The 60,630-nt window shown below is 48.0% G+C and overlaps 1 protein-coding gene across 6 annotated transcripts; it reads right to left on the reverse strand.

The window, feature by feature from the left end:
- Nucleotides 1–8,289: 8,289 nt before the first annotated feature.
- On the reverse strand, nt 8,290–60,240 carry BCL2L1 (BCL2 like 1). Of its 6 annotated transcripts, none has more exons than XM_067707767.1 (3): nt 60,110–60,240; nt 57,913–58,588; nt 8,290–9,941 (listed from the first exon to the last, which is right to left on the reverse strand). In XM_067707767.1, exons 2-3 carry the CDS (start codon nt 58,474–58,476, stop codon nt 9,804–9,806), a joined length of 702 nt encoding a protein of 233 aa, XP_067563868.1. In that variant the 5' UTR covers nt 58,477–58,588; nt 60,110–60,240; the 3' UTR covers nt 8,290–9,803. The 6 variants fall into 6 exon arrangements, with proteins under 6 accessions (XP_067563868.1, XP_067563871.1, XP_067563870.1 ...); XM_067707770.1 differs by having other exon boundaries at nt 57,913–58,606; nt 60,110–60,200; XM_067707769.1 differs by having other exon boundaries at nt 59,996–60,144.
- Between the last annotated feature and the right edge of the window lie 390 nt (nt 60,241–60,630).

The raw sequence follows: 60,630 nt of genomic DNA on the forward strand, positions 1-60,630 counted from the left end.
AACTTAGATTAATGAGTTGAGAATTTTTCTCTTTTGTGATGTATACACTTATTGCCTAAATTTCCCGCTTGGCACTGTTTTAACTCTGTCCCACAAATTTTAATATCTTGAATTTTCATTTCATTTAGTTCAATGTATTTTTTTTTAATTTCCCTTGAGACTTCCTCTTTGACCAATGAGTTATTTAGAATTATGTTGTTTAGTTTCCAAGTGTGGACATTTTCATGTTATCTTTCTGTTTCTGATTTCTAGTTTGATTCCACTGTGGTCAGAGAACACACTTTGTATGATTTCAATTCTTTTAAATTTATTGAGGTTTTTGTATGGCCCACACTATCGTCTATCTTGGTATATACTTAATGGGCACTTGGAAAGAATGTGTTAAGTGTTCTATAAATGTCAACGAATCCTGATGGTTGATCGTGTTGTTGAACTCTTTATATTTTTGGTCATTTTCTGTCTAGTTATTCTATCACTTGTTGCAAGAAGGGTATTAATTGTGATTTGTCTCTTTCTCTTTTTAGTTCCATCAGTTTTGCTGCTGTCCTTTGATTGTTGATTGCATGATATATTTTTTTATCCTTTTTCTTTCAGCCTGCCTATATCTATCTATCTATCTATATTTTTTTTAAAGATTAATTTTCTTTATTTTTGGCTGTGGTCTTCATCGCTGCGCGCGGGCTTTCTCTAGTTGTGGCGAGTGGCTACTCTTCATTGCGGTGCACGGGCTTCTCATTGTAGTGGCTTCTCTTGTTGCGGAGCATGGGTTCTGGGCGGGCTTCAGTAGTAGTGGCATGCGGACTCCAGAGCGCAGGCTCAGTAGTTGTGGCACATGGGTTTAGTTGCTCCGTGGCATGTGGGATCTTCCCAGACTAGGGTTCGAACCCGTGTCCCCTGCATTGGCAGGCGGATTCTTAACCACTGCGCCACCAGGGAAGTCCCTGCCTATATATTTTAAAAGGATTTCTTATAGACAACATATAGTTGGTTTTGTAAATTTACTCTGCCAATATTTGTCTTTTAATTGGTATATTTAGACCATTACACTTAATATAACTATTGATACGTTAAGACATATCTCCTAATTTTCTTTCTGTGTGTTCTCTTTGTTACTCATTTCCCTGTTTTCTTTTTTCTGCCTTCCTGTGGGTTATTTGAAGATTGTTTTCTAGAACTCCATTTTAATTTATCTATAGTGTTTTCAAGTACAGCTTTTTTAGTGGTTACTGTGGGTATTACATTACATATACATAATTTGTCACAGTCTACTGATGTTATCATTTTCCCCATTTGAGTGAAGTGTAGAAAGCTTACCTTTCTTTATGTCTCTTTACCCACTTTCATTATTGCCAGGTAGGGGTGGAATTCCAGGCTCCCAATGTGGTCTCCACTGACATTGTGGGGAGAAGGTGTAGCAGGAGAGGGCTCATTAACTGGCCAGCAGAGATGAAAGTCCTGGCTCCCTTGGCCTAATCTCACAACACCCCACATTGGTGGGAGTGGGGTCAGGGCACGTTGAATCAGGGTGGAAGCCTAGGCTCCCCACTCAGCCTTTGCTGATGTGGCTGGCCATAGTCTTCATAGTTTTTTTAGTGGTATTTGGCTGGAATAGAGCTGTTATTGTCTAAAACTTTTCTGTCCTGCTAGGATGATCCTTTCCTAATCCTTTGAATAGAGAGAGCCGGCTTTGGTTGGGGCTGTTTTTTCTGTTCTGTGCCCATTGGCTTTTTTGGGTAGCCCACTCCAGCTTCTTTGGCCCCAAGTCTGGGGTCTCTGAGGCAGAGAGGAAAAACTAGGGAACTCACCACCGTGTTGTTCCTCAGGTCCTGAGGTCCCCGTGCAGCCTGCCTTCTCTTTACCTTTCAGTTTTCTTATGCTTGTTGCATATACAATGTCCAGGGATTTTAGTTTTACTTAGCCATCTTCCCAGACATGGAAGTACAGAGGGGGGTCATCTGTCCTGAGGAGTTTCCCCCAGTTTGCATTTTACTGATTGCATTCCCATGTATCATTTATTGTGTCCTTCTGTCCCCTGCATTTTCCATCAATGGTGGTCACATTTAGAGGCTTTGGTCAGATGCAGATTTGACTTTTTGGCAAGAGTATTTCTTTTTTTTTTTTTAAATTAAACTTTTTATTTTGGGATAATTGTAGGTTCACATGCAGCTGTAAGAAATAATACAGAGGGATCCCATCTACCCTTCACCTAGCTTCTCCCAACGGTAATGTCTTATAAAATAAAAAATCACAACCAGGATATGGACATGGACGCAGTCAGGTACAGAACATTTCCATCGCCACAGATTCCTTTCTAGCCACGCCCACTTCTCTCCCTCCCAAGCCCCTGCTAACTCTGGCAACTACTCATTTGGTCTTCTTTTCTAATTTTGTCCTTTCAAGATTGTTCCATAAATGGAATCATACTGTATGTACCCTTTTGGGACCGACTTTCTTTCTTTTTCTTTTTTTAAAAAATTTTTATTGGAGTATAATTGATTTACAGTGTTGTTAATTTCAGGTGGACAGCAAAGTGAATCAGTTATAGATATACATAGGTCCACCCTTTTTTAGATTCTTTTCCCTTATAGACCATTACAGAGTACTGAGTAGAGTTCCCTGTGCTACACAGTAGGTTATTATTAGTTATTTGTTTTATATTTAGTAGTGTGTATATGTCAATCCCAATCTCCCAGTTTATCCCTCCCTGGCAAGCGTATTTCATGGGTGTTCTTTTGCCAGGAGGCACATGCTGCCTCACTGTCCTTGTGTGCCATTGGCAGCCTTCGTTGGTCATTGTGTAGATTCATTAACTTATTAGGGGTACAGATGGCTTTCAACTTATTGAAAGATGCCAATCTCAATTAGAGGTTTGAAAATGAAATTTTAAAGTATGGGATACTATTTTTTCATCAGCCAGATTGTCAGAGGTCAAAGAGTGTTAACATGGATGTTGGCAAGTGTGCAGGAGACAGGCAGTTTCACAGGATTCCGGTTTTGGGCATCCCCTTCCAAATGACAAATGGCCCAGCAATTCTACTTCTACGAATATCCTGTGGATACACACACGTGTGTGCAAAATGATGGATCAGTGAGGTTCTTTATTGCATATTGTTTGGATTAGCAAAGTGGCTAACCACCAACTGTTCCTCCCTCAAGCAGAATTTCCCAACTGATATGCTACTAAGTTTCATAAGTTGTGGTAGATGTGATGGTACCCCCACCATGTGCCTTCAGAACACCCTCGAAGGTCAGGTGCAGCTTTGGTGGACAGTTCTCACTCAAGAAACAGGTGCCTGGGCTTCCCTGGTGGCGCAGTGGTTGAGAGTCCGCCTGCCGATGCAGGGGACACGGGTTCGTGCCCCGGTCAGGGAAGATCCCACATGCCGCAGAGCGGCTGGGCCCGTGAGCCATGGCCGCTGAGCCTGCGCGTCCGGAGCCTGTGCTCCGCAACGGGAAAGGCCACAACAGTGAGAGGCCCGCGTACGGCAAAAAAAAAAAAAAAAAAAAAGAAACAGGTGCCTGTGCCTCCTTGACCATAGGTTTATGCTTGGCAGGAAGGAAGTGCCAAATACTGAGGAGAAATGACCTAGGAGCAGCCCTCAGCTGATGAGGGATGGGAGTTAGTGTATAAATACCTCGTGTTCTTTCCCCTAGAATGTTCCACAGGTCTTTCAAGGATCCCCTGGGAAGGAGCCCCATTGTCTGAGTTGGCAGGTTACTCATCATTGCATCCTCTGTTGACTTCCTGTCCTTCCCTGACTCACTGTCCCCACTACCCTGGGATCACCTTTTAAACTACTTATACCTGAATCCTTATTTTAGGCTTTGCATTTGGGGGGTATCCATAATAAGGTTAGAAATAGCCCCCAGACTAGCCACCTCAGGCGTCCTCAGAGTACTGGTGGTGAGGGGTGGGAGGTCTGACAGCATAGACTGATGAAGTTTGTATAATATTTATGGTGCCAGAAACCCTTCTTAAGCACTTTACAAGCATAAAATTAGCATTAAATCTGCATAACCACCCATCAGGTAGGTATAGTTATCATTCCCATTCTACAGGTGAAGAAACTCAGGCACAGAGAGGTTAAGTCACTTGTCCCAGGGCACCCAGCTAGCCCTGGAAGTCTGGTTTCAGAGTCCAGCTACTAACCACTACACAGCCTGTCTCTCCTGCGGCCCCCACTGTTCCACCAGGATGAGCTAAGCATGGCCAAGTTTGGGCTCTTCCTTCCTGGATACCTAACTGCAGTGATCACCTGCACAGCATGTGGCCACCCATCTAGGAGGGCCACCCACCCTCCACAAGGACCCTCCACAAAGTCCATGGAGCCACTGGAGAAGTTTGCTTTCCAGGTGCCCAGGGAGCTTGGCACGAAGCCTAGGAGAGACTGATGTTCGTAAAAAGGATGGCCAACTAGCTGCTGGGGGATGCCCCACCACATAAATAGTTTGCAAATAAGGGCCTTACCATTGTTTTTATTGTTATTGTTTTTACAGTGCAATTGGACAGAACACAGTTGTTTTGCTTGGTGGGGTGTAGGGGGCTGGGGTTTGGGGGCAGTATTTTTCACACCAGTGCAACTTAAGCCAAGCTGATGCGGGCACTGGTCATTTCCCACTCAGTAACAAATTTACAAACCATGTAAAATGTGTAAGACAAATGTAGCAGGCCAGGCCGCTACATTATGTTATATATTTTAAAATTTTATTCGTAGAAGACCGTTTTCTTTATGTCCCTATTCTCGGTACCTTAGTGTTTGACTTCCTCAAACTTTAAGACTGACTTCTTAAAATTCTGTAGTAAGACCATTTAAAGTCATAAGAATTCGCAAGGTTATCATGAAATTATTCAAGCTAATTATCCACGTGTGAACCTACTGAAATGGGATAATAATTTAGGAGGGAATTATACTCCATATAATTTAGGAGGGAATTAATACTCCATATGCCCTGAATTCTAACATTAGTGCACGGATATTTATTAAACATCAAAGAGGACAAACTTGTAGGGATCATATATGTTTGTTTCTATTATTGTCTATATATTAAGAAAAAGTTCTTGGTTTTTTTTTTTTTTTTTACCTCATGACAAAGGCTGTGATGGTGGAGATAGAAAAATGGAGAGCTGGATATTATGTAATGAATTTGATCATGATATAAGTTGCTGATTTTCGTGAAAAACTTGTTAATTTTTAAAAATTGCACAAGCAATGAACACAATCATTACCTTAAACTTTTATGGAATTCAGAAGGGTGAAAGCTAACTTTAAACCCTTGGCTTGCTAAAAGGTTTTTTAAAAATCATAAATAGGTGTGAATTTTACAAAATACTATTTTAACATCTACTGAAATACCGTAAGGATTTTCTTTGTGAATGTTACGGTACAATGAATTACATCGAAAGATTTCCTATATTGAGTCAATCTTGTTTACCTGGAATAAACCCTACTAGGTCATGAACTATTATTCTTTTTATATGTTGTTAGATTCCATTTGTTAATATTATACTTAGAACTTTGGCTTGCATGTTCATAAGTAAATTGGCCTAGAATGTGCTTTCCTTTCCTTGCCTTCCTGCCTCCCCTCTCTTCCTTTGCGCTATACAGCCTTGTTCCGTTTTAATAACAGTTATATAATTTTCTCAAAAAAAAAAGAAAAAGAGTTTGAAAGCTCTAGGTCATTTCCTGTGCTCTGGAACTCACAATTACTTTAAAATACCCAAAATGAAAAAGTTCATTTGGATTCGAAATCCACTTGATTACAACACTGTACTTGTCAATTAAAGAAAGGGAAAAACTATTAAAACATTAAAATATAATTTCAACTGTAAGTTCTGGAATGGCTTAACATTTTCTTTTGTCACCTACTTGAGGTTACAAAGTCTTGTCAATGCTGACTACCAAGAATTTGAAGAGATCATTGTTAATAAACTTTGATCAGGAACTGTGTAAACCATTTTGATCATAAAACCTCATATAAAAAAGTTGTGTTCATAGGAACAAGATCAAGTGTCTCAAGGAAAAAAATTTAAATAGTGTATTTAGATATATTAATCAAAGTTAATTCTTCATATCTGATGAAATATGTTGTATTTCATCTCTCATCATAAAAATATATAGAAATGGAATGAATTTTTCCCTAGGACCCATGCAGACAGTCCAAAACCACTTCCAGCTTTTCCTCAGTGTGCATTTCCAGTATTTTGTGTGTGTGCCATGGCATGTTTAAGGTTGGAATCTTAAACTGAGTTCAAGGTCTGGTTAAAAAAATGTGGAATATTACATGGCTAGAAAAAAGAATGAATCTGCCATGAGTTAACTGTTGAAGCTGCACAACAGTGGGAGATTCGTGTATGAACATGGAAACTTCTATAAGATACACTATAGGTGGGAAAAGCAAGGCACAGTGTATCTGTTACCATTTTTGAAAAAAAAAAAGGGTCAGAATATATTTATATTTATGTATTATGTGAAAAGACGTTTCTGGAAGGATCTCAAGAAACTGGGGAGGGGACTTGAGTGGCTAGGGTAAGGGATGGGGGCCAGCGTCATGGGCCTAGAGGTGGCGGGAGCCTGCAGGCTTTGGAGAATGGTGACCTTGAGCCCTGAGAGAGCCGTGGCAAGCTGTGAATCCGGTACCTAAGGGGTGGTAGTGTAGACGTCCTTCTGGTGAGCAGGACAGAGGATGGAGGACGCCACAGAAAGCTGGTCAGGCGGGAGACACAGGTCGTGGGCACGCGCAAGGGCATCTGGGGTTGGAGCGGCTTTCAGCTGGCAGCCCCCGGCCACCAGGGGGCAGTCAAGCTCGCTCCTGGAAGCGGGCAGGGAGGAGCACCCGAGGCAGGTCCCCCGCCTCCAGGCCCGCCCCCCGGCCGGAGCTCCTGCCTCTGGAGTCCTGCTCCCTTTCCCAGGCCCTTCCCCGACCTCCGGGTACAGCCACGTGGAGCTCCGTGTGGAGCACCTCCTTCTTCCTCTTGGGGGTCTGCTTGATGGCGAGGTCATTGATGCCTCCCCCCTCAACTTCCAGTCTTCGTTAGGTTATCTTACTCAATTTTAACCACAATCGCTTGAGATGGGTACTGCTATCTTACCCATTTCATAGATGGGAAAGCTAGGGCATAGAGAGGCTAGGTAACTTGCCCAAAGACCAGGAATGGCGACCCAGGATACACCCCTGGCCTGTCCACTCTCAGAACTGGAGTGTTAACCAAACCATGGCTTCTCCACTCTGCTCCCCCTCCAGAACCTTCTCCACATAGCAGCCAGAGGGTGCTTTGGGGGCTCTCAGTGGTGTAGCACTCCCTGACAACCTCTCTCTGGCTCTCACTGCCCTCAGGACCAAGTACAGTCCCCTCATTCCACCTGTCTGGCATCATATTGACCCAGGAGCCTCCAGACACAGCAACTGTTCTTCAACCCGGAGAAAACTCTTGCTCATCCTGTGCATTTGCTTCTTCTTCACCAGGACCACTCTTCTTGCCTCCCTGCTTCTTTTGGATAGCTCTTATAGATTCTTCAGGCCCTGGCTGTGATAGCACTTCCTCCAGGAAGCCCTCCCTGACTCCCAGACAGGCTCAGGTTCCGTATTAAATGCTGTTAGAGCACTCACTATGAGCCTCTTGTGTTGCACTGGCCTCAGATGTGTGCTTCATTTTGTGATTATAATAATATCATTATTTCAAAACCTCAAAATCACCCTTGGTTCCTCTTTCTTCCTAGAGCTCTCTCCAATACATCAGCTGATCTTGTGGGATTATCTTTAAAATGGTATCTCAAGTCTGACCCCTTCTTACCTCCTTCCCCACTACGTCCTTCATGTCTTGCCATACTTCCTCAGGGTCATCCTGTTTCCACTTTTGCCCTGCAACAGCCAGCCATCCTTGTATTCGTCTGGCTGTCTCCCCGACCAGAATGGAAGCTCCATAAAGGCAAGGGCTTTGTTCCCTGCAGGATCCCCAGTGCCTAGGACTGTGCCTGCACAGAGCAGGGCTCAGTAAACACTTGCCAAGTGGCCATTTGACTGTTTCTCCCACTAGAATGTCAGCTCCTGAGGGCTGGGACTGTGTCTGTCCTGTTAATACACAGCCCCAATGCCCAGCACACAGCAGGTGCTCAATAAAAACCCAGTGTACAGGTGGAGAAATTCAGGCCCAGAGGGAGGAAGAGACTTGTCCAACGTCCTCCCCAGAGAGCAGCAGAGCCAGCACCGGTACCCAGCTCTCCTGCAGCCCCCCTGCCAGCCAAGCATCCCCTCCTTTCCCTGTCCCAGAGCACACAAGAGCCCAGGCCCTTTGCTCACCAAGTCAACACAGTTTATTACTGAATTTCACTTTCACACAATTTCAAAGAGCTGGAACAAGTGTGGGGTGGGGGTTGGGGGAGGGACAGGTGCCCCTCAGGAGCCAGGACCCCCGGCTGGCTTCCCCGGACCACGGCAGGGGAGGGAGCATCAGGCCGTTCAATCTCTGGGCACCAGCTCTCCACGTGCACACGCACAGCAAGCCAGCAGCTCCTCACACATAAATACAGACACGCTTAACAAAAATAGTATATCATCTTCACAAGGAATAAAAATTAGTCTCAAATATGTACAGCAGAGAGCCCGGGGTGGCCAGGGCTAGGCCAGGATCCCCAGGGATGAGACAGGCCATGGGTGGAGCAGAGGAGAGAGGGAGGCCTGAAGAGCTCCTGGCCAGGCCACCCTGACCTTGGCAGCCCGGCTGCCCAGGCTGAACGGGGGTGGGGCACAAATCGATCAGGCCAGACAGGACTGGCCCCTCCAGCCAGCCCTACCTCCACCCCACGCACAAGGCTCTCTTTCCTGCCCTTCCTGCCTGAGGTAGGGAAGACCCCAGGGCTCCCACAGCTGTTCCCCGTGGCTCCCCCTCACCTCTGGGCAGAGGCCCCTGAACCCCATGGGCAGCAGCCCAAGGCAAAGGTGCCACAGGACGATCTCCTTGCAGGAAGCGAGGCAGCTGAGGCCATAAACAGCTCTGGGGCACCTATCTTGGGCCCAGTCGGTCCCTCAGTCGTGGTCATGGGAGCCGGGGAAGGGGAAGGGAACTGGGGTGGTGCTCAACTGCAAGGGCCACCCAAGCTTGGGCATGGGGTGCCTCCTGCAGCTACAGCTCCCCCATCCCAGGTGGGGCTGGCCTCTAGCCAGAGGCCTCTAGGACACTGGGATTGAGGGTAGGGACTTTGGCCAGGCCAGAGGTGGGGAGGGGGTCCTGGTCCTTGTTTCTGTATCCCAAGCAGCCTGAATCCCTAATTAGTCAGAAGTGGCCCCTAAGCGGCTCTTGGAGGGTGGGGATAAATGGAAGGGGAGCCCAGGTCCGGGAGGAGGGAGAGACAGGAAATGATCAATTCCGAGGCCACAAACATCAAAATGAAGGCAATCTAGTCTCTCTTTCTGGGGAAAAGGGTCAGAAAATTTTCCAGCTCCCTGGCAGGAAAGCATCCTCAGTGAGGCTAAGGGGGCAAGGGGTTCCACCAATCAGGCAGGGCACTGCAGCCCCCAGTCACAATCCCCCCAAACCTGTCAGCTTCCACGGGACAGAATCTGGGGAAATTTTGTGGGTTTTGAGGCCGGGAGAACTGAGGTGTCGGGGAAGGCGGCTTTCACAGAAGCATGGTAAATTCTAGAAAACTAAATGAGGGGACCAGGTCTAGGCCCAACCCTGTGATGTGTGGGTGGCCGTGCGCTGCATGTAGTGAGTGGTTCTCCAGGTGGCGACGGTGGCTGGACAGAGGGCTGTGGTGAGGGCAGGATGGCGGTGGGCGGGTGAGTGGGTGGTCAGTGTCTGGTCATTTCCGACTGAAGAGCGAGCCCAGCAGAAGCACGCCAGCCACAGTCATGCCCGTCAGGAACCAGCGGTTGAAGCGCTCCTGGCCCTTCCGGCTCTCGGCTGCTGCATTGTTCCCATAGAGTTCCACGAAAGTGTCCTGCAGGGAGACAGAAGAGAAGGGAACATGCTGTTCGAGTCCTCGACAGTAATGTGGCTGGGACAAAGGGGGACCATCTGCATGCGATGGCCTTGGTGAAATGAAAAACTGTGGCCGTCCATGCCCACTCTGGGCCAGATAAAGGGTTAAGGGCTGTCCTTCTTCCTGACCCTCAGTTTGGGATAGCCAACCCATTTTATTGCTGAGAAAACAGGTGCAGAGTGGGGAAAGAGTTTTGTCCAAGGTCAGACAGCTAGGAAGTAATACTTCAGAACCTGAGTTGGGAAAGAGATGGGCAGGGAACTGACAGGAGGTCAGGGGTCTGGAGCAGGGTGGAGAGAAGAAGGGAGATGAGCGTGCAGGGGTGAGCGAGAGCTAGACCACGTGTGGTCTGGAAGCCTCGGAGGAGCCTGGAGTTGAGCCCAAGGGTGGTGCAGAACCACCAGGCCTCAGCCTTTCCACTGCTGCAACAGAGGGAGGGAGGGAGAGAAAGGAGCCAGGGCTAAATTCCCAGAGTGATTCAGGAGCAGAGCAGATCTGGAGGGAGCCTCTGACCAGGGCAGGCTGATGGGTGGGCAGAGCAGGGCAGAGTAGAGAGGGTAACAACAATGCAGGACTGGGATGGGGTCTATGAGGCCCTGTCCCCCACCCCAGGGGGTGTGACCCTGGGCCCAGGAGGAGGTGAGCAATAGCTCTCTCCCTGAAGCTAGTCAGGAGGGAAGCACGTGATACAGGGAAGGAGGGGCAGTGGGTTAAATGACCAGGCCTGGGGTGGAGTCAGCCTGTGGCGCAGGGAGAGGGGAGCTTGGAGCACCCTTTAATGAGTGTGCTTCGCACCCTATCTGTCCTTTAATCCTCTCAGCAATGCTGTCTCTCCCCACTGACAGACCAGGAAGCCTGGCCTCTGAGCACTGAGGGACTTGATCAGGTCACCCAACTCTCTGGTGGAACCAGAATCCAAACCTGGTGCCTGGTGCCTAGAAATCAGTGTGCTTTGTGTGCCTAGAGAGGGAACAGATCACTGGCTGGTTCCAGAGACTGTGTTCTTGCCTCTCCACCAAGAACTCACATCATGGGCCCACACCTCTACCTGGGCCCGACTGGCTGAGCCACCAGGCGGCTCCCTCAGACAGCGTCTGCCATTTCTGGTTGGCCCCAGGTCCCACCCGGCCAGTTTGCTCACTGTGATATCTGCTGGGCCCTACTTCCAGTCTTGATGACGTCCCCTTAACTCCATGCCAAGAAGATTTTTTAAAACATAGGTCAGATCGTGGCACACCAACAGCTTTCCCTTGCACTTAGAAAGCCAGCGTCATGTCTGTTCATGTCCCTGGTACCTAGCAGAGGGCCATGCGCACTGAGCTGCCACCTTGACTCAAAGAATCCGTAACATTTATTAAACCATTAGGGAGGCAGCAGTGATGCATGAGCCAGAGCCCTTCCAGAAAGCTCACCATCTACTGGGGAAAAGGCATTGGGAGGGGAAGGCAGGCAGGTGGGGAAAACCCCACCATTCAGACCATGTCACTCCACCATCTCAAGCTCTCCAAGGCTCCCCATCACACACAGAATCAAGTCCTCACCACGGCCAGCGAGGTCTGGTAGGACTCGGACCCTCCCCACCGCACACTGCATTCTAGTCGCACTGGCCTCCTTGCTGTTCCTCGAACATCCGCTGAGCTCGGGACCTGCTGCCCTTGCTGCCTGGAGCACTTGACCCCAGGCTCCCTCATTTCACTCCTAACTCTGCTCAAATGTGATCTCCTCAGAGATGCCTTCCCTGGCCACCCTGTCTAAAATGGTACCCACCACCCTGATCTCTCTCTACCTACCCCCTTACCTTGCTTTATTTTCCTTCTCAGCACTTTTCAGAAGCAGAGCCTACCCTTGGTCTTTGTTTTGATTTGTCTCCTGCAGTAGTCATGGCTTGATGAGGCAGAGAGCCTGTCTTGTTTCTAAATACCCAGAACAGTGTCTGGCACATAGTTGGTGCTCAATAAATACATGAGTAGAACAAAGGTCTTACATGTCTTCTAAGTGCCAGCCATTGTCATCCCACTTCTCCTTCATCAGAATCCCCAGATGTAGCGACCTGAGCCCCATTTCACAGGTGAAACAACTGAGGTATAGAGTCGGAAAGACCTTGCCTGGGGTCACCCAGCTAACAGGTGGCAGAGCTAGGATCAAAACTCAGGACTGCCTGGCCCCAACCCAAGTGCTGCTACAGCAGGACACTTCCCTATGTGGGGGGCTGCAGTGGAGGTGGAGCCCTGGCTCTGGGGAGAGAAGGGCAGGGGCAGTGGCAGTGGCAGCAGCCAGCGTCCTTACTCTTTGGCCTTCATCCTGGTTAGCCTCCATGAGTGTTGGCAGACCAGAAAATTCTTACAGGAATTAAAATTTTTCTGGTCCCAAGTGAAGTAGGGCCAGGTGAAGTCACAAAAAAGATTGATCTGTGATGAGGGAGGGTCCCGGGCTGTGGGGAGCATGGGAGAGGGAGGCCATGGCCAGAAGGCTTTGGGTTATCCCAAGGGACCAAATGTCCCACAAGAAACCAGGGACATTGGGTTGCAGCCAAAGTGGGAGAGGCCTGGCTCCCTCGATGGGAACTTTCCTGAAGTAGAGGGCTGGCAGCCACAGGAAATTTTCAACTCTGAGGCTGAGCTGGAATAAACAGGCCCTGCTGCAAGGCACAAAGCACTCACTGTCCAGGAACAGTTATTCTAGGGTGGCGGGAACATTCTCCTGTCGGTGCCACAGAGACAAGGCTCTGAGCTGCCCAGCCCCACCCCCACCCCATGCATTCGCGGTTGGACAACCTTCATCTCCATTTCAGAAGCTCCTTCTCCTAGGGAGGGGGGAGAGAGGATTCTGGGGATTGCTTTTGCAGAGAGAGCAAGAGCAAAACGGGGCGTGCTGTTCCAGGGCGGGTGCCGGGGAGGCAGTGGTGTGGGTATATTTAGCCCACGGTTCACACTACACACTTGGAAACAAACACAGCCATTTTCTCAGCGGGCGCCTGCTCTGGATAAATAAACAGGATTGCGGAGCTGCCCTGGTCTGGAAAAGCAGAGATAAGCCCCCACTGCTGCGAGCCAGAGCTGACGTGGTGGACAGGGGGTCAGACGTAAGAGTGGGCTGTAGGGAGGTCTCTGATGTCACAGAGGCTTTCAGGAGACCTATCCTCAGTGTGGGTTAGGGCAAAAGTGGGGCAAGTTTCTCTTTGTAGCTATGACCACTACCATGGGATCCATGTGGGGTTTTCAGGACCACTGGGGACAGGCAGTGGCTAATGACCTCCATGGGAGAACCGTGGACTCCTAGGCTGGCAGACCCCAAAGTCAACAAGGCCAACCCATTTGCGCACTCTACAGTTTCAAATAGCCTGTTTGTGGTAGAGCTTGGACTCAACCCTCTAGCATCGGGGCCCTTCAGAGTGGCGAGACAAGAACCAGGGTCCCCAGGAGAAGCTAAGGCGGGGGCCATTTTCAAGGTCCTCCCTCCAACAGTCCTGGCCACATGCGTGGATTGGCCCAGCCCCACACTCCGGAGCGTTTCATGCCCCTGTGCCTTTGTCAGCATTGTGTCTTTAACTGGTCACCCTCCCCACACCTCCCTTCCTCAGTCAGCCAACCCTACTCAGCTTACACGACTCCACTTTGGAGTCCTGTCTTCTGAGAAGACTTCCCTATTTATCTCTCTTCAACTTCACGAGGAATGTCTCCTTTGTGCTCCCAGAGTTTTTGGACCTTCGTTCACACCGTTAACTACTGAGTGTCTACCATGCTCCAGGCCCAGTACTGGAGACACAGCAGTGAACAAGACAAATAAGGTCCCCACTTTTCCGGAGCTTACATTCTAGTCCATGCATTCTCCATTGGTTGGGGGGGCGGGGGGCATAGCACAGAAAGAGATCACAGTACAGCTGTGGTATTCAAAGTCACGGCAGGGCAATTAGGACAAACATGTCTAAAAGGACTCCTTCGTGGGAAGTGGTGAAGAGAGAAAAAGGTTGAGAAACACTGTCCTAGTAGGAAGCAGAGAGAATAAAGAAGCAAGACAATTTCAGATATGATGAGGTTTTGAAGACAGTAAGTCCCGGGCAGGTGATAAAGAATACCAGGGGACTGATGTAGGTGGAGTGGCCAGAAAAGGCCTCTCTGGGGAAGCGAGGTTTAAACTGAGACCTGAATGACTAGGTGGCAGTGGCCAAGAGAGGACTAAAAATCTCGGGTGAAAAAGAGCATGTTCCACCAGAAGCAACAAGTGCAAAGGCCCTGAGGCGGGAAGGAGAGGCAGGGGGGTCCCTAGGTTGAGGCCTTCTGTATGTCTGTCTCACCCATCAGTCTGGGGGCTCAGTGCAGGCAGGGACCAAGGACCCATGTCTGAAGCCAGGGGTCCATCCAGACAGGCACAGACTGGCTTCAGCTAGATCTCTGCCCAGAGACAGCCAACTGCACAATGCAGGTTATCCTGCGGCCCCCTGCAACCCTGGAGAAGTCAGGAGAAAGGCTGGCACAGCAGTGCCCCTGGGGCAGTGGCCCAAGTGCCAGCGGACCACCCGCCCTGCCAGGGGCTGGAGCGCAGTTCCTGCTTGAATCCGGTCAGTCCTCCACTCCCCACCCTTCTCCTCTCTCACCTCCCACGTCTCCATGCTTCTTCCTAGCAGTGTGACTCTGAGCAGGTTACTTCGATTCTCCAGCCCACAGTGTCCTCACTTTTTAAATGACAATAAAGTATCTGTTATTATGGCAGCTGACCTTTATCACACAGCTGAATGTTTTACCTGTGCCAGGGACTGAGCTAAAGCACTTTACTCCAAGGAGGCCATACTCCCTGCACAATCACAATCACATTCACTTGAGGGACTGCACAATCACATTCACTTGAGTGATTGTTTTTTGTCCTGTCTCCCCCACTAGACTGCGTGTAGTTTTTGTCACTTATACCTAAAGAACCTGGTGCTGTACCTGGAACATAGCAGGTGCCGTTCTAAATGAACCTATTTGAGATGAACAAATGAATGACTACTTTCAGTTAATCGTCAGAACATTTGTCAGAGCCTCATTCTGCAGACGTGAAGATGGAGGCTTCAGCGTTTCCCCGCAAGCTCTATCTAGGAAGTGGTAGGACTGGGATTTGTCTGAGTTCTGGCCTCCTGCTCATTCTGATGTCCAATCCTGCCATCTTGGGTCCCTGCTGTCTCCACCCACAGAGAACTAGCCTCTTCAGTGGCGGCAGCAGTGGGTGACTTTTCCCAAGCACTTATCTTGCAAGACACTCTTCTTGGCCCTTTCTGTGGATTAGTTTATTTAACTGTCTCTATGCTCTGCCGGCCAGCGGGTACTACTATTAACCCAGCATACAGCTGACGGACCTGAGGCCCACAGACGATCTGTGACTTGCCCAAGGTCACACAGTGACCTGGTGACATGGCTGGGTTGCCTGCACCAACAATCTGGCTCCAGTGCCTTTGCTCCTATCCTCTACACAGCACTCTGCTCACTTTCAAAAGGATAATTCGCCTCAATGCCCCATCATGGGCCAGGTGCGTGCACTTCTGTTACTGAAGGAGGTCCTCACTTTAAGCCCAGGTAAGCCGAGGCTCAGAGATACTGAGAGACCTGTCCCAAGTGGATAAGTAGAGAAGCCAGTTCATATTCTGGGCCAGGCCTATAGCCCTGAGTCCCTCTAGGAGGAAGAAGGTGGCCTGAGGCCACCAGCTGAATGAATGAGTTCTGGCCCCTAGCCAGCTGAGGGGAACTGGGTGCCACAGGAAAAGGATGTGACGAAGGCCAGGAGAGAAAGTGAAACCCTTCCGTCCTGGCTTCAGTGGAGAACAAGCACCTCTGCCAGACGGGCCCTTCCTTCCTTTAGGGTGACTCTGGAGGGCCCAGGCCCACTGCTTCCTTCCTGCTTGGTTATTTCAGGAAAGAGGTAGGTGGAGAAGAGGAAGGGGCTCCTAGCAGCCCAGGGAAAGTGCCAGGGACATCAAGACTGTACCTTATCCGGCCTCACCACAGCCCAGCATGGGCAGGCCGTGAGTCACTTTCTGTTCCTGGCCTCAGTTTCCCTGGAGGAGAGGCTGATAAATGCCGGCTGAATAGACAAATGAGGCCTTGCTAGGAGATCCCAAGGAGATGGCAGGAAGGTGGGTGGTGGGGCAAACGAAGAGGTCTTATCACTCTCTTGGCAGGGAGCAGCAGGCGGAGACTCGGAAGAAGTGAGGTTTGTGGTTGGAATCCACTTCCCCTGGCTTTCTTGGGGGAGCTGTTGGCTTCAGCAATGTGAGAGGAACACAGCCTCTCTCCTCTACCCTGGGGAACACGGGCCTGGATGTGGGCAACTCAGAGGCGGCTCAGTGGGGCAGCGTAAAGAGATGGGTTGTCAGATTGCTGAGCCGACACCTCAGTCTAGCCAGCCCAGCTGTGGGTGGCACAGCAGGCAGCTCTACTTCTGAGCCTTAGTTTCTCCTGCTTTGACCTCAGTGATGAGGTGAGGCAGTGATGGTGAGACCAGGGGATGAAAGCATTTGGTAAAGCAAGGTGACCCTGGCGTTACTGGCTGAGGAGGGTGGCATGGGGGGCCCAAGCCATCCGGGCTGTAGGTAATATTTGGAGCATCCTCACAGCAAACTTCATGTTAATCTTTCTCTAAGTCTGCCCCTGTCAGCTGCCAGCCTCTCCTCCCCCGCCTCCTCCCCCACCATTAGTTCTAAGAAGCTAAGCCTGACAGATGTGCTTACTTCTCAGAAAAGGAAGTGGTTGTGCCAGGAGGAGATAACACCTCCGCTGGGGAATTGAGAAAGCTATCGCGCCCAGCAGTGCAAGCGTGGGCTCTCCACCTCCTCAGCTCAGAAGTGGAGTGCTAGTCTTGGAGGCAGAGAGAGAGAATTCAGAAAAGCATTTACTGGGGGCACAGATGCTCATTTTGGGGCTTTCGACCACCTTCCCAGGGAGTGATGGCTGCTCTTTACCGAGCACTTACCATGCACCAGGCAAGGTGCTAAGAGCTTCGTCATGTATGCAAATTCACTTAATCCTCATAATAACCCCATGAAGTAAGTGCTATCATTACTCTCCAAGTTACAGATGAGGAAACAGGCACGGAGAGGTCAAGTGACCTCCCAAGGCCATACAGTTATAAATTGCAGAGTAGGGATTTGAATTCAGGCAGTCTGGCTCCAGAGCCCAAATGTTTAATGGCTCCTGGGCAGCTGCTACCTGCTCATAAGCATTCATTCCCTGGCAGTCTGGGCACTCCCCTCATCTCAATCCTCTCTCATCTCTTCCTTGGTAACTAACTCCCTATTCTTTTATGAGTAGATGGCCACAGCCTTTCATTCCTCTCCCAGTGTCCAGGGTGAGAAGGACCAAGGCTCACCCTTGAAACAGAGTCAGAGACTCAAAAGTGACCTTACAAGATACCCATCCAACCTTCCATGTGATGCTCAAGCTCACCCCTAACTCATCCCCACTTCCCAGATGAGGTTCAGAAAGGTGGAGTGCAAATCTACAGATTCAGTGCAATCTCTATCGAAATACTAATGGCATTTTTTTCACTTGGTTATTTCAGGAAAGAGGTAGGTGGAGAAGAGAACAAATAATTATAAAATTTGTATGGAAACACAAAAGACCCCCAATAGCCAAAACAATCTTGAGAAAGAAGACAAAGCTGGAGGTATAATGCTCCCTGATTTCAAACTATACTACAAAGCTACAGTAATCAAAACAGTATGGTACCAACACAGAAACAGACACGTAGACCAATGGAACAGAACAGAGAGACCAGAAATGAACCCACACTTATGTGGGCAATTAATCTACAACAAGGGAGGCGAGAAGATACAACAGGGAAAGGCAGCCTCTGCAACAAATGCCGCTGGGAAAACTGGACAACTACATACAAAAGAATCAAACTGGATGATTTTCTCACACCATGCACAAAAATAAATTCAAAATGGATTAAAGACTTAAATGTAAGACCTGAAAACATAAAACTCCTAGAAGAAAACATAGGTGGTATGTTCTTTGATTTGTAATGTTTTTTTGATATGTCCCCTGAGGCAAGGGAAACAAAAGCAGAAATAAACAAATGGGAGTACATTAAACTAAAAAGCTTTCTCATGGTGAAGGAAACTATCAACAAAACTAAAAGGCCACCTATTGAATGGGAGATGATATCTGCAAATGATATAGCCGATAATCAGTTAATATCCAAAATATACAAAGAATTCATCCAACTCAAAAAAACATATAACCAGATTACAAAATGGGCAGAGGATCTGAACAGACATTTTTCCAAGGAAGACATACAGATGGCCAACAGGCACATGAAGAGATGCTCAACATCACAAAACACTGGGAAATGCAAACCAAAACCACAATGAGATATCACTTCACACCTGTCAGAATGGCTATTATTGAAAAGGCAACAAATAACAAGTGTTGGTGGAGACGTGGAGAAAAGGGAACCCTCACGCACTGCTGGTGGGAATGTAAACTGGTGCAGCCACTATGGAAAACAGTATGGAGATTCCTTAGAAAATTAAAACTAGAACTACCATATGATCCAGCAATACCACTCCCTGCATATTTATCTGAAGAAAACAAAAACACTAATTAGAAAAGATATATGCACCCCTATGTTCACTGAAGCATTATTTGCAATAGCCAAGATATGGAAGCAACCGAAGTGCCCATCAACAGATGAATGGATAAAGAAGATGATACACACACACACACACACACACACACATACACACGCAACGGAATATCAGCCATAAAAATGAATGAAATCTTGCCATTTGTGACAACATGGAGGGACCTAGAGGGCATTATGCTTAGTGAAATAAGTCAAACAGAAAGGCAAATTCTATATGATTTCACTTATATGTGGAATCTCAATCAAAACAAAACAAATGAACAAACATAACAAAACATAAATAGAGTTACAGATACACAGAACAAACAGGTGTCTGACAGAGGGGAGGGGGCTGGGGGAGGAAAGAAATAGGTGAGGGAGATTAAGAGATATAAATTTCCAGTTGCAAAATAAATGAGTCTCGGGTATGAAATGTACAGCATGGGGAATATAGTCAATAACTATGTAGTATCTTTGTATGGTGACTTATCTTAACTAGACTTACTGTGGTGATCAGCTTGAATTGTATAGAAACACCGAATCACTTCGTTGTATAGCAGGAACTAATATAGTGTTGTAGGTCAATTGTACTTAAAAAATAAACAAACTCATAGAAAAAGAGATCAGATTTGTGGTTACCAGAGGCAGGGGCCGGGGGAAGGTGAGGGGAGGGGAAAGGAAGAAGGTGGTCAAAAGGTACAAACTTCCAATTATAAGATAAATTAGTACTAGGGATGTAATGTACAACATGATAAATGTAATTAATACTGCTGTATGTTATATATTAAAGTTTTTAAGAGAATAAATCCTAAGAGTACTCATCATAAGAAAAAAAATTTTTTTTCTATTTGATTTTGTACCTATACAAGATGACATGTTCACTAAACTTACTGTGGTAATCACTTTATGATGTATGTAAATCAAATCTTTATGCTATAAACCTTTTAAACTTATACAGTACTGTATGCCAAATATATTTCAATAAAACTGAAAGGAAATAAACAAAAAGAAAGGTGGAACATCCAGATCACATAGTAGGTCTGTTTCATTCCAGATGGTCCATACTCATGGAGTATCTCCAGGGCATTCTCTGCTTACACACTGTGAGCAGGGGTTCCCTCCCTCCTATGTGGAGCATTTCATCTTTGGACAGCTCTTTTGGAAAACTTTTCCCATTGATCAGCTCTCCTGGAAAACTTTTGCCTCTTTCCCTCTACCTCCCGCCATTGCTGGGCCTTAGTTCTGGTTCTCTCTCCTCTGCTGCTCTCCTCCAACTCTGTCCCAAGGGCTACCCAAGAAGGCAACATGAGCTGGCAGAGGAAGCTATGCCAGCTTGCCGAAGGCCCTGGACCAGGTCCTGCTGCTCTCTGAGTATCAGCTTCCTCATTTGTAAAATGGCAGTGCTATCCAGATGAGGCCAAGGCTGGTGACAAATTAACTTCTTTTTCTCCACCAAACTGGGCTGCCAGAGCAACGAATAGGCAGGTACCCAAAAAGTCTTGCAATTAGACTAAGATGTTTAGCTTTGGACCTCATCTATAACATGGGAATTAAAAATGTACTTATTTCACAAGAACATTGTGAAACTTCAATAGTAATACATATAAAGGGCTTAGAACTATATGTGACACATAGTAGACTTTAAGTAAATGCCAGCTATTATACTGCTCTTATTATTAGACCAAGGCTCAGCCCGAGTCTTAGACCTTTCTCCATGGTCTGCAGGGTTTCCTTAGCTTTGTCGAGGGCTAAGCTGCTTATTCCTCACATGCCATGTTCTGTTCGGCCTCAGGACCTTTGCTCATGTTGGTCCCTATGCTGAACTCTCTCCTGCTTATCTCTTAGGTCTTAACCTACAGGCCACTTCCTCAAGGAGGCCTCCTGCTCTCCCCTTCCAAGTCTCCTTCGGCTCTCTCACCAGTTTGCTGAGCTGCTCATTTCTGACCATGAGCTCTGTCCCCCAGGCCTAGCCCAGTGCTGGGCCCAGAGAAGGTCCTGATGAGTACGGCTGACTGGTGGGAAGGGAAGAAGGCCAGTTCCCTCTCTCTTCATCCCCACCCTCATTGCCTGGCAAAACTAGGAGGAGGCCCCAAGACACCAGGTGATTGGGCAGGGTACCTGGGGCTCCCCAGACACCAAGTTCTCCCAGGCTCATGAGAAAGTTCTGGAAAAGGCATCTTCTGCATTGTGTTGAGGCAACAGGCAGGAGGGACTAGGGTAGCAATCTACAAAAGGAACAGGGGCTTGGTCTCTGGGGTCAACCCCCTCCCTAAAATTCTGCTTCTTTCTGGGGTCTATGCCTCTAAATACTGCATGGTCCAAAGCAGCCACTCCCTCCTCCTTTCTGCCCAGAGCTGCCCCCATTCCCTCATCTGGTGCTGATCAATGCTGCATGCTGTGGGGAAAAGAGCAATGGGCTGAGCATCAGCAGGTGTGGGTTTTGTGTCCCAGCTCTGTCACTGGCTTGCTTGGGGTGAGTCCATTCCTCTGTCTGGGATGCTGGGAAAGCCTGGGACTTTCCTCATCTGCAAAATGAAGGGGATCATCTCAAATCACTCTTACCAGTGCTGCAGCATGAGGAGGATGAAAATAATTCACACATGGGCAAATAAGTGACTACCTGTGTTCTCTCTCAGGGGTATCCAAAAGATCCAATAACTTAGTGCGGAAGGTGGGAGGCAACATTCTGGAGTAGAAGAACTTGTTGCCTCCACTTTAAAGCCTGCTGAGCCTTGCCCTCAAACCTGCAGATTCCTGGGGAAAAGGGCAATGGGCATGTCTGTGACCAAGGCCAGCTCCTCAGAGGGCCAGACCTCGCCGGGCTGTACCCCAGTGGCTTCAACCTCCTCACCCCAGCACCGCCTCCAACTAGTCCAGACAAGTCCCGGGTATTTTCAGCCACCTTTATCTGATGGGAAATGTTTGGAATTCCACAGAAGGCAACGGCTCTGGAGGATTTGGCAACAGGAGTAAATCCCTACAGCCCCCACCACATACAAATGGTCACACACACACCCCTGTAACCAAAACCTCAGAGCTGAAGGCGCCCTCAGGGTGCATTTCCTTCATTCTGGTTCCTTCTAGTCTCCCCGTTTCATCTTCAGCCCGGTCCACCAGCCCCCACAAGGTAGAGAACAGCAAGATGCCTGAGATGGTGCCAGGAGAGCTGAAGTACTCTTGTAGCCATGACGCTGAGGAGGGGCCACCTGGAGGTTTGCTGTTCACGGTCAGTGCCCACAGCACCAACAAACTGCAGAAGGTCACCACCACCATCACCAGGCAAGCCCAGAAGCAACTCACTGTCCCACCTGATGTGGCATGACCTGTGGTTCACAGAGATGTCTAGTTCAACCCCTACCCTAAACAGATGGAAAACTGAGACCTGACGAGGTGAAGGGACTCCCCCGCAAGGCTTCTTGAGCCCTGGAGCACAAAAGTACAGGTTCCAACCCTAGCTCTGTGACTGCCTACTTGTGGGACCCGGGGCAAGACTTTACCTTTCCAAGCCCAGGGGCCTGTCTACAAAGTGAGAACACTGTCCTTACATCACAGGCTTAGCAGCAAGAATTAAATGGTCCATGGAAGGTGCTCAATAAATGTTAGCGTTATTTTTTTATAGCTAAAAATGAATGGCCCCATTTGTGCTTCTCATGTGGTATTCTCATTATTTATAGCTACAAACAAACAAACCCCCCCAAAACCCCCAAAACAGCTCATACTGACTCAGCCTCTGCTTGAATTCTCAAAATCTTCCAAGTAGGTCTTGTCCCCATTTTACCAACGAGGAAACTAAGGCTCAGAGAGGTGAGGAGACTTTGCCTGAGATCTCTGGTTACCAAGTGAGGGTGTCTGACTCCACAGCTCGTTAAATCTGCCAGCGCAATAGGACAGATGCAGAAGGATGTGACTAAGCTCTTCCTTCCTTCCCCTTTCACCCACCCACTGCCCACTACTTACTGAGAATCTTGGGCCTTGCATCAGAGATGACCCTGAGGTCAGGGCAGAGGCATATCTCTTGGTTCCCCCCAGGTGCCTTGAGGGTGGGAAGGACAGAGGTATGCGGATGGCTGCTCTGTGCTTCCCCACTGCCCCCCAACTCAGCCCCTGCAAGGCCAGTCCTTGCAGAGTCCCTCCCTCCACCTAGTCATTATCTTGGAAACAAAAGCCATGCCAAAAAGCTTTGGCGAAGTTGTTAGCTGCGTTTTTAAAGACAGACCATGACTCCTTTCTGGGCTGACCTGTGGGTTGTAGGAGGATTCCCTGCTTAGCTCTGGACACTCATTCATTCCATAAATCTTTATTAAGAGCCCACTAAATGCCAGGCACCACGTTAAGTGCTGGGGATAAAGCAGTGACTAAATTAGAAGAAAATTCCTACCTGCATAAGTTTATCATTTAATGGGAAGAGACAGGCAACAAACAAATGTCAGATGGTGATAAGTGCTAGAGAAAACTAAATGAGAGAAAGGGGTTAGCGAGAAACACGGAAGATGGCAGAATTAAAACCCTGGTCAGGGGCTTCCCTGGTGGCGCAGTGGTTGGGAGTCCGCCTGCCGATGCAGGGGACGCGGGTTCGTGCCCCGGTCCGGGAAGATCCCACATGCCGCGGAGCGGCTGGGCCCGTGAGCCATGGCCGCTGAGCCTGCGCGTCTGGAGCCTGTGCTCCGCAACAGGAGAGGCCACAACAGTGAGAGGCCCGCGTACCGCAAAAAAAAAAAAAAAAACCCTGGGCAAGGAAAGCTTCTTTTAAGAGGTGACATTTGATCAGAGCCCTGAATGAAGTGAGGAACCGCACTGCAAGGATCTGAGGAAAGGCAGAGGGAAGAGCAAGTGCCAGGCCCTGAGGCAGGAACACACCTGGGGTGCTCCAGGAACAGGAAAGACGTCAGTGTGGCTGAAGCTGAGTAGTGAATGAGGGGAGAATGATAGCGTAGGGTCTGGCAGTAGCCAAGGGCCAGATTGTGCAGGGCCTGTAAGGCCATTTAAAAACTTGAGCCTGTCCTTCGAGTGACATGGGAACACTGCAGGGTTCTGAGCAGGGGAGGGACATGATCTGACTTTGATTTTAACAGAATCCCTCTGGTTGCTGGGTGGAGATCTCCATGATTTTAACAGACTCCCTCTGGTTGCTGGGTGGAGATCTCCAGGGGTAAGGGTGGAAGCAAGAGGTCTGGTGAGGAGCTGATGCAGTCATCTGGGAAAAATATGAGGGTGGCCTAACCAGGATGGTGCCAGGGAAGCTGGAGAGAAGCAGTCAGGTTCAGAATTTATTTTTAAAAGTAGAGCTGAGGACTTCCCTGGTGGCACAGTGGTTAAGAATCCACCTGCCAACGCAGGGGACACAGGTTGGAGCCCTGGTCCGGCAAGATCCCACATGCTGCGGAGCAACTAAGTCCGTGCGCCACAACTACTGAGCCTGTGCTCTAGAGCCCGTGAACCACAACTACTGAAGCCCACACGCCTAGAGCCCATGCTCCGCAACAAGAGAAGCCACCTCAATGAGAAGCCTGCGCAACACAACGAAGAGTAGCCCCCGCTCACCACAACTAGAGAAAGCCTGCGTGCAGCAACAAAGACCCAACACAGCCAAAATTAAATAAATAAATAAAATTTTTTAAAAAGTAGAGCTGAAAGGATTTGTTAATGGAATGGATGTGGACTATGGGAGTTGCTTTCTTCTCTGGCCTTGTTTCTCATCTACAAAAGGCAGGGGATTTTTTTCCAGCTTGATAACTATGGGAACCCTGTGACATGAAGAAAGAGACAAAACCATTTCTGCTATCAAAGCCATTTGCTCACCTGACCTCCAGCCATGTGCAGGATCATGGAGTAGCCAGGCCCAGGGTAGGGGTGGGGATAGCTTGATTTCTATGGGGAGGGAAGGGGCATTAGAGCTGTCCTATGTGTGTCCAGGGCCTGCTAGGCAGAAAGTGCTCAGTGAGTGAGTGAATGAGGCAATGCTAAGAGGCCAGGATGTGTGCAAGAACTTTCCAAGTCCTTCCAAATTAACAACAGGTAAGCCTAGCCTAAGGGATTCCTCTCCTGGCATTCCTTCTGCATCCATTACATTCTAGGCTGAGTGTCAAGTTCCCATTCTTCATGAATGGGAGACTTAGAGGTCTGAAATCACCAAAGCAGAATTTTAGAACTGGAAGGAAGCACAGACACATCTGGCCCACTCTATCCACAATTTTAGCTGTCACTGTTTTGGCCTTATCCATGTGTCATGATTATTATTAACATTTTTCTATCAACTGACTCACTTTTTAAACACTTAAATGTATTGAAAATTTTTAACCCATCCCCCAACTTGTTCTTTCTGCATCTTTCCCCCTTTTACTGAATGGTAGCAGCTTCATCCGTCCAGGTACTGAAGCCTGGAACACCTTAGAGTCAAGATCCTTAAGTCCTCTCTAGCTCTGATCTGTCAGCAAATTCCGCTGGATACATACTCAGAATTTATCCAAAATCCCACCACTTCTCACCACCTCCACTGTCCAAGCCAACATTATCTTCTGCCTGTATTGTTATAACAACCTCCTTACTGATCTCCCAGCTTCTTACTTCCCTCTCTGGTCCCTCACACAGCAGCCAGAAGGGTCCTTCTAAAAGCAGTCGGGGGACTTCCCCCGGTGGTCCGGTGGTTAAGATTCCATGCTCCCAGTGGAGGGGGCACAGGTTCAATCCCTGGTTGGGGAACTAGGATCCCGCGTGCCACACAGCGTGGCCAAAAAATAAAAATTAAAAAAAAATTAGGGCTTCCCTGGTGGCACAGTGGTTAAGAATACATAAGCCAATGCAGGGGACACGGGTTCGAGCCCTGGTCCGGGAAGATCCCACAGGCCGCAGAGCAACTAAGCCCGTGCACCACAACTACTGAGCCTGTGCTCTAGAGCCTGCAAGCCACAACTACTGAGCCCACGTACCACAACTACTGAAGCCCACGTGCCTAGAGCCTGAGCTCCACAACAAGAGAAGCCACCACAATGAGAAGCCTATGCACCACAAGGAAGAGTAGCCCCTGCTCACTGCAACTAGAGAAAATCCGCGCGCAGCAACAAAGACCCAACGCAGCCAAAAATAAATAAATAATTTAAAAATAAATAAATAAATAAATAAAAATAAATAAAAGCAGTTGGACCCGAGCCTGTCTGGTCAAACCACTCCCCCCGCCTTCCCATCTCACCCAGAGGAAGAGCCACAGTGTCTCACCACGGCTCACACAAACCTCTGTCTTCTACCACTCTCTCCTCTGCCACTCTGTTCTAGCCACCCTGGTCTCCTGTCCTCTTCCTCAAACATGCCAAAAACACCCTTCTCACCTTGGGGTCTCTGTACCTGTACCCTCTGTCTACAATGTCCTTACCACAGACTGTTACATGGTTTACTCCTTCAGGTCATACAGATCTCTCATCCCATGGCTCCTCCTCAGAGAAGCCTTTCCCAATCACTCTTTATTAAAACAAACAAATACCAACAGATACCTAGCCACCCTCCACCCCCACCATCATTCCCAGTCTTTTTTTTTTGTGTGGTACGCGGGCCTCTCACTGTCGTGGCCTCTCCCATTGTGGAGCACAGGCTTCGGACGCGCAGAACCAGCGGCCACGGCCCACGGGCCCAGCCACTCCACGGCATGTGGGATCCCCCCCGACTGGGGCATGAACCCGCGTCCCCTGCATCGGCAGGCGGACTCCCAACCACTGTGCCACCAGGGAAGCCCTCCCTGTCTTTTTAGAATGTAAACTCCATGAAGGCAGATATCCCCAGTAGCTAGAACGGTGATTGGCACAGAGCAGACACTCAGTAAGTATGTGCTAAATGAATAAATGAAATGAAAAGGCAACTTATATTATTATGAATACTACTATAAACAGAAAACCAGTATCATTTGCCACAGACGGAAATCAACATAAAATAAAAACACTACTAAAAATCTTAAATGTTTATCTGCATATCAACTATAAGTTACCTTAAAGATCAATGCTACAGGTACTGATCTTGGTCCCACATCTTTACAAAGGAGATACATGAAGTCTAGGGCAGGAGAAAACTCAGGACAAAATAAGCCAGCCCATTAGAGGCCAGTCCAGAGCAGCCACACAGGTGCCCCTTCCCTGCCTTGGAACCACAGCCCCGCCCCCCAGAGTGCAGGCAGAGAGATTGAATCTTGGGACGGGTACAGCTAGGATGGACCAACAGAGCCTATCTGAGGGGACAAGAAAGCTCTCCCCTTGGCCAGGCACAGAACTGGCAGCTCTGCTGAAGAGAACAAAGGCCAAAGTGGAGTATGCCAGGCAGAAGGACCCTTGTGGGGCTGCATCGTGGGGGACGGGCATGCATAAACCTGTAGGTGAGGTCTGCGGACACCAGACAGCTGAGAGCAGAAATGAAAACAGGCTAGGTCCCAAAGGGTGGCAGCTTCAATCCCGTAAACACCAGACAGGCATGGGGGTTCAGGTGCAGGCCTAGGGGCCCAGCTGAGCCCAGCGTGAAGCTGAGACCTTCCCAGTCTCCTCCATCAGTGATGATGATGCTAAGTTGTGCTGAGCAGAGGACCACCAACCCTGCTACTACGAACCACAGCAGGCATTAGACATTAAGGGGGAAAGAGACAGAGACACCCTCCTAGTCCCCACATTCCAGATGGTCTCTTCCAGCACCCTCCTAATTCCAGTCAGCTCTGCCTACATAGGCCCTTGAGGATTTGATCCCTGTTTGGAGGGGAACATTCTTTTCCCATCCCCACAGGGCTTAGCAAACATGGCTGCAGGTGCAGGGGTAGAGACAGAGCTGTTGTAACTGCCAGGCCAGCAACGCCTGACCTACATCTCCACGGTTGGTCGCATGCAAAGAAAAATACCAGGGATTTCCGTTGGTGTTCACCAGATGCAGCTGCCAAGGGAAGGCTGGGTCTTCTGAAGACCTATTGTGAGTTGGGCGGGACCAGCGGTGAGCTGGCTGGGATAGTCTGGGGGCTGGCCTCTAAATTATTTCCTGGCTTTGAGGACCTCCCTAGACTTCAGAGAATCTACCAAATTTTTACCTTTTTTCTATCAAGGTCTTCCACTGAACTTCCCCCTGCTCCCCCTTCTAGTATATCATCCTTAATAAGAATTGAGAGAGAGAGAGAAAATGAGAATGAGATTCTATTTGGGAAAAAACTCCCCAAACTAAACAGCTGTTCTAATTGTAAACTGCTGGCATTTGGAGTGAGGTTTAGATTTGCATAGAAAAAAAGCAATTTGGAATCCAGTTTTGCAAGATAGTATGAAAAGGACCTGGGACCTTAGTCACCACTGCTCTGTGGTGACAGAGACATGTCTGGCTCTGGACATGTCAGTTAATCACCCTGGCCTCACTCTTCTCATCTGTCAAGTGTGGAGGATGGACCAGAGGATCTCTAAGGCTCTCTCTCCAGCTCCAGAGTGCTATGATCCCAACCCTAGGCCTTCCTCCAGCACCCCCGTACCCCTGCGGGGGAGCAGTATTGTATAGGGAAGAAGTAAACTCTCTTAGGTGACAAGAGACCCGAGTTCTAATCCCAGTGTTGCTGTTTATTAACTCACTGTGTGGTCTTGGGTAAGTCACTTTACCTCTGGGGGCACATCACTTTCTGCATATGTAAACCAAAGACTTGAAAGTTCATTGAAAAAAGCACTATAGGAACTTTGGCATTATTATGCCTCCCTTATGTCATTCACCCCTTAGAGTATGCCTGCCTCCCAAAGGGCATGTTCTTCACCTGCAATTGCCTCAAACTGCAAATCTTAAGATCCTAGAGACACAAAATGGAGGAAGGGGGTTAGAACCCCCTTCTAACCCCCTTCTGTCTGATCGCAGAGCCTGTGTTCTCCCACTACAGAAATGTGGAGGTGGCACGGATGGTGGACAGGACTTGGGATTTGGAGTCAGAAGACCTCAGTAGCTTCCATGGTAAGAGGAAGACCTCCTCTACACCTCCTGGCATAAACAGAGGCTCAATGAGATAATATATGAACACAAAGCAGCACTGGACAAACCTTAGTCAATGTCTCCAGGCCACCCAGCATAGAGCCCACAGTGCTCTCCCTGAGAGGCCATGGAGGGACTCAGAGTCCTAAACCTGACACTTATTTGCGGTGCACTCTGGGCTGATCACTTAAACTCTGAGTCTCAGGGTCCTTGTTTATAAAATGGGCATAAGACCTACCCCATCGGGCTCAATAAATGTTTGCTATGATTCTAATTATGTTACGCTTCCTCCCTCTTCTGAACTCTTCTAATCCTGTAGTCGTTTCCATTGACTTTGGTACTTGCAGTCTCATGACCTAAGTTGTTGAGAGCTAGGCCCGTACTTTATACATCTCTTCTCTCCCATGGGAGCAGTGAGCACATGACAGGTGTGCAAAGAGCACCTGTTATACCATTGGGAGATGGGTTCTTTCTGAAGTAATATCAGTGGGGGCCATCGCCAATGATCACCAACCAATCCTCGGGCATCACACTGCAGCACACTCTTTGCTACCCTGTGCTGAATAGTGGGCACAGGGGTGGGGAGTATGAGGTAAATGGAAGCTGTAGGCCCTCTCCTCTAAAGCAGTCAGTGTGAGGTGGAGAAGCCAGATTCACCATCTGGAGAGGGCACCAAGCAATACAGAAAAATGGAAGAGGCAGAGAGAGCCAAGGGAAATCAATGGACACCAGAGGGAGCGAGTGAGTGTGTCTGAGTCTAACAGATTGTATTTGGATTCTGTCCTTATTAGCATTTGACCTGTCTTACTCTCAGTTCACTAATCTGGACAACGGGGACAATAATATGTTTCCCAAGCAGGATTATTGTGAGGGTTAAAAATACGACATTAGTGCACCTTATAGCACCTTGCACATAACAGGTACTCAATAAATGGGGTTATGTCTATGGGCCCCTCTGACGGCCAATAGATTGCACACCAAGAACCAGTACGACTTATGGCTCTCTATAGCAACTGGAGCTCTGGATGGAGAAAGTCCTCTTGACAGAATCCTGATTAGATTTGGAAACTCTTTCTATAGAAGGAAGGGAGGCAGCTCAGTACAGACCAGAGGCCTCAGATCAGACATATGTGGTTCCCCCCTGGGGACTCCATAGCTTCCTGGCTATGTGTTCTTTTGGCCAGTTACTGTGAGTCTGATTCCTCATCTGTGTTAGACTCTAAGACCATGTGTTACTCCTTCCAAGAGGCAGCCAGGGTGTTCTTTAAAAGCACAGAGCACAGGGGTTAGAGGATTCAAACCTGGGTTTAAATCCCAGCTCCGCAACTTACTAGCTTGGGTGAGTGACCACAGCACACTATTTAAACTTCCTGAGCTTCAATTTTCTCATCTAAAAACCTTCCTCCTTCGGTGGCTTTATTACCAGATAACATGCTTGTGTCTGGCACACAGTAACAACTTCACTTGATACATGAAAGTGTTATCTTTGTATCCAGAGCCTGGCACTGGAAAGCACTCAATAAATGTGCTGAATCAAACCCTGCCCAGTGGAAGGGGTGAGGGGAGGAAAGATGCTCCTGTAAACTGGCACTTGCTGCTACCAGCCCAGGTTGGTGACATCTATCAAAATCACAAGTGCACATGCCCTTTGACCCTGCAATTCCACATCTAGGGATTTATCCTCCACAGATACCCTGTAGTCATACATGGGCCAAATGACAAATATATCGGGCTCTTCACTGAGTATCCTAATGGCAAAAGACTGCAAAAAAGTGTTTACCACTGGAAACTGGTTAAATAGAGGACGGTACCATGTATGGAATACTCCGTAGCTATTAAGAATGAGAAAGCTCTTGATGGACTGATACAGAGTGATCTCTAAGAGACACTGTTAAGTGAGAAAATCAAGGTACCAAATAGTATTTATAGCACACAACCATCTGTATAAAAACCAGGGGAAACATATGTGTTTGCTTATGTCTACAGAGTCCATTCTCCCAGGAAGGGAACTGGGTGGCTAGGAGAAAAAAGTGGGAGGGAGACATTTATTCCTTTCAAAATTTGAACCCCATGAATATACTATCTATTCCAAGAAAACTAATAAAAAGTTAAAGGGGGAGTGGTTTGAGAGAGGAGAGAAGAGAGAGAGAGAATAATTCTCCCACGAGAAGCAGCTGGGACTCCCCAAAGACAGACCCTTTGGCCAGTTATCATACTATCAGAAAAAAAAAAGACGACTCTGGTATTTGCATCCTGTGACAGCAAAATAACATCACTGCTGTGTGACCAACTGCACTAGGGTTGCCAACATCTCTGATCCTTTGGCCCTAGGAGAGGACCAGGATCCATGATGAGGTCCCTCTATCCTCTGGGTTAAGTCTGTCCAGGTAGAGTAACAGGGAAAGAAGGTTCAGGTTAAAGTAAAAATTATCCCTGATAGTCTCAGAAGAAAACATGGAAAGGAGGGAACCTAGTCCTGGAGGGAGCCCTCTTCCCACCTTTCTTTCTTTCTTTTTTTTTTTTTTAGAGAAGGCATTGGATCTTTTTTTTTTAAATTTTATTTATTTATTTTTGGCTGCGTTGGGTCTTAGTTGCTGCGCTCGGGCTTTCTCTAATTGCAGTGAGTGAGCAGGGGCTACTATTCGTTGCAGCGCACGGGCTTCTCATTGTGGTGGCTTCTCTTGTTGTGGAGCACGGGCTCTAGGCGCACGGGCTTCAGTAGTTGTGGCAATGCGGGCTCAGTAGTTGTGGCACATGGGCTCAGTAGTTGTGGCACGCGGGTGGCTTAGTTGCCCCGCGGCATGTGGGATCTTCCCGGACCAGGGCTTGAACCCGTGTTCCCTGCATTGGCAGGCGGATTCTAAACCACTGTGCCACCAGGGAAGCCCCACCTTTCTTCCCTTAAGGCCCCTACTACTCCTTCTCCTCCGTTTTCCTTAACAATCTGCCTGCATGCTAAAAACACTCTATCAGGGACTCCTGGAAGTAAATGGAGACCCAGCTGGCTCTGTAAGATATATACCTGGCTAATAAAATATAATAAAAGATGCTTTACCTCATAAGTAACCCTGGAAATAGTCCTTGGATATTTTTAACTTTTTATTATGAGAATATTTCAACATGTACAAAGGTAGACAGAATGATAAAATGAACCACCGTCACTCAGCTTCAACAATTATCAACTCAGTATCAATCTGATTTCATGTGTTTCAACTCTCCCTCACCTCTCTGTATTATTCTGAAGCAAATTCTAGACATAGTTTAGCATGTATTTCTAAAAGAGAAAAAAAAATCCATAATCACAATACCATTATCATATCTAAATTTGAAAAATCCAACAAAAGTCTTGGAAGGGGTTTAAATGTGATCAAAATTCTTTCCCAAAGAGGGCACCTTTGTTCAATATGAAATATTAATGCAGTGTATATAATAAGCTCCAGGTACAACTCAAGTTATAAATAATTCAGATCTGTAGATGTTTAAAACCTATCGAAATAAGGGTATTCCACCAACAAAAATACTAAGACACGAGAGTCAATTCCAGATCTATTAAGAACTTAAACGTGAGAGGTAAAACTTTAAAACTTTTAGAAGAAAATATAGACAAATGTCTTTAGGACTACAGATTAAGGAAGTATTTCTTCAACATAACATAAAGGGTGTAAATCATGGAAGAAAAGATTCAACTACATTAAAATTAAGAAATTCTAGTTATCAGAAGACATCATATATAAAGTGAAAAGGCAAACTGCGAGCCTATATTCATAACACGTGCAGACAAAAGATTAGTATTCAGAATACGGACTTCCCTGGTGGCGCAGTGGTTAAGAATCCGCCTGCCAATGCAGGGGATACGGGTTCGATCCCTGGTCCGGGAAGATCCCACATGCCGCTGAGCAACTAAGCCCGTGTGCCACAACCACTGAGCCTGCACTCTAGAGCCCATGAGCCACAACTACTGAGCCCATGCACCACAACTACTGAAGCCTGTGCGCCTAGAGCCCGTGCTCCGAAACGAGAAGCCACCACAACGAGATGCCCGCAAACCGCAACAAAGTGTAGCCCCTGTTCGCCGCAACTAGAGAAAGCCCACGTGCAGCAACGAAGACCCAACACAGCCCAAAATAAATAAATTTATATATAAAAAAGATTAGTATTCAGAATACATAAAGAATTTCTAAAAATCCATAAGAAAAAGGCATATGAAAAGAAAACAGAGCAAAGACTTTTACAGGTATTTTACAAAAGAAGAAACACGGTCAACAGATGTAAGGAAAGATTCTCAACTCCACTGAGAAATGCAAATTAAAACCCCAAGATACCATCTCACACCCACCAGCTATATAAAAATTTTAAAGTCTGACCATATCAAGTATTAAGATGTAAAGCAATGGAAATTCAAATGCTGCTGTTTCCAGCATAAATTCTTACAAACACATAGGGAAACATTTGGGCATTACCTTCCATCAAGCAATTCCACTCCTGAGTATATACCCTACAGCAATGTTTCCCACAGTGTGGTTCCTGGACCCGCAGTAGCGGTATCACCTGGGAAGTTGTTAGAAATGCAAATTCTCAGGGCCCCAACCCCAGACATACAGAATCAAGCACTGTGGTGGTGGAGCCCAGCAATCTGTGGTTTAACAAGCCCTCCAGGTGATTCTGATAAGCAGCTGAAGTCTCGGAACCACTGCCCAGGAGAGACTCTTGAACGTGTGCATGCGAGGGAGACACACACAGAATGTTCAAAACCACATTGTTTGAAATAGCAAAAACAAGGGAACAACCCAAATAATCACTGACAGTAGAATGGATGCATAATCTGAGACATAATCATACAAAGGGATATGAAAATGAATGAACTACAACTATACACATAACATCGAGGGATCTCACAATGTTCAATGAAAAAAGAAAACTGCAGATGAATACACACAGTATGATATTTAAATGAAATTTAAAAGCATGCAGAAGCATACACACACACACACTAAAACATTTTTTTAAAGGCAAGGGAACGACAGACACAAATCTCAGGAGAATGGGTAGGGTGTGGCTGTAATTGGAGAGGACACACAGGGGGCTCTAAGGTATTCATAAACTGAGTTATGAGTTTACAGGTGATTATTTTCCTAGTCTTGAAACTTCACATACACATAAGATATTCTCTGTTGTATTTATGATAAATTTCTTAAAAAAAAAAAAAAAGTTATACTGGAACAGTGCATACTGGGAGCCAGAACTGCAACCACTAACTCTGGCTACATGTGTGGTGTCCAAAGAGTTAAGCCTGTTTCTCAGCCTGTGGGTGGGAGGGCAGGCAGCAGCTGGGGCACAGTGGGAGTCTCTGGCTCCAGCTGGCTCCAGCCTAGATCTGCCTGGATCAAGCACCACGCCCAGGAACTGGCACCTGTGGGGGCAGGGCCCTCTGGACAGGTGGCACCTGAAGCCCCTGATGACCTGCACATGTAAGGGACTGGGCCCAGTCAGATGGATGGCAGTCTCCTCCTTTAGGAGCCCCTCCATCTGGTAAGAAAGTGTGCTGGTGGCAGCTTAGAGATGGTGAGAAGTGGGAAGAGGGTCTGGGACTCAGCGTGGAGGCGGGGAAGGAACTGGGTGGGCTGGGCTCAGATACCAAGGGAGGCTGCTGGGATTAGCACCTGCTGAGAATGAGATTAGGTTTCTTGGGAAGGGCTCATCTATCTAATGCCCCCCAAAAGCTGTCTCCCTACAGCTTTTCTCTGCTGGACAGATGGTGTCTGAGCTGCTTCCTTGAGAGGGTGGTGGAGGTGGGGTGGGAGCTGATGCCTGCTTGGTCTTGGGCTTCCCTGTCTTCCACAATAGTAATGATCAGAGACCTACTACATGCCAGGCACTGTCCTAAAAGCCCTTCACACAAATTACCTCCATTTAATTTTCACAGCACCAGACTGCCTATGGCCTAGAGAGCAGGTTTACATTCAAGGAGACCTTGGCTTGGTATACTTAAACACTTGCCCAAAAAAAAAGTCAAAGAGTGAACAAACTAGGACTTGCATGCAGGAGCCCTCGCAGGAAACTACTGGCCGTGACGTCTTCCCCTTCTCATTAAACGGCAGCAAGTTCCTTCCTGTTGCGCAGGCCAAAAACCTGGACTCCTTTTTCTCTCACATACCCCTTATCCAATCATTAGCAGATCCAGTGGCCCTGACCTTCAAATTGTATCTATGCTCTGACCACTGCTCACCACTTTGGCCACATCTCTACCCTCGTACAAACCACCATCATCACCTGCCCAGCTTCTTACTGGTCTCTTGCTCCCACCTTTGCTCATATAGTGAATACAGGGACTCTGGTTAGTTTACACTGTATACCCAACCTATAGCTCAGTGTCTAACACATGGCAGGTACTCAATAACTATTTGTTAATGAACAAATAAATGAATGACCAACATCTCTCAGGAAATGACTCAGATTCAGAAGGGAGGAAGACCTGCCTGAGTGCCCTTAGCTTTCTCAGCCCAGATGACCTTTGGTACCCCAAAGCAGTGGTCAACATCCTTCCCTATTATGAAATGTCCTGGATGTATAGCATTACCACTGTGTCATCCACTTGTGCCTGTACACATGCACACACACACAGGGACAAAGGTACTGGAACAGGGCTGCTTCTGATTAGGAATGAGCCTAGGACACTTATTTCTAGGGGACCGTCCCTGCACTGTATACACGTTGGTTTTTATTCTCATGAATGAAGAGTCACTGGAGGGTTCTGAACTGAAGAATGACAGGATCTGACCTCTACTTTAGAAGAATCACTGGTTGCTATATGGCTAACAGATTGGGGGGGGGGCGGTGTGCAAGGGAAGAAGCATGGAGGTGGCTGTAGAGTTGTCCAGGTGAGAGAGGGAATGAGCAATAGTTCTGCCCTCAGCCAAAGCAATCTTGAGAAAGAAAAACAGAGCTGGAGGAATCAGGCACCCTGACTTCAGACTATACTACAAAGCTACAGTAATCAAGACAGGATGGTACTGGCACAAAACCAGAAATATAGATCAATGGAACCGGATTGAAAGCCCAGAGATAAACCCACGCACATATGGTCACCATACCTTTGATAAAGGAGGTAAGAATATACAGTGGAAAAAAGGCAGCCTCTTCAATAAGTGGTGCTGGGAAAACTGGACAGCTACATGTAAAAGAATGAAATTAGAACACTCGCTAACACCGTACACAAAAATAAACTCAAAATGGATTAAAGACCTAAATGTAAGGCCAGACACTATCAAACTCTTAGAGGAAAACATAGGCAGAACACTCTATGACATAAATCACAGCAAGATCCTTTTGACCCACCTCCTAGAGAAATGGAAATAAAAACAAAAATAAACAAATGGGACTTAGTGAAACTTAAAAGCTTTTGCACAGCAAAGGAAACCATACACAAGACTAAAAGACAACCCTTGGAATGGGAGAAAATATTTGCTAACGAAGTAACTGACAAAGGATTAATCTCCAATATTTACAAGCAGCTCATGCAGCTCAATATCAAAAAAAACAAACAACCTAATCCAAAATTGGGCAGAAGACCTAAATAGACATTTCTCCAAAGAAGATATACAGATTGCCAACAAACACATGAAAGGATGCTCAACATCACTAATCATCAGAGAAATGCAAATCAAAACTACAATGAGGTATCTATCACCTCACACTGGTCAGAATGGCCATCATCAAAAAATCTACAAACAATAAATGCTGGAGAGGGTGTGGAGACAAAGGAAACCCTCTTGCACTGTTGGTGGGAATGTAAATTGATACAGCCACTATGGATAACAGTATGGAGGTTCCTTAAAAAACTAAAAATAGAACTACCATACGACCCAGCAATCCCACTACTGGGCATATATCCTGAGAAAACCATAATTCAAGAAGAGTCATGTACCACAATGTTCACTGCAGCAGTATTTACAACAGCCAGGACATGGAAGCAACCTAAGTGTCCATCGACAGATGAATGGATAAAGAAGATGTGGCACATATATACGATGGAATATTACTCAGACATAAAAAGAAACGAAATTGAGTTATTTGTAGTGAGGTGGATGGACCTAGAGTCTGTCATACAGAGTGAAGTAAGTCAGAAAGAGAAGAACAAATACCATATGCTAATACATATATATGGAATCTAAAAAAGAAAAATGGTTCTGAAGAACCTAGGGGCAGGACAGGAATAAGAACGCAGATGCAGAGAATGCACTTGAGGACATAGGGAGGGGAAAGGGTAAGCTGGGACGAAGTGAGAGAGTGGCAATGACATATATACACCACCAAATATAAAACAGATAGCTAGTGGGAAACAGCCGCATAGCACGGGGGCGATCAGCTCGGTGCTTTGGGTGCTAGGTGCTCTAGGACGACCTAGAGGGGTGGGATAGGGAGGGTGGGAGGGAGATGCAAGAGGGAGGGGATATGTGGATATATGCATACGTATACCTGATTTACTTTGTTATACAGCAGAAACTAACACAACATTGTAAAGCAATTACACTCCAATAAAGATGTTTAAAAAAAAAAATAGCTCTGCCCTCTCACATCCCACTTCTAGCTTTTTTTTTTTTTTTAAACTTTTAAAATTTTGGCTGCGCTGGGTCTTAGTTGTGGCATGGCATGCGGGATCTTTCGTTGTGGTGTGAGGGCTCAGTAGTTGTGGTGCGCAAGCTTAGCTGTCCTGCAGCATGTGGGATCTTAGTTCCCCGACCAGGGATCAAACCCGCGTGCCCTTCATTGGAAGGCAGATTCTTAACCACTGGACCACCAGAGAAGTCCCCCCACTTCTAGCCGTTAACCAGGCTAGTTCTCCTGCCAAATGAGAAACAACAACAGCACATGCTGGGGACTCCCTCAGCAGCTTCCATTATCAAGATAGCACCTCACTAACCCCCTCAACAGTCCTGTGAAGCAGGTTCTAGCAGTACCCAAGTTTTACAGAGAAGAAAACAGAGGCTCTAAGAGGTAAAGTCACCTGTCAAGACTCCACAGCAGACTGTCAGCATCCAAAGTCTGTCCTCTTCTCATCTGAATAGTCTGCTTCCAGCCAGCATCCATCCACAGCCTATCCAGACTCCAAAGCTCAGTTCCCCTTACTCAATGGCCTTCTTTTGAGAACCTATCTACAGGGCTACCATTCACTGAGTACTCCCTGGGTGCTGCATGCACTGCTGAATGCTGTACATGTGCTGTGTAATATTCCAATGATCAAAGGAGCCACATACCTTGGTGACTTCCATTTTACACATGAAAACAGTGAAGCTGAGAGGGGCAAAGTCACAGAGCAAGTAAGCTGTCTATTGTCCTAGTCACCTGGCCCTGAGCCATCTTATTACTTTTCTTTTTCTTTATTTTTTTCCTTTTCAGTCATTGGGTCAAGGGAGGATATCCAATAGATCATAGTGTGGTGGATGCTCTGCTCTAAAATATAAGCTGTCTTTTTGTCCCCTTGACCCGACTCTACATGCCTTAAGGTCAAAGTCCACAAATAACATTTGTTTGCCCATCCTACAGTGCTGGAGCTGAGCCTTGGACTTGGGCAAAGGAGATCAGAAGGGTCAGGAATTCTCGTCAAAGTCACAGGGATAAATGAAGGTGGAGGAGAGGGATGGAGGCCCTCCTGTGAATCCTACCCCTCAAGGGTACTGTTCCTTTTAGCTTGAGAAGCCTTGAGGACACCTTTGTCCAGGAGAATGCACCTTCTAGTTCCTTAAAAGTGGGGAGCACTGTTCCAGCTAAGACCCTGCAGACAGGTGGAATGTCTGTACCCCAGCCTCGTTCTGAAGAGACTTGCAGAGCAGGAAGGAAGGGGCAATGACTTTCAGTTCCCGTTAATGTGTCTAGAAGCAGCAGCTGATTCAGCTAGATGATGTCACCTTCCTAAACCTCCTGACCAGCAGCTGAGATGGTAAAAGCAAGAAACTGGGGGATACTCAGCTGGCTAAGCCCGAACATGCCTCTGGAAAAGGCCAATAGTAACCTCGGGCTCTGGGAGCATCCTCCTGAAGTTTAGCAAAAAGAGTCCTATCAGATGAGAGGACAGTAGGTGTCCTTCAAGACCCTCATTCCAAGATGCTGCCCTAACTCTCCTTTTGCTCAGCAGCTTTCTGCACATCCTGAACTAACAATGCTTCGCTTATTTGAGGGTGGAGCACTGGAAAAAAGCCTGGCTTTTGGAGCCAGACCAATGTGGGTCTGAATTCAGGATCCAGTGTGTCCAAGCTGCAGGACCCTAGGCATGGAACTTCATTTCTCTCAATCTCAATTTCCTCATGGAAAAGAAACTGGAGCCGACAGCCTACTCATCACACAGGCTGGGTGGGAGAATAAACGAGAAAATGGATGTAGAGTGCCTGATTTGGGAAAGGTGCTCAGTAAGTGGTAGTCGCCGTAACTCCCTTTGGATCCCTGGGAGGGAGGAGTGAAAGACCCATAACACAAAGGGGAAGCAAGGCCCACAGTGGGCCCACCAGTGTCAGAGCCGAGTATCTGCGTGGGCCCAAAGTCTGGACGAGCCAAGTTCAATCTGCCTTGCTTTTCTGTTTGCAAAATCTTTGCTTCAAATCTTCCCAGGCCGGCTTGCTCCTTAATCTACTCTCAGGTCAAAAGTCACCTCCTCAGAGAGGCCTTCTTGATCTCCTCGTATAAAGTTGGTTCCCTAGATACTGCATTACTCAGTTTCATTTTCTTTAAATTATTTAACCCTCTATCTGAAATCATCTTGTTTCTCAGGCTAGCTGCCTCCCCAGCTCACATATGTGAAAGCAGTGTCCTTGACTGTCTAGTTCATCACAGCACCCCCAGCACTCAGCACCACCTGGCATGTGGTGGTGCTCAATAAACATCTGCTGAATCAACAAATGAATGAATGCACCTGGGACAGCCACCGGCGAAACTGACAAGGACCCCACACTTACTCCTCTGCTCACTGTCAGTTCTAGGTCCTGGCTCTCATGCCAGGTGCTGGCATTGCTACCTGGGAATCAGTGGACCAGAAGGTGGCCAGGATGGGCATCTGTACCTGGCAATGGGATATATATATTGGGATACCAGGACTGCCGAAGAGGGCCTCGGACTCTCTCCCTGGCACTTGAGGCTCCCACAAATCTGGCTCCAGCTGACCTTTCTGGCTTTATCACCTAATAAGTGACCCTTTCACACACACTCCAAAATGGACTACCACTCCTATCTGTCTCTTCTTGAGAGTCCATGCCAGCCTGCACAACTTAGCTCACATGGAGCACCAGCTCCTCTTTTCCCTCACTCTGCGGTTAAGTCCCAGCACAAAAGTCACCTCTCCTGTGAAGTGCTGCTCTTATTTGGCATTTAGCATTTATTGTTGGCTTTCACAAGATCTCTTTTCATGTGCATTACGTCTTTTCTAATTCAACTGGAAGTATTTCAAGGATAGAACTGGGTCTTCAAATGGAGATATCTCAATTAATAAATCTGGAAAAAAGGCTCTCTTTTTTATTTAAATTAGTTTATTTATTTATTTATTTTTGGCTGCATTGGGTCTTTGTTGGTGCACGTGGGCTTTCTCTAGTAGCAGCGAGCGTGGGCTACTCTTCGTTGCGGTGCGCAGGCTTCTCATTGCGGTGGCTTCTCTTGTTGTGGGACACAGGCTCTAGGCGTGCGGGCTCAGTAGTTGTGGTGCACCAGCTTAGCTGCTCTGCAGCATGTGGGATCTTCCTGGACCAGGGTTCGAACCTGTGTCCCCTGCATTGGCAGGTGGATTCTTAACCACTGTGCCACCAGGGAAGCTCCCAAAAGGCTCTCTTTGAAACAAAGTTGGCTGGGTCCCGAAAGGGTTGGGGGGACTCCTCCCTGCTGCACTGGCCCCTCTGGTGAAGGAGGAGAAAGATCATCATGCTGTCTCAGCCCAGGAGCCCAGGTATGAGGCAGTGACGGAGCCAACAAATCCTGGACTATCACATGCAGTCTGGGACAATCCCAAGGTCATGTGTGTGACTGGCTTTTTAAAACTCCATCATTTTCACGAATCTGGGCATAATTTACTTATCAATCATAAAGAATGATAGAAAAACTCTGCTCAGTTCAACGGGACTTCCATGCTATCTGCTTCTGTGAATTAAGCTTATCCATCTTATCATCTTCTTTTTTTTTTTTTTTTTTTTTTTGTGGTACGCGGGCCTCTCACTGCTGTGGCCTCTCCCATTGCAGAGCACAGGCTCTGGACGCACAGGCTCAGCGGCCATGGCTCACGGGCCCAGTCGCTCCGCGGCATGTGGGATCTTCCCGGACCTGGGCACAAACCCATGTCCCCTAGCATCGGCAGGTGGACTCTCAACCACTGCGCCACCAGGGAAGCCCCATCTTATCATCTTCTTATCCATACTTTCCTTTCCCTTGATTTCCCCTGCTATTTTATCCTTTTGATCATATGAATTTTCCTAAGTTGCCTCCAACTCTTTGTAAAACAAAGTGAGGCTCCAATAAAATGAGTTGGTCCAGTTCTCTTTTAAATGCTACAATGGTGTACAAAAATGATGTCCGAAACAATTCATTATAGCAAAGATAAGTGACAAAAATAATGCATGTGAATCACTAAGTATAGTACATGGCACTTAGCATTCAAAAGGTAAGTTGAAAGAACACTCACAATTCTTACTAGCTTCTCTGGGCTGACTCAGTTTTCTCATGTGTAAAATAAAAACAACGTCTTAGGTTTATTCATTTGTTCAATCATTCATTCCAAAATCATTCACTGAATGTTTACTACCTATAAGGAACAGTTTTAGGTATTAGAGATAAAATGATGAGCCACCTAAAGTCCTTATAATCATGGGGCTTACATTCTAGTAGAAGAGTGACAAAAACCAAATAAACAAACAAAAAGAAAATTTCAGATAGAGGTTGGTGCTGTGACAAAAATACAAGAAAGTAAACGACTAGAGAGTGATTTAGAAGTACCTTGGCTACTTTAGACCAAAGGTCAAAGAGAACCTCTCAGAGGAGGTGACCTGTGAGCTGAGTCAACTGAAAGAACCAGCAAGGCAAACACCAGGGGCAGAGCACTCCAGGCAGAGGGAACAGCAACTACACAGACCCTCAGGCAGGGGCAAGGGAGCCAGGAACCAGGAACAGCAGGAGCCCCTGAGCCATGAGTGCAGAGAGGGAAGGGGGAGTGCTGAAGGATGGAGAGGCAGCCAGTACCAGATCATGCAGGCCATAGAGGCCTAGGTAAGGACTGGGTTTTATTCCAATTGGGTGGAGGGTTGTAAGCAAGAATGTGCCAAGATCTGAACTGGTTTTCAAAAGACCACTCTGTCTGCAATGTTGGGGCAGAAGTGATTTTTTAAGGTCCCTTCTTAGCTCCAAATAGCTGACTTTTCCTCCTGTCATTATTCTAGGCTCCCACAAACTGGCTGCCAGAACAAGAAAGATGCATCCTCCTCAATAAAGAGAGAGCAAAGAGAAGGAGCAGTTTCTACCCCAGGCAGAAGCAAGGAATCTGTGTCACCTTGTTCTGCAGGAGATGGAGGGAGTGGCCCCATCAGGGAGGGGTGGGAATCCCAGCTTGGAAAACATCCCCAAGCCACCTGTATTGTTTCTGCCTCCTGTGTGGAAGTTTCTGCCATGACACAGTGCTCCGGAATGCTCTCCCCACCCACCCCCCCACACCCAATCTTCCGTTTACAGAGGCAGAGTTGTACTTTGCATTCCTCCCAGGATTTAGCTCAAATCTAGCCTACAGGAAATGGTCGATAAAGAGCTACTGACTGATTAATGAAGAGAGGGAATATTCTCAGCCATTAGGCAAATATTAATGAGTACTATGAGTACTATGTTGGTCTCTGGGGATACAAGGTGATTAAGATGGGTTTCTTGCCTTCACTGAGCTCAGAAGTCAGCAGATAGACCAAAAACCACAGACAGCTACAATGCTGGGTATAAGAGTAACAGCAGCAACATTTACTAGGCCCTCTTTATTCACAAGTAGAGCACTGTGGGCTTTAGAGCCAGACTAAGGTTCAAAACACGACTTTACACCACTTACCAACCTAGCATCTTTGTACAAATTCCTTAACTTCCCTATGCTTCACTTTTCTCCTCTGTAAAATGAGAATTATAGTAAGAATGCCTACCTCAATGGTACTGTTTTGAGAATTCAATGAATTAACACATATAAAATACTTAAGGGTAAGTGCTCTATAAATGTTAGCTATTATTAAAATTACTATAGCATCTGTGCCAAGCTCGACATGTATGATCTCATTTCATCCTTACAAAAACCCTACCAGGCAGGTATTACCATCTCCATTTTTGAGATAGGGGAACTGAGGCTCAGAAAGGGGGAGGAATGAGCCCAAGATCAAACGGCTGGTATGTGATGGAGCCAGATTCAAACTCAGCTCTGTCCCACTCCAGAGGCCATACTTCCAATAATGAAATGATCCCATTCTCTTCAGAAGCTCACAGCACAGTGCCCCAAACACAGCAGAGGCCCCGTAAAGGGAGCTATGGTTGTTATTCCATTGTTCCTGGAGATCTTCCAGTAGTAGGTGCTGTGGAGCCTAGAGGAAGCACCTCTTTTACCCTGAAGGGGTCTGAGAAGGGCTCAAAGGAAACTGACCTGGGTGCCAACTGCAGGCTTTGCTCTGGAGTCCTATGGGTTCCCCTCACTGAATCGTGGTCTGCTAATTTGGAACCCTACCTTCCACCACTAAATCAGACCCAGAAACTGCTCCCAGGTGCCTGGACACCTGCATGGACAGGCAGGCAGTTTCCTCTGGGCTGACTTCTTGTCTGGCTCTACACACCTCTCAGTTTCATCACTTAGCCACCAGCCTGGGGCCTCTTGCCTGTACCTGCTGCTGGACCCAGTCCCAGGGGACCCTGCCCAAAGGGCCATTTCTGAGTGACTCCCTGGAGACTTCCTTGATATGGTAACCCCTAGGGTTCCATATGAATGTGGGTGCTGTGAGCAAAGGGAAATTTTTCTTACTGAGTAGCAGACGGAGAGTGGGTAGAACAAGGGGTGGTTGTTCTTGTTTTGAATCAGAGGTGAGTGTGGGGTGAGGCCCACTGTGCCTCCCAGTTTTTATATTTAAGCAGCACTGATTCTGGCCAGTCAGAGCTCCCACTCAGCAGTCTGTGGAGCCTAGAGGTGGGTGAGGACATCCGGGGGTGAGGAGTTAATAGTCATCTCTACTTCCCATTTGACCCTTACTCATAGATCTGGCCTTGCCAAGTAATTAGACTGCAGAGGGCAACCAATGGATGAATTAAGGAATGACCAAACCTCACACTGAGAGGAAAAGGAAAGATCCAGCATTTGGTAAAGGAACCAGCTTTTACTCCATACCAGGCTCTGTGCTGGGGCACTTTACATACACCGCTCATCATTATGAATGTTCACTAACTTGGACACTACACACTCAGCCACCAAGTGCCAGGCACAAGAGTAGCTGATGGCAGTGAATGAGATTCAGTTTCTACCTTCAGAAAGCTCAGAGCACCTTGCTTAATTAGTCTTTCTCCCAACAATCCTATGAAATGATTATTTCCATTTTATAGATGTTCAGGCTTAAAGAAGTAAAGTAACCTGTCCAAATTCATGAAGCTAGGTAAGTGAGAGAGCTACGATATTGCTTCCACTCAAAAAGTGCTTGTTGGTTGAAAGAATTAATGAGTGAAAGAATGAATGAAAGAATGAGAGACACAGGGTTTTGACCTCAGTCAAGGAGCAGCAACAAGACCAAACATTTATAGTTCTCAAAGTGCTTTTTCATCTATCATCTCCTTGGGCCTCTCAAGATAGCCCATGAGGGAGGCAAGGCGGGTGTTATCTTTCTTCAGCAGATGAGGCAACAGACTTACAGCCACACAGCAAACAAGGAGTGGGGCCATCCTGGAAAACTCCAGAGTCCCCACAGCACCTTGTTTAATCATTCAGATGCATGTCAAGCACCTACTATATGCTAGGCATGCTCCTATGCTCTTTAAATATTCAACTCATTAAGTCTTCCACTCAGTCAACAAATAATGATTGAATGTCTTCTGTGTTCCAGGTTCTATGGCAGGATCTAGGGATACAGCAGTGAATAAAGCAGGGGAGATCCCTGCCTTCCTGGAGGCACTTGGCAAAGTGCCAAAGAAAATATGCCCCATCACCAAATGCCCAGCCAGCAACAATGGCCAAACCCCCACTGTGTACAGCATGATTTGGGGCCCTTGTGGAGGAGGTGGGGGACAAGGTTATGAGCTACAACCCCCAGCTTTAGGAGTCTTAAAATCTCCAAGTTCTTGGTTCGAAGGATATACATATACTCTGTCAGCCTAAAAGTCTGCTCTTGGAGTGTAGCTCCGATAGTGATCACAGCTTCTTGATCACCTGTGAAGGCAATCTGCTAATAACAGCTGTAATAGTAGCTGTCATACTGAGTAATTACATATGCCAGACTCCATGATAAATGTTCCATGTATCTGACCACTTATTTTTATGATCAAGAGTCTTTCAAGAAAAGTACGGCATTATTTTCATCTTTTAACAGATGAGGAAACTAAGGCTGCGACAGATTAAGCAATTTGTCCAAGGATAACTATAGAGCAAGTAGGATTCAGCACTGGTTTGTCAAATTTTGTATCTGGCTCTGAACAGTGATGGAATTTCTCCCAGGGAGGCACTGGAGATGGAAACATCAAGAATACCAAGAGCAGCTGCTTCCTGGGAGGGCTAGGACCTCCAGAGCCCCCAACAGATTTTTCCTCCCCCACTTTTATCAGGTCTGAACATCAGACAGAGAGGGAAAGGTTAAGTAAGCTCAAGCTACCCCTAGGGCAACAGGAGTCTCTCCCTCTCTGCTGAACCTCCAGGGGAGGAGTCTGTGACCTTCATTTGCCACCACCAACCCCCCACAAGAGAGACAGAAGGAAGGAGGGGATGGGGGCAGGGGAGTCTTTTCCCTGGGTTGGGGAGGGGTGGGGCACACCAGGGAAGAAGGGAAAAAGCATGACTGCTTCTTTCCTCTCTTGGACAAGAAGCCCGTACATGTGATGTGGTGTGTGTCCTGCACATGGAAGCCCCACAGGGGAATGCCAGGGTACCTTTTGGACCCAAGAAGACTCAGAGAGGAGAGACTGGCACAGCCCTGAACTGCAAGCTAAGCTAACAATTTCTAAGCATTGTAACTAGGTCATCAGGTTCCTGGAGAAGCCAGCTGTGTCTGGGGATGGGGGATGGGGAGGGAAATTTTGCAGTTTACCAAGATCCCTACTTCCCTTCAGGCCCCGCCCTCCCTGAAATCTGCACCTGCTCCCAAACTGACCCCTCCCCCTAGCTGGGCCCAGCTGTCAACGGCTCCCAATGCCCCACCCCTGCCTTCCATGGGCCGGAACTATGGGGGCCTCTTGGACAGGAGGTACCTTATTGCCACCTTAGCCCTTCGGAAAGGGAGCTGTGGGGCAGGGAAGGAGTGGCCTCGCCTGGGGGGTATTTCTTACTCCATGAGGGCAGCAAGAAAGCTGGGTTCCTTTGGGCCTGCCCAGGGTACCTTCCTGGCATTGATGCCACAGGTGGCAGGAGACAGATGATGTTTCCCCTGCTGAGACCAGAGTTGCCAAAAGGCTTCAATCAAGCCTTTGAATCTGCACCTGGCCTGGAGCCCCAAAATAACAACCATGGCAGCCTACCTGATCCACAGGTCGCAGGTGCATCTGGCTTTTTTCTCCCTGCTGAGCCCTGGCTGGCAAGGGATTCTCTCTGCCAGCGATAACTAGAGACCTGGCTGCATGGCTCTGGTGTTGGGCCTCTCCCCATTGGGCCCACCTCTACCAGCAACTATCTCCATCCCTCTGCCCAGGGGCCTCCACCATCAGTCACCATTCCCTTCTCCCTGACCAGCTTTACTGACAGCCCAGACCCTCTTCCGCCAGACTGCCTCTTCACTGTCTCCCAAATGCTTCATCATACACATTCCACCCTCCAGCTCTGTGTGGATCTTTCATACCTATCAAGGCTGCCCTTGCCACATTCGTTTCACCTACTGAAAGCCTTCACGGTCCAAATTTTCCTAGTAGGTAGTAATGATGCCTGACACCGACTGAGCGTACTGTATTCAGGCACTGTGCTAGGTAGGCTACAGAATCACTCACTCATTCAGCAAGTATTCACTGAGTGGATCCCATGTGCCAAGCACTCTGCTAGATGCTGGGGATGAAGGAAACTTGAAACAAACCCCCTACACTCTGGGAGCTTAGCTTTTACAAGAGGAGTCAGGCAGTAAAGAGGTAAACAAAGGTGGCCTCTTTACTCTTTAGGAGAGGTGATATTTGAGTTGAGACCTAAATGCTAAGACAGCCCTGATCAGATCTAGGGGAAGAGTGACCCTGGCAAGCCTATGACAAAGAGATTACTACCACTATCTTCATTAAGGGATGATTACTACCTTCATTTTACAGATGAGAAAACTGAGGACTCGGTGTGAACTGCACAAAGGCACACTGCTGAGAAAGCTATTATTCAAGCCTCTAGTGGTGACCTTTCTCCTTCCTGACACTAGGGTTTGGGCTGGTAATGCAGTTGGTGAGGGAGAAGGTGCATGGGGTGATGCAGGCTGAGAGTGGAGGTCCCTGGACCAAGCCACCAATTGAGTAGCTAGCTAATTGTGGAAGTGGGCTGGTTTGGCAGGGGTCCAGGGCACCTGTGGGATGCAGCCAGGGGGTCTGTCCTCTTCAATTTCTGGAGTCTACAATACAGATTTGGCACAGTTTGCCTGCAGCCATTCACCAAGGGTTGCGAGTCTATTCCTACTGCTTTAAATGAGTTTGCTTCCTTAAGGACAGAGACATTTTTGTAGCCTAACCTGCATCTAATAATAACAACCCTTCATGTTCATTGAGCAGATCCTGGCTGAGCCCTTGCCCAACCCCAGGTCCTGTGCCAGGTACTCAGGATAAAGTAAGCCAGTCCAGGCCTGCAAAGAAGCAATGATGCCGTGACTTGAGGGTAGGCTTTGGCATGAGATACAGCTGGGTGCAAGACCCAGCTCTGCCTCTTACAAGGTGTGGTACTGTGGACATGTTATAAAGCCTCTTGAAGCTCTGGATTCTCCATCTCCACACCAAAGCAGTTGTGAGGACCAAACACGATGATTATGTCAGGGGCATAAACATAGCACCTGGCACAGAGCAAGCACTCAACACATAGCACCTGTCATTATTACTAAAAAAACACTTTTGCATTTCACTTTCTCATTTGAGCCTCACTTACTCTGGTAGGCTGGTACTATTCTCTCAGATTTATGGATGAGAATTTAAAGCTGATTTGTCTAGTGCTACGCCACCAGCAAGAAATTAAGCTAAGTTTCACAGTGAGAGGCCTGCGTACCGCAAAAAAAAAAAAAAAAAAAAAAAGAAATTAAGCTAAGTTTCAAACCTGAGTGCAGAGTTTTATCTATGGGTATGTAGAAAGTGATCAATACATACTACCATGACCCTTGCCTGGAGTGTCTGGGAGCTGAGGGGACGGATGGGTGATGCACACAGCCTGACTCAGATGGCAGAAAGACACCAGCAAGGCCCAAGGTGTAGGGCATGGAAACAGACCACTGAGGGATGGGACCCGGTTCCCCTCATTGCAGTACCCACAGTATCCCCAGCCCTTAGCGCAAATAAAGTATTCACCAGTATTTGCTGATTTAACAAATGAAACAAAACTCTGAAGACAGCTCCAAGCAATGAATCCCGCTTTAGGGAAGGCAGGCAACATTGATAACACTGAGTTAAAAGCTAGAATTCTAAGCCATTTACTGTGGGACTAAGGCCCCTTGCCTTAGTTTCCTCCCTGAAATGGGACTGAACATACCCACCTCACTGTGAAATCATGTATACAAAGAAGTCTGGTGAGTTATAAAGTGTTATCATGCATATAAAAGCAATTATCATCAGGCTACAGACCACTAAGGCAATGAAGTGTTGTGACGACAAGCACCTCAGGTTTGAAGCCCAGGTCGTCCTGGCACTAGCCTGTGTGGCCCTGAGCATGTCACTTTTCCCTGAGTCTCAGTCTTCTCAACTATAAAATGAAGATGACACCACCTACCTTGTAGGGTTTTTTAAGATGGCTTAGAGATAAAGAACACAGGCTTGGACTAAGACAGACTTGGTTTCAAATCCTGACTCTGCTTCCCACTAACTGGGTCCCCCCAAATCTCATTGTCCTATAATGCTGAGATTGTTGGACAGTAACACAGATGAAATTGGTGAAAGCCCTGTCACATAGTGAGCACTGAATAAATGCCAACAATCATTTAGACACTGGTACAGTCAGGGGAGGGGGCAAGGTGTAGTGTTTAAAAGTGGGCGCTTGGAAGCCACCCTCACAGGCTTTGCCACTTACTAAGCATGCTACCCTTCACAAGGTGCTTAACATCTCTGTACCTCAGTTTCCTCATTTGTAAAATAGGGATAATAATGGTAGCAACTTCAGAGTGTTGCTCTGCGAATGGAATAAATTAATACATATAAAGCATTTTGAACAACGCCTGGCATAGAATAAGCACTTGATAAATGTTAGGTGCTATTAATAGTAACGTTAACAATAATATTAATCACCAAGTGGAATAAGAGGGAGGGACTGTGTAATCCTGGGACACGGGTATCCCATGGAAGAATTCTAGGGAAATCCCTGGGCAGCTGTTTGTAGGCAAGTTCTCAGCCTCTGGGAGAAAGACTCTTCTATGGAAAGGACATGAGGCTGGGGGCTCCTGAGCAAAAATCTCAGTCCCGATGACCAGGAGGCCAGTCTCTGGGGAGGCAAGTCAGGCTGCTTGGAAGGACACAGTGTTCCTGGCCCCGCCTGACTCAGGGGAACAAAGGCACGTGTGTGGCCAGGGAGGAGGGAGGGGAATGTTTCCCTTTCAAGAGCGGAACAAAGGATCTGAGGCATAGTTGAGTGCGTTCCAATCCCCTCCCAGGCTAGCTCCCATTCCTCAGATGATTGTCCAACAAGGTTTTCAACCTTCTAGCTTCCTCCTGAAAGGTGACCTCGGGGAGGGAGTGGCAGGCTCCACTTCACTCTTCCCTCTGTCATCGGTCTCCAAGAGGCAGGATTTCTACGTGCCAACCTCTAAGACCTCTCTTAGGAGTCCCAGGCCTGTGCAGGGTGTGGGGTGGGGACCCAGGGGGAACCCAGGGTTAACGGATGACACAAGGCACTGCAAGTGACAGGTTTAATGTCCCTCTAGGGGGAGTCCAAGACTAAAACTGCTACTTAGTGTGGAGCCAGGAGAGAACCCAGGAGTTCTGACCAACCCCCAGTGTGGGGTGGGTGTAAAACTCTGACAGAACTCAGTGGAAATGCATTTTCTAAACCTTAAAGGGATGATCACAGGCTGGAGAGAGAAGCTAGGTGAAGGGTGAAGGGGGAGGAAGCGAAGAAAGTAACTGACAAGAGGAAAGGGAGAGACATGGCCAAAAAAAGGAGTTTGTGTGAGGGGGGAGCCTTTAGGGATATTACTTTCCAATTTCCACACTCTAGCCAGCAAGAATCCGACTGCTGGGGTGGGACAGGAAGCAGTCCATGGAAGTCATTGCAATGGCATTTCCTGAAGAGTGAGAGAAAAACCTCTAGTTCCGAGGGGAGCTCTGGAGTCTGCCCAAAAAGCCCTGTAGCTTGGAGCTAGCCTTAAGGCTCCGGCTTGGCCTGAGAGTCTCATCAGGGATGAAACCAAGTAGCAGAAGGTCCCAAAGGCAGTTTCTTTCTGCAAAAACACTATTTACAAAAATCAATATGTAATAAACGGGAAGCCAGATGATGTGACTGAAGGAGCCCTTGGTTGCGGCTGCTGGTTGCTGCTGATACTGACAGTCACTATTCTGAGAGCCTTTTGACATGAATTAACTCACTGAATCTTCAGTGCAAAGCGCTATTATTATAGCCATTTACAAGTTAAAAGACTTGCCCAAGGTCACAAATGACATAAGTGGTCTAGTCCAGATGTGAAAGCCCAAACCCTGCATCCTCCTCCTGATGTAACCTTGGGCAAGTCACTTCATCTTTCTCAGCCTGATTTCTCTCTGCTCACCTCCCTGGGTGGTTGGTTTATAAGCATCAGAAAGGCAAGGTGGGGGGAATTCCCTGGCAGTCGGTAGTTAGGACTCCCACTTGCAGGGGCACAGGTTCGATCCCTCATCAGGGAACTAAGATCCTGCATGCTGCAGGGCCAAAAAAATACAAAGTATCTGGGAACACTGGAACCACAGTCCCTCAGGGAAATAATGAGCAGAACTCACTCCATTAAAAATAATAATAATAAAAAAATTTAAAAAATTTTTAAAGGCAAGGTGGATATGAAAGTGCTTTCTAAGCTGTAAAGTGCTACATAAATGTGGAGTGGAAATATTGTGGGGTCAGTGATAAACTACCCTACATTAACACTGGGATTAGTTAATTTTTAGCAATTAAAGTGCTGCAGCTGTTGATAGGAAAGAGCCACCCTAAAGCATAACTATCGTGAAATATGCCATAATGATGGAATCCACAAGGCCTAGGGCCAGTGAGAAGCAGGATTCCTATACTCAGCTTCAACCCTCCATCTTACAGATGGGGAAACTGGGGCCTAGGGGTAAAATGACTTGGCCAAAGTGAGACAGTGAGTCAAGGCAGATTTGAGACTAGAACTGGGATCCTGACTAAGACCAGTGCTTGACCAACATGCAAAGGAACACTACGGAGCTCCTGGCAGGACAGGAACACTGCTACGGCCTGCCTGCCCTAAGGATATGCCCAAAGGTCACTACGGAGTCCAAACAAGGGAGAATAGACGCTGTAGATTCTGTGAATGGGTCTCCAACACGAGTTCTGTGGCAAAGATGATCAGAATTATGATACCAACCTGTGCCAGGCTCTATGCATCTCAGGCAGATCTCGTTAGGTCTTCGCCATGGCCTTGTGAGGCAGGTAATATTTGCCCCAAGGTTCAGAGAGTTCAAGGAGCTTGCCCAAAGTCACAGAGCTAGACATGGGTGATGTGGGACCTCAACCCAGACATGGTGCAGTTATCCACACAGAATTAGCGCTAGAGTGGAGGAGGACCATTCAGCACACCACATTTGAAGAGACTATCCCAGAACATCTAGCTTATTTAGCCCTGATTCTATGATCTCCAAGTGGTTAAAAAATGTGGCTTTCAAGGTGGCCAGACCCATCAATATGCCATGTGCAAGCCTGGTCTTGGTCCCTTTTCACCATTTCCACCTCTACCTCCTGATCCAAGCCACTCTTCTTTCTCACTTGACAGCTTTCACCAGCCTCTTCACTGGGCTCCTGGCTGCCACCCTTGCAGAATTCAGATCATTTCACCCCTGCTCCTAATCTTCTCCTGGCCTCTCTCATTCTACCAAAGCCAAGTCCTCACCATCACCTGTAAAGGGCCATGTGATTGGGCCCCTGGCTACCTCTCCCCCCTCAATCCCAACCACTCTCCCCTCTCACCTCCTACCACTCTCTTACTGTTTCTTCTCCAGCTACGCTGGCCTTCTTGCTCATCCTTGAGCATGCCAAGCACACTCCCTCCTGAGTCCATCCCTCTGCTTATAACACTCTTTCTACAGGTACCCACATCGACCATCACCTTACCTTCTTCAGGCCTTGGCTCAAATATTACCTTTTGGTGATGCGTTCTCTATGCACTCTTTTAAAATTGCAGCCTTACCTCCTTTTGCTAGGCATGCCTTATGCCTCAATGTGCTTTATTTTCTTCATAGCACTTAGTATCACCTGATATATGTTATGTATGTATGTAATTACACGTTGTCTGTTTCTCCCCACTAGAATGTAAGCTCCACAATGCAAACTTAATTTTATTTAATGCTGTACTGCTAGTGCCTAGGACAGCCTGACACACAGCAGGAGCTCAATTAATATTATCTGAATCAATGAATGAATGTTTAGGGACTTCCCTGGTGGCGGAGTGGTTGAGAATCCGCCTGCCAATACAGGGGACACGGGTTCAAGCCCTGGTCCAGGAAGATCGCACGTGCCACAGAGCAAGTAAGCCCGTGTGCCACAACTATTGAGCCTGTGCTCTAGAGCCCGCGAGCCACAACTACTGAAGCCCGCACACCTAAAGCCTGTGCCCCGCAACAAGAGGAGCCACCACAATGAGAAGCCCGCACACCCAATGAAGAGTAGCCCCTGCTCTCCACAGCTAGAGAAAGCCCACGCGCAGCAATGAAGACCCGATGCAGCCAAAAAAAAGAATGAATGATTAGATAAAGGGCAATTCCTATTACTATTATTCTGGTTTGATAAGTGTCTGTTTCTTCAGAAATTTAGGCGGCTTCTCTTCTCTTTCATTAGGTACCTGCTACGCCTAAGACCTCTGCTCAGTGCTGATTAAACAAGTATGGACAAGATGTGGACTCCACCCTCAGGAAGTTCCTAAACCTGGTAGAGGTATGGTAGTGTTAGATGTCTTCTTTATACTAATTTAAACTCTACCACTGTGATTTACCTATCCAAGTTCTACTGGGTACTATACCAATAAAAAAGTCTTAGCCCCTCTTCCTGCAGATATTTGAAACCAGTGACCGTGGTCTCCTGGGTCTTCTCTTCCCCATGCTAAACAAAAAGACCCAGTGGGATTGTCTGACTTAGATCTGCCAACTGGGAACGGGGAAGACAGACTGTCGGCTGGAGAGACAGAAGAGAAGCGGATCCAGGAGCAGAGTGGCTCCTTCAAAGAAAAGAGAGGGAGTCCTTGGGGAGGAACTCCATGGAATTAGGTTGAAGGTTGGGGGTGGGGACAGAGCCCTGCTCATTAGGTAGTAGGAGATTATGTTTCTGTAGAAGAGCAGCTCACTGGGAATTACCCCTAAACCTATCCATGCTAAACCCAGACAAAACCATCGCTGCTAAAATAAAGCCCTGTAATGGAAGGCTGAGGGCACTGGAAAAACCAGGGAGGACGCCCAAGCCACTGGCCTCAGGACAGATACCTGCTGGGGAAGGGAGAAGTAACAACTGCTGCTTCCTGTAGCCCAAACAAATCTGGTGACTACCCACACAAAAGCCAAGAAAACCCTCTAGGTTCTGTTGGGGACCCCTGAAAAAATACTTGGGTATTTTCTACCAGAAGCTTAAGGGCTCTGTGGGGCTACTGGGGAAATCAGTCTCAGGAAGCCTGGAAAACCCTGTGATGGTGATGGCGTTTTAAGGGCAACTTCAAATGTACATCCAGAAGAACCGGGTGTTTTGAGGGGGAGCCCCTGAGACACTGCTACCTCACTTTGGGACCTGAATGAGAGATTACTAAAAATTTCCACGTTTGGGGTTTCTAATGGGGTTTCCCCAAGAAAACCACAGAACTGCGAACAGCTGCTGAGATCTGCAAAAGTCGCTGAGGTGCTTCAGCGAAGCATACATTAGTGCCAAAGAAGACAGAACAGGCAAGAAGAAACCTACAGAAACTAGAAGACCACAGAGCTATGCAGCCTGGGAAAGGCCAAATTATGGTTCCTCCGCCACCCCCGCCCCAACAACTGTTCATTGCTTTCAACAATGGTGTTTCCATCAAGCTAAGGGGTTTCCCAGGGACAGTGATAACAAAATGGCCTGGCCCACTTGGGTCCCCACCACATAGCTGTCCACATTCCCATTGGAAAGCCCCAGAAACACTCTGTCCCTATCATTCTAGTGAACATCTCAGCAGCTGGCTTTGTTTCTCAAGAAACTCTGGGGGCAAAGTTCAGTTTTCGTAGGCAGGTAGCCCATTCCTTAAAAGAGGCACCTCCATCCTGCAGTTAAGGCCAAGGAGAGCCTTTGTTCTAGATCCTTTACTAGAGTCAAGCTATGGCAGCTGTCTATCTTTATTTCATTTTACAGGTGGGAGAGATGGATGGACAAGAGAGATAAACAGGTTCAGCATCTTGGCAGGTGACTCCAGGTAGGCGGTGGTGTGGTTATATGTGTGGAATTCCAGTCCTTGGAGCATCACCCACAATTAAGTAGACATACCTGGAGCAAGCCATATTCTCCCTTTATGCACACAATTCTTACCTACTGGTAGGGCTTGAGAAAGTTTTAACAATGAAAAATTAACAAGAAGCCCACTCTCAGGACTTCCCTGGTGGCGCCGTGGTTGAAGGTCCGCCTGCCGATGCAGGGGACACGGGTTCGTGCCCCGGTCTGGGAGGATCCTGCATGTCGCGGAGCGGCTGGGCCCGTGAGCCATGGCCGCTGGGCCTGCGCATCCGCAGCCTGTGCTCCGCAATGGGAGAGGCCACAACAGTGAGAGGCCCGCGTACCGCAAAAAAAAAAAAAAAAAAAAAAGAAGCCCACTCTCACCGGGCAAAACCCTGATACCCACTTGAGTTTTACCAGTGCCAGAATGTGCGGAGGCTACACACATGCCTTTGGCAGCCCGCTACTGCCAACAAAGGTGCTGTTCTTCCTGCAACTCCTGAACAAGGCCAGCACCAGACTCGAGTGAGCACCTCCACAGGCATGTTTTGCTTGGCCCAACAGCACCTTTGGCTCACATTATTACTCCTAGGACAATCTGAAATGCAGGCAAAGAGTTTAGGCTTTGGAGTCAGGCCCACCTAGGTGTAAATTCTCACTCAGTCACTTAACTGGCTGAGGAATACCTGGGGCCAGTCACTTAGCTACCAGCAGCTTCATATGTAAACTGGGAATAAACCCACCTACCTTAGAAGGTTATTGTGTGGAGTATATGAAATAGCATGTCATTTCCATGAAAGAAAGTACCATGTTTTGCTTATGGCCAGCACCTAGCACATGCCTTCCTCATAGTAGATGCTCAGTGAATTTTGGTTGCATAAGTAAAATACCTAACATAATGCCTCATGCATAAAATGTACTCTCTAAAGGCTCATTTCCTTTTCCTTTCCTGTAGGGATGCTAAATTTAGAGCATATCCCAGGGTGGAATGGCCCGTAACTCTTACACTCATGGATCCCCCAGCCACAGCCTCCAGGAAGGTTATGAGATGCCATTGCAGTAGCCAGTCTGTAAGTCAAACAGGATGGTCCCTGAGAGGGAAGTGGGCGGGTACCCTCTACCCAAAGGATCCCATGTCACATGTTCTTTACCTCCTGGCCTCAGGGAGAATGCGTGCCCAGAAATGGTTCTGACATAACTGGCTCTTCTGCACACATCCCCTCTGTTCACCAAGAGGAAGTAACATACGGTATGCTGTCCAACGGGCTCTGATAATTCTTGAGCAAAGAGACAGAAGATGGAATTTCAATCCAGTGGTGATCTAACGAACTTGCCCAGTGCTATTGTGTCTAAAACCTCTTTCTTGAGCAAAGAGACAGAAGATGGAATTTCAATCCAGTGGTGATCTAACGAACTTGCCCAGTGCTGCTGTGTCTAAAACCTCTTTCTACATGCAATACCAGGTGACTAGCAATTCTCTGGTCCAGGCAGCCCTCTCAGAGGCTGTCTGGCAGGCCAGGAACCTTTCCCATATTGCCTTTTGTTAATAGCTGGCAACAACCCACCTGTATTAGGACCACCGGCCAAAGACAACGGTCAGGCAAAGTGGGCAAATGGCCCAAGTCTCTACTTGGAGATGCCTCAGAAGGTGTGTCAGAAATGCTGGAATCCTGTCCCTCCTGTAATAAGTTAAACAAATATTTGCCCCCAAAGAGAATCAAAGCAGGGGGGAATAAGAGAGGTCATCCCACAAACCAATAGGAACTATTTAATCATTTATCTCTCCAGGGAGTTCATTTACAGAAAAGCTTTCAAGTCTGCCAGCCTTAGCTAAAGAAAGCCCTCCACCTTTACCTTCCGCAACCCCACCCCAGTCTTCTGACCTCTACTGACTTGACCCCTTTGCCTTTTACAAGAACTGGCAGTGGGAAGAGCTGATGAAGTTGCAAAGAAATGGGAAATAAGACAGGGGGTGGGGTTCCAGGAGGTCCCTTGCTCTGTGGTAAACTGAAGTGCCTACCACACCCTAGGCCCAGCCTCTGGATAATTGCATTCTTAACATTCCTGAGTCCACGATGCATGGCCCTTTCCACCTCAGCTCCTTCAATCAATGACTTATTTTCCACAGGCTGCTTGATTTTCTGGGTTTTCTGAGGGGACAAAATACCTCTCATAAGCCCTGCCCCTCCCCGAGGCAGGGAGATAAGCAAGGAGATAGAACTGAGTTCACTGCAGAAAAGCAAAAACTGCCTACAATGACCGCCAGTAAAGAATCTCTCACCACTAGCTCACCCTGACTTGGTGATAGGCAAGGGAATTCCCCTCCCTGGCAAAGGAACGAGGCACAACTGCTGGGCCCAGAAAGTATACCTGGGACCGACGACGACTACTACAGCAAACTTGCTGGTGTCCATCACTGTGCTCACATTAGCTCCAAGGACTGCAAGGCAAGGAGGGCTTGCCACATTTTTTTAGTGGAAGAAGCTGAGGCTCAAGGTAAACTGTCCTGTCCAAGGTCACACGGCTAGTTATGTGACAGGGCTGGAACTCACACCTGTGTCAGTTTGTTTCTGAAGTCTGTCACTGAATCTCAATGTTCCAAGGAGCCCCACAGACCAGGTTCTTGCTTTGCCAGCAAACAGTGCTCAGTGAAGAGGCCCCAGGGCCCCGGCCGGAAAGCAACAGGCGTAACAGCTGGAGCTCCCCAACCGACCCCAGGCAGTGAGGTGCAAAGTCCCTGGGCTTAATGAGTGACACAGCAAGAGCTCCGCAAACTGGCCAACCACACAGAAAGTTGCACACTTTAGAGCCAATGAACATAGGGGCGCAGCACAAACACAACTGGCCCACTGGCACAGCTAACACCCTAAAATCAGACAATCCTCAGCCATCCAAGCCAGGGGGATGCAAAGTCTGGTCATGCAAACTCTGAAATAAAGGGAACTTGATTTGGGGGAGGGAAGCCCGGGCCAGGATTGACATCCCAGGGGAGTAAGATTGAAGGGGCTTGTGGGTCACTGATACTCACTATCTTCTGCAGGCATTACACTCATCACCCCTTAGCACGGTGAGCCATTATGTCAGGGTGAGGGGAACACTGGACTAACTTCCCACTCTCAAAGGTTTGGGGCCAAATGAACACACAGGCTATGTTTTCCTCTGCAGAGAAACTAGAACACAAGTATGAAAGAGTAGGGTCATGAGGATGACCAGAATGAAGATGTCTGGTCCTTGTAGAACTAGGTCACCTGTATTTCAGAACAGTTAACCTCTTGTGGTGCAATGAGGCCAGTCAGGTCTCCTTAACAAACAACGTCTCCAATAATCACCCAGAATAAGAGAAAGACACATAGGGGAAAGGCTGTTGGGAATCTGACCAGAGGCCAAGGAAAAGGGACACACAAGGGGCGTGGTCCTTACCCAGCCGCCGTTCTCCTGGATCCAAGGCTCTAGGTGGTCATTCAGGTAAGTGGCCATCCAAGCTGCAATCCGACTCACCAATACCTGCATCTCCTTGTCTACGCTTTCCACGCACAGTGCCCCACCGAAGGAGAAAAAGGCCACAATGCGACCCCAGTTCACCCCATCCCGGAAGAGTTCGTTCACTACCTGCTCAAAGCTCTGATATGCCGTCCCTGGGGTGATGTGGAGCTGGGATGTCAGGTCGCTGAATGCCCGCCGGTACCTCAGTTCAAACTCATCGCCTGCCTCCCTCAGCGCTTGCTTCACCGCTGCCATGGGGATCACCTCCCGGGCATCCAAGCTGCTGCTGTGGCCAGTGGCTACATTCACCGCAGGGCTGTCTGCCAGGTGCCAGGATGGGTTGCCATTGATGGCACTGGGGGTTTCCATGTCTGATTCAGTCCCTTCTGGGGCCTCAGTTCTGTTCTCGTCCACATCGCTAAACTGACTCCAGCTGTATCCTTTCTGGGAAAGCTTGTAGGAGAGAAAGTCAACCACCAGCTCCCGATTGCTCTGAGACATTTTTATAATAGGGATGGGCTCCACCAGTCCATTGTCCAAAACACCTGCTCACTCACTGAGTCTGGTCTCTGCTTAGTGGTTCTCTTCTGAGATCCAAAGCCAAGATAAGGTTCTGAAGGGAGAGAAAGAGCTTCAGGAAAAAAAAATTAATATGCATGCCATTTACCCTACAACATCCCATTCCCTCTCCAGGTACCAGCCCTGGGTTCTTTGCGGCTCTTATGAAGGTCTGGGTCTAGCTTCCAAGGGACTTGAATGAAGTCAAATTGAAAGCACCAGTGGGCTCTGAATCATCACACCGGCTTTTTTTTTTTTTTTTTTTACCTCAACCATCCCATTTTCCCCAAAATGTCTTCCTCAGAAAGTCACCCCAATGGGCAGTCTGCCCCCCAACCCCACCCCCACACCACCTACATTCAAATGTCTCGGGCAACGGCAGGCAGGTGCAGCCCCCGGAAAATCTTTTGTATCATAGGTCGGGCTAGGAGGTGGCAGCCGGGATGCCGGTAACTCAACCGGCCTCGCGGCGGCTGGCAAAAAAAGCAGCTCCGGCTGGAGGGATCATGCGACCCGGCGGACTGAGAGCTCAGAAGGCGACACAGGAATTACGAAGCTCAAGAACCGGCCCCCTCGCTTGCTTCCTCCTCCATCGCCCAGATCGAGGGCGGCCGCTCAGCAGCCGCGGCCTCCTGCCACCCGGGAGCCCAGCCCCCTCGCTCTTGCACGCCCCTTGGCTCTCCGCCTCCTACTGGGAGCCAGGAGAACTCTCTCGGAGATGGCTGGTGTGAGGTTTAGTTTTTGTTTTTTTTCTATTTAAGTACCAGCCCAAGGTGAGGTTTCCGAAGAAACCCTGAAGGGACTTCTCAATGGGGCTCAAGGTTTCGATGAGGGGCGGAGAGAGGGAAAAACTGCCTCGGATCTGCGCTCTGACTTTGGAAAGGCCATCCCCGGGCCTTTCTGGGAGGCTGAAAGCCGGGGACCCCCCAGAAACGCCGCTGGTTTTCTCTGAATTCCCCAAAGGCCCTGGACTTCGCGGTGGCGGTGCGGGATTGCCGGGTCCTCCATTCCCCGCACGGACACAATGGCCGCCGGCGCCCTACACAAAGACCGGGCGAGGGTGAGGCGCCGGGCCTCTTCTCGTGTCAGAGAGAGGGGTCGAGGCCAGCTCGAGACCCCCCACAGCTGAGACCACGTTTTCCTGGGGACAGGCGGCTTCCTGGCGCCCCCGGGAGGGCTTGGGGGCCGGGAGCTGCACCTCTCCGGAGCCCGGGGTCGGTGGGCTGCGGCCTCGCAGCTTCCTCCGCGCTTTAGGCCGGGTACCCGCCCGGCCACCGCCCCGTTGCTAGGCAACTACTCTCCCTCAGGGGCGCCCCCTAGACCTTTCTGGGAGGAGGGGTCTCGCCCCCGGCGGCCCGCCCCGGCGTAGCCAATCAGCGAGCCCAGGTAGCACGCAAGCAGGACGGCGAGGGCTCCCATTGGGCGCAGCGCCTGCCACGCACAGGGGAGGCGGCGCTCTCACCTGCGAGCCCCGCGAACCGTGGGGGGCCACATACCCCCTTCATGGGCCAGGTCGTTTTCGGACGCGAGCGCTCTTCGCGGCCAAGTTCCGCGCCGTGGACCTGGGCCGGCCTACCTGGCTGAAGGCTCGCGCTGTCTCTTCCGAACGAGTCGGCCTCAGTTTCCCCTGAAGAGACCGGGAGAACTTGCAAGCTCAGTCACTTCCGGTGCCGCGGCAGCGCGCGCGAGCCCGAGACGCAAGGGGAGTGCGCGCCTCGAGGACTGGCGTCAAGAACTGGGCGGGAGCGCCCCCTTGCGGTGGAGCTGGGGAACCCGGAGACGCAAGAAAAAAAAAATCAACGTTTACGTTCACATTTCCATTCATTCATTCATTTAGCCAGTTTCATCCACCCGTCAGTTTATATATCGAAAAAGCATCGCGTTGTGTCTAAGAACCTTGTGTCTGGGATTCCAGCTTTGCTGGTTGGGCAAGTTACTCAACTGCTGGGTGCCTCAATTATCCTTAACTGTAAAATGAGTAAAAAGCAACCTCCCTCATTGAGTTATTGTGATGATTAAAAAAGTTGTTATTTGTGAAGTCCCTAGTATATGCTGCATAATTTCTCTCAGCAAATGTTTATTGTTTGGATTGCTGAA

The sequence above is a fragment of the Pseudorca crassidens genome, chromosome 15, assembly GCF_039906515.1.
Source record: "Pseudorca crassidens isolate mPseCra1 chromosome 15, mPseCra1.hap1, whole genome shotgun sequence".
Taxonomy (NCBI): Eukaryota; Metazoa; Chordata; class Mammalia; order Artiodactyla; family Delphinidae; genus Pseudorca; species Pseudorca crassidens.

Coding starts and splice junctions, on each gene's coding strand:
- BCL2L1 (XM_067707767.1), bottom strand. CDS start 58,476: ATGTCTCAGAGCAATCGGGAGCTGGTGGTTGACTTTCTCTCCTACAAG. Junction 9,942..57,912: donor TCCAGGAGAACGGCGGCTGG/GTAAGGACCACG, acceptor GTCTCCCTGCAG/GACACTTTCGTGGAACTCTA.